Source organism: Loxodonta africana, chromosome 4, assembly GCF_030014295.1.
Source record: "Loxodonta africana isolate mLoxAfr1 chromosome 4, mLoxAfr1.hap2, whole genome shotgun sequence".
NCBI lineage: Eukaryota > Metazoa > Chordata > Mammalia > Proboscidea > Elephantidae > Loxodonta > Loxodonta africana.
In genome coordinates, this window is record NC_087345.1 from 133,291,906 (window position 1) to 133,363,320 (window position 71,415).

General features: G+C 46.0%; 2 protein-coding genes across 2 annotated transcripts; one reads left to right on the forward strand and one right to left on the reverse strand.

Moving 5' to 3' along the window:
* Positions 1-23,939: 23,939 nt before the first annotated feature.
* Positions 23,940-51,763, reverse strand: CLSTN3 (calsyntenin 3). The gene is made up of 18 exons (XM_064284673.1): positions 51,584-51,763; positions 48,974-49,096; positions 48,355-48,550; positions 46,523-46,731; positions 46,119-46,268; positions 45,677-45,862; positions 44,957-45,238; positions 44,041-44,153; positions 41,395-41,557; positions 40,699-40,755; positions 39,811-39,968; positions 39,526-39,674; positions 34,958-35,184; positions 34,441-34,611; positions 33,431-33,576; positions 33,061-33,196; positions 25,611-25,813; positions 23,940-25,341 (listed from the first exon to the last, which is right to left on the reverse strand). The coding sequence occupies exons 1-18, from the start codon at positions 51,645-51,647 to the stop codon at positions 25,201-25,203; spliced, it is 2,874 nt and encodes a 957-aa protein (XP_064140743.1). The 5' UTR covers positions 51,648-51,763; the 3' UTR covers positions 23,940-25,200.
* A 1,790-nt stretch (positions 51,764-53,553) lies between these two features.
* On the forward strand, positions 53,554-58,254 carry RBP5 (retinol binding protein 5). The gene is made up of 4 exons (XM_003410663.3): positions 53,554-53,745; positions 54,341-54,519; positions 57,201-57,302; positions 57,726-58,254. Exons 1-4 carry the CDS (start codon positions 53,673-53,675, stop codon positions 57,777-57,779), a joined length of 408 nt encoding a protein of 135 aa, XP_003410711.1. The 5' UTR covers positions 53,554-53,672; the 3' UTR covers positions 57,780-58,254.
* The last annotated feature ends 13,161 nt before the right edge of the window (positions 58,255-71,415 follow it).

Here is a 71,415-nt window from a genome sequence, read left to right on the forward strand (position 1 = left end):
TGAGGTGAGGGGTCAGGCCTTTGTAATCCCACAGCAACCAGGCCTTGGAGGTAAGCTGCCCCTGGGAAGGGGACATAACCTTGGACAATGCAGCTATCTTCAGCTGAGACAAACCCAAAGAGGGTTTAGCAGAGACTTGTCAACCACCAATACTCCCAGAATGTAGGGAAAGTAATGCTTTTGTGTGATGAAATATATGATTTTCTAAGAAAATATAATCCATCAAAATTGACCCCAGAAGAAATAGAAAGTATGGTCAATTATTACAAAAAAAAAAAAAAAAAGTTGCCATTCAATTGATTCTGACTCACAGCAACCCTATAGGACAGAGTAAAATTGCCCCATAGGGTTTCCAAGGATTGCCTGGTGAATTCAAACTGCCAGCCTTCTGGTTAGTAGCCGTAGCTCTTAACCACTATGCCAGCAGGGTTTCCTATTACAATAATGGTCTCCAATAAATCACTCCTTGTATCCATACCCTTGTGTAGTCTGTTCCCTCCCACATCGATTCTGCACTTGGCCACATGACTTGCTTTGGCCAGTGAGACATAAGCAAATATTACACAAGCAAAAGCTTGAAGACAACCTGTATATTGGGGCTTACCCTCTGGGAATATTTCCAATTTGTGAAGAAATCTGGGCAAGTCTGCTGAAAGGCTGAAGGCCCAGTTTACAGCCAGCACCAATTGATAGTCATAAGTTAAGGCCATCTTGGACCATCTGCCTCCAGCTGGTCCGATGATTGCCACCATATAATATTCCAGATAAGACCAGCAAAAGACCTGACCAACTGATTCCAGCCCAAATTGCTGACTCACAAAAGGTGAGCAAATAAAATTATTACTGTTTTAAGCCACCACATTTTGGAATGATCAATTCAATTTCACTGAAAAATAAAAAGAAACTTGTCAAAGAGCTTTTCCAAAAAAAAAAAGTAGTACTAGTCCCAGGTATTTTTACAATAGAATTCTACCAAATCTTTAAGGAGCAGAACTGTTTCTGAGAATATTAGGGAACGTTTTCAGATTTTCATGTAAAATGAGTAAACATTAATACCTATAGCTACCTTGGAAGCTCCATGTTGAAGATGGCAGATGATATCTTTACTTACAGGAGAGCTGCCCATTGATGAGGAACTCCCATTCTATACTTTAAGTGAGTGAGAAATAAACTTTTATTTGCCAAAAACCACTTAGATTTTCAGATTTATCAGTTACAGCAGCTAATGTTATCTTCTTGTTCTTAGGTGCCATCTAGTCGATTTTCATCTCATAGTGACTCCATGTGACAGAGCAGAACTGCCCCCATAGGGTTTTCTAGGCAGTAATCTTTACAGAAGCAGACCACCAGGTCTTTCTCTCCCAGAGCTACTGGGTATGTTCAAACTGCCAACCTTTCAGTTAGTAGCCAAATACTTAATCGTTGCACCACCAGGACTCCTTATCTAATATAAAACTAAGTACCTTGAACTGGTTTGCTGCCTTAACTAAAATATATATCATGGCTTAGCAGCCAGGCAGTGGTGAGGTGCTGGAAAGATGGAGACCAAGTAATGTAGTGGTAAAACTTTTAGTAAAATAGTTACTTGTGGCAACTTGGAAGAAAAATAATATGCCCACTAAAGCTATGCTGTAGTGAAAGCAATTGGAAATAGTCTAAGTGATAATGTATATTGGCTTCTACTTTCTGCTTTTAGCAAGCATAACAAGAAAGAGATGAGTTCGCTCAAAAAAGAATTGGCTGGTTTACAGCAGAAAAGAAAATGAATAGAGAGTCCAGAAATGTGGAATCTTGAATGGTTGGAAAATCCAACTTCTTCTAGACTTCAAACAAGAAGATGAAACTAAAGACGCTTTGAGTAGCAAAGGCCCATTAGAATTCATTCTTGCACAAAGATAAGTCTCTTCTCCCAAGTCTATTTCAGATGGCCTTAAGATTACCTCCATTAAGTATAGAGAGAGAAAGGGTGAAAAGCAAATAAATCAGGTTTAAGAATTATGTCTAGAAAGGAATTTTGGATTTAGCTACTGGCACTTGAAACTGGCTAGAATTAAAATAGATCTGAAGCTGTGGGAAGCAATATATTAAAAACTTGTGACTGGCAAACCTTGAAGCAATCCTTGGGCCCCAACACTTTCACTAGCAAGAAATAGGTTGGAAAAGCTGTATAGCCCCAGTGATAGTTAAGATCGTGTGTCAACTTGGCTGGGCCATGATTCTCAGTGTTTTTGGCAGTTATGATGTAATTTGGCAGTTATGTAATGATGTAATCAGCTCCATGATGAGATCTGCTATGAACAGCCAATCAGTCGAAAGGGAGTTTCCTTGGTGGTGTGGCCTGTCTCCAGTATGTAAATGGATGCTCCAGCAAGGATCCCAATCTGGATCCTGCATCCAGCTCATCATCATCTAATCTCTGGTTCTTGGGGCTTGACCTAGCAGCTTGGCTGCCAATCTTGGGAGTCATTGGCCTCCGCAGCCTGTGAGCCAATGGCCTCCTGTCTGACCCGCTGATCTTGGGTTCATCAGCCCCGGCAGCTTTGTAAGTCATGAAATGCCTTCAGCCTGACACCTGACCCACAGGCTTGGGACTTGCGAGCCTCTATACTACGTGAGCCATTTCCTTGAAATAAATCTCTCTCTCTTTTTCTCTCTACCTCTGTCTGTCTGTCTCTCTTTCTCTCTTTCTCTGTATATACGTATAATATATATATACCAAAACCCTGTTGCCACCGAGTCGATTCCAACTCAAAGTGACCCTTTTAACAGCCAAGGTCTTAACCACTGTGCCACCAGAGCTCCAACATACATGTGTACATATGTGTGTGTGGCATGGGTGTGTACACTTCACTGGTTTTGCTTTTTTAGAGATCCCAGTCTAAGATAATTGGTACAGAGAGTGGTTCTAGAGAAAAAAAAGTGTAATGATGAGTTTTCTAAATTGGTTCTCAAAGCTGGTTAGTTTTAGACATGTTGATGACTCTGCTTCCAGTAGTAAAGGGGGCACCGCTAATCCATGGTGTGAGGTGGCAATAGAAATATGCAAAATATCACCACCAATAGATCAAGTATTGGGTGATCGCATGTTTCATACTTTTCTACAATTTTGTGAAAAAAAGAAGTATAAGGAAGCTGGTCAATTCATGCTATCTTTGCTAGACGAAGTGGTGAAAGAGATGAGAGCAGGGCTTCAGAGTCACTGCTTAATCGCTGCATAAACTACCTCAAAGTTGCCACTTGTGCCCTGAAAGTCTTATTTCTCATAGTAACAGAGCTGATATTGCTGAAAACCAAACCCAGAGTCTTATCATAAGGGTGGCTGAATTACAACACCAACTGAATTCTCAACGTCCAATGGTGTCTGAAGCTAAAGTAAGGGCATTAATTAGGAAGCAATGGGATCCTGAAACTTGAAATGGGGACATATGGGCAAGTAATCAGGAAGCTGGGGACACTGAGCCCCTAAATTCAGTAGAATCGCTCCTGCCAAAAGGACCAGCTCTCTTACTCCCATCTGAAGATATTACTCCATGTTTTTCTTATAAGCTACCTTCCCCAGTAAAATACTTATCCTTTCCACCCCCATCTGATAAAATTAACACAGCTATGCCTGAAGGGTCTTTGTCTGAGACATTGCCTGGGGTGGTGCCTAGGGCATTCTCTAGGGCATCGCCTGAGGTAGATGCCTTACAAGACATTGCTGAATGTTCCCCGGACCCACCCCACCACCCATTTTTGCTTCTAGACCTTTGACTAGACTTATGTTCCAGCAAGCCCCAGGAGGTGAAGTACAAAGTGTGACCCAGAAGGAGGTATGCTATGCTATAAAACAACTGCTTGATTTTTCTAATATATATAAACAGAAACCTGGGGAATTTGTGTGGAAATAGTTATTAAGGATGTGGGATAATGGTGCAAGGAATATAAAGTTGGATCAGTCTGAGTTTATTAATATGGGCCCACTAAGCAGATTCTTCATTCAATGTTTCAGCTACAGAGTTTAGAAAAGGATCTAACAGTTTATTTGGTTGGTCTACTGAAACATGGATTAAGTGGTGGTCTATACTAAATCGAGCTGAAATACCAAACCTGCCTTGGTATACTGTAGAAGAAGGTATCCAAAGGCTTAGGGAAATTGGGATGTTAGAGTTAATTTATCAGGTTGAACCCATAGACCCACAAGTGGAGTCCCCAGAGAACAAACCTTTTACCACAACAGTGAGGACCAAATTTGTGAAGGGAGCCCCAGCATCCTTGAAGCCTGCTGTGATTGGTATCTTATGTAAGTCAGATTTGACAGTGGGAACTTCCCTAACCGAATTAATATACCTAACTACTATGGGTTAGATTGGACCACATGGTGGTAGGGAACAAGTGTTAGCCCTCAATCCTCAAAGACAAAGTGGGCAGAGTTACAATAATGAACAGCGGAGTCAAAACAGTAATCAGAATAGTCTGACTTGGGTGGACTTAAGGCATGGGCTACTTAGTCATGGTGTCCCTAAGAGTGAAATACATGGGGAACCTACTAAATATTTACTCAATCTGAACAAGCAGAAGAATTCTAGGTCAAGTGAACAGCAGTCTAACTTGAATCACTAGAATAGTCACAGCTCCTCAATCAAGTACCAGACTTGAGCCACTTTATAGACCCACAACCCCTTGGATAAAGGGTAGACCAGGTCCTCTTGAGGAAGGACGCCACTACACTTCCAAAAAATTTATACTGTTAATCTTTCTCCCAGGCTTCCCAAAGGGATCTATGGCCTTTTACGAGAGTGATTATTCATTGGGGAAAAGGAAGTAATCAGACTTTTCTGGGATTACTGGACACTGGCTCTGAACTAACACAAATTTCAAGAGACTCAAAATGCCACCGTGGCCTACCAGTCAGAGTGGGGGCATGTGGAGGTGAGGCTGTTAATGGAATCTTAGTTCATGCCCATCTCACAGTGGATCCGGTGGGTCCTCAAACCCAACCTGTAGTGATTTCCCCAGTTCCAGAATGCATAATTGGAATAGACTCAGCAACTGGCAGAACCCCCACATTGGATCCCTGATATGTGGAATAAGAGTTATCACATAGGAAAGCCTAAGTGGAAGCCATTGTAATGGCCTCTACCTAGGGAAATAGCAAACAAAAGCAATACTGCATTCCTGATCGGATTGCAAAGATTACTCCACCATCAAGGACTTGAAGAATGCAGGGGTGGTAATTCCCAGCACATTCACATTCAATTTGCCTATTTGGCCTATGCAAAAAACACATCTTAGAGAATGACAGTGGATTACTGAAAACTTAACTAGGTGGTGATTGTCTTGGTCATCTAGTGCTGTTATAACAGAAATACCACAAGTGGATGGCTTTAATAAAGAGTAGTCTATTCACTCACAGTCCAGTAGGGTAGAAGTCCCAATTCAGGATGCTGGTTCCAGTGAAAGGCCTTCTCTACCTGTCGGCTCTGGAGGAAGGTCCTTGTCATCAGCCTTCCCTTGGTCTGGGAGCATCTCAGCACAGGAACTTCAGGTCCAAAGGATGTGCTCTGCTCCCAGCACTGCTTTCTTGGTGGTATGAGGTCTCCATGTCTCTCTGCTCACTTCTCTCTTTTATATCTCAACAGAGATTGGCTTAAGGCACTATCTAATCTTGTAGATCTCATCAATATAATTGCCACTAATCTGTCTCATTACATTCATAGTGATAGGATTTACAACACATAGGGAAATCACACCAGAAGACAAAATTGTAGACAACCACACAATACTGGGAATCATGACTTAGCCAAGTTGACAGATATTTTGAGGAGACACAATTCAATCCATGGCAGTGGCGAATTGCATCTGCTGTTCCAGATGTGGTTTCATTGCTAGAGAAAATTAATACACCTCCTGGTACCTGGTATGCAGCTATTAAACTGGCTAATGCCATATCTGTTTTGAAGGACCACCAGAAGCCGTCCACCTTCAAATGGCAAGGCCAGCAATACACCTTAATTGTCCTACCTCAGAAGTATGTGAACTCTTCAGCCCTATGTCATAATTTACTTCACAGAGATCTTGATCGCCTTTCTCTTTCATAAGATGTCACACTAGTCTACTAAAAGACTGATGATATTATGCTGACTGGATCTAGTAAGAAAGAAGTATCAATGACGCTAGACTTATTGGCAAGACATTTGTGTGCCAGAGGGTGGGAAATTAATCTGACAAAAAATTCAGGCACCTTCCACCTCATTGAAATTTCTGGGGATCCACTGGTGGATGTCAGTTTGTCATACTACGGGGGCTTGAGTGCTGCTGTGTTGCTGGAAACAATGCCACCAGTATTCAGATACCAGTAGGGTCACCCATGGAGGACAGGTTTCAGCTGAGCATTCAAACTAAGACAGACTAGGACAAAGGGCCCAGCAGTCTACTTCTGAAAAGAATTAGCCAGTGAAAACCTTTATGAATAGCAGCAGAACATTGTCTGATATTGTGCCAGAAGTTGAGCCCCTCAGGTTGGAAGGCATTCAAAAGATGACCGGGAAAGAGCTGTCTCCTCAAATTAGAGTTGACTTTAATAACATGGATGAAGTAAAGCTTTTGGGACCTTCATTTGCTGATGTGGCATGACTCAAAATGGGAAGAAACAGCTGCAAACATCCATTAATAATTGGAACCTGAAATGTGAGAAGCGTAAATCTAGGAAAACTGGAAATTGTCAAAAGTGAAATAGAACGCATAAACATCGATATCCTAGGCATTAATGAACGGAAATGGAATGGTATTGGCCATTTTGAGTTGGATAATCATATGGTCTACTATCCCAGGAATGACAACTTGAAGAGGAATGGTGTTGCATTCATGGTCAAAAAGAACATTTCAAGATCTATTATGAAGTACAACACTGTCAGTGATAGGGTAATATCCATATGCCTACAAGGAAGACCAGTTAATACGACTATTATTCAAATTTATGCACCAATCACTAAGTCTAAAGATGTAGAAATTGAAGATTTTTATCAGCTTCTGCAGTCTGAAATTGATTGAACATGCAATCAGGATGCATTGATAATTACTGGTGGTTGGAATGCTAAGGTTGGAAACAAAGAAGGATTCGCAGTTGGAAAATATGCCCTCAGTGATAGAAACAATTCTGGATATTAAATGACAGAATTTTGCAAGACCAACAACTTCTTCATTGCAAATACTTTTTTTCACCAACATAAATGGTGACTATACACATGGACCTCACCAGATGGAACACACAGGAATCAAATCAACTACATCTGTGGAAAGAGACGATGGAAAAGCTCAGTATCATCAGTCAGAACAAGGCCAGGGGCCAACTGTGGAACAGATCATCAATTGCTCATATGCAAGTTCAAGCTGAAACTGAAGAAAATCAGAGCAAGTCCACAAGAGCCCAAGTACAACCTTGAGTATATCCCACCCGAATTTAGAGACCATCTCAAGAATAGATTTGACGCTTTGAACACTGATGACCGAAGACCAGACGAGTTGTGGAATAACATCAAGGACATCACACATGAAGTAAGCGAGAGGTCATTGAAAAGACGGGAAAGAAAGAAAAGACCAAGATGGATGTCAGGGGAGACTCTGAAACTTGCTCTCGAACATCAAGCAGCTAAAGCAAAAGGAAGAAACGATGAAGTAAAAGAACTAAAAAGAAGATTTCAGAGGGCAGCTCGAGAAGACAAAGTATTATAATGACATGTGCAAAGAGCTGGAGATAGAAAACCAAAAGGGAAGAACATGCTCGGCATTTCTCAAGCTGAAAGAACTGAAGAAAAACTCCAAGCCTTCAGCTGCAGTACTGAAGGATTCTATGGAGAAAATATTAAACGACACAAGAAACATCAAAAGAAGATGGAAGGAATACACAGAGTCATTATACCGAAAAGAATTAGACGACATTCAACCATTTCAAGAGGTAGCATATGATCAGGAACTGATGGTACTGAAGGAAGAAGTCCAAGCTGCACTGAAGGCATTGGCGAAAAACAAGGCTCCAGGAACTGACGTAATATCGTTTGAGATGTTTCAACAAACAGATGCAATGCTGGAAGTGCTCACTCATCTATGCCAAGAAATGTGGAAGACAGCTTCCTGGCCAACTGACTGGAAGAGACCCATATTTATGCCTATTCCCAAGAAAGGTGATCCAACCAAATGTGGAAATTATATAACAATATCATTAATATCACACACAAGCAAAATTTTGCTAACAATCCTTCAAAAATGGCTGTAGCAGTATATTGACAAGGGACTGCCAGAAATTCAGGCCAGTTTCAGAAGAGGACGTGGAACCAGGGATATCATTGCTGATGTCAGATGGATCCTGGCTGAAAGCAGAGAATACCAGAAGGATGTTTACATGTGTTTTATTGACTATGCAAAGGCGTTTGACTGTGTGGATCATAACAAATTATGGATAACATTGCAAAGAATAGGAATTCCAGGACGCTTAATTATGCTCATGAGGAACCTGTACATAGATCAAAAGGCAGTTGTTCAGACAGAACAAGGGGATACTGAGTGGTTTAAAGTCAGGAAAGTTGGCATCAGGGTTGTATCTTTTCACCATACCTATTCAATCTGTATGCTGAACAAATAATCCAAGAAGCTGGACTATATGAAGAAGAACGGGGCATCAGGATTGGAGGAAGACTCATTAAAAACTTGAGTTATGCAGATGACACAACCTTGCTTGCTGAAAGTGAAGAGAACTTGAAGCACTTACTAATGAAGATCAAAGAACACAGCCTTCAGTATGGATTGCACCTCAACGTAAAGAAAACAAAAATCCTTACAACTGGACCAATAAGCAACATCATGATAAACGGAGAAAAGATTGAAGTTGTCAAGGATTTCATTTTACTTGGATCCACAATCAACAGCCATGGAAGCAGCAGTCAAGAAATCAAAAGACGCATTGCATCGGGCAAATCTGCTGCAAAGGACCTCTTTAAAGTGTTGAAAAGCAAAGATGTCACCTTGAAGACTAAGGTGCGCCTGACCCAAGCCATGGTATTTTCAATTGTTTTATATGCATGCGAAAGCTGGACAATGAATAAGGAAGACCAAAGAAGAATTGATGCCTTTGAATTCTAGTGTTGGCAAAGAGTATTGAATATACCGTGGACTGCTAAAAGAATGAACAAGTCTGTACAACCAGAATGCTCCTTAGAAGCAAGGATGGCAAGACTGCATCTTACATACTTTGCACATGTTGTCAGGAGGAATCAGTCCCTGGGGAAGGACATCATGCTTGGCAAAATACAGGGTCAGCGGAAAAGAGGAAGACCCTCAATGAGGTGTATTGACACAGTGGCTGCAGCAATGGGCTCAAGCATAACACGATTGTAAGGACTGTGCAGGACTGGGCAGTGTTTCATTCTGCTGTGCATAGGGTCGCTATGAGTCAGAACTGACTCAACTCAATGGCACCTAACAACAAAAACAATAACAGTGGTGTGGGGCGCATGGAGATATTCCTTCTAAAGTGGAGTATAAATTGTTGCAACTGGCCCCTCTTCCAACTAAAAAGGAGGCACAGAGCCTGGTAGGCCTCTTTGGATTTTGGAGACAGCATACCCCTCATTTGGGTATACTACTGTGGCCTATTTATTAAGTGGCTTTAAAACCTACTAGTTTTGAGTGGGATCCAGAAGATGACAGGGCTCTACAATGGGTTCAGGCTGCCATGCATGCTGCTCTGCCACTTGGGTCATTTGACTCAGCTGATCCAATGGTGCTTGAAGTGTCAGTGGGAGATAGAGGTGCTGTTTGGAGTCTTTGGCAGGCCCCTATTGGTGAATCACAGCACAGACCCTTAGGATTTTTGAGCAAAACTCTGCCATCTTCTGCAGATAACTAGTTTTGATAAACAGCTTTGGGCTTGTTACTGGGCCTTAGTAGAGACTGAATGCTTAACCATGGGCCACCAAGTCGCCATGTGATCTGAGCTATGTCCATCACAAACTGAGTGTTGTCTGACCCACAGAGTCATAAAGTCAGATGTGCACAGCAGCACTCCATCATTAAATGGAAGTGGTATATACAAGATTGGGCCCAAGCAGGACCTGACAGCACAAGTAAGTTGCATGAGGAAGTGGCCCAAAAGCCCATGGTCTCCACTCCTGTCACATTTCCTGCCTTCTCACAGTCTGCACGTATGGCCTCATGGGTTGTTCCTTATGATCAGTTGACTGAGGAAGAGAAGACTTGTGCCTGGTTTACAGATGGTTCTGTGCCATATGCAGGAACCACTTGAAAGTGGACAGTGGCAGCACTACATCCCCTTTCTGGGACCTCGCTGAAGGACAGTGGTGAAGGGAAATCCTCCCAATGGGCAGAACTTCCAGCAGTGCACCTGGTTGTTCACTTTGCTTGGAAGAAGAAATGGCCAAATGTGTGATTGTATATTGATTCATGGGCTTTGGCCAATGGTTTGACTGGAATGATGAGGGACTTGCAAGGAACATGATTCAAAAATTGGTGAAAAGGAGGTATGGGGAAGAAGTTGTGGATAGACCTGTCTGAATGGGCCAAAGAAGTGAAAATATTTGTGTCAATTTAATGCTCACTGAAAGGTGACCTTGGCAGAGGAGGATTTTAACAATCAAGGGGATAGGACGACGCTTGCTGAGTATAAAGGGAATACGGAATGGGTGGTAGAAAAAGGTAGCTCTAAATACCAGTTATGACCAGTGGCCAGTTGCAGAATTGAGAACTGTAATTACTATGGGTATTTCTGTGGAAACCAATCATCCTCTTTCCCCAGCCACTCCCATCATTGCCCAGTGGGCTCATGAACAAAGTGGCCATGGTGGCAGGGATGGAGGTTATGCATGGGCCCAGCAACAAGAATTTCCATTCACCAAAGCTGACTTGGCTATAGCCACTGCTGGGTGCCCAATCTACCAGCAGCGGAGACCAACAGTGAGTCCCCAGTATGGCCATTCCTCGAGACGATCAGCCAGCAACCTGTTGGCAGGTTGATTACATTGGACCACTTCCATCATAGAAAGAGCAGTGTTTTGTTCTTACTGGAATAGATGCTTACTCTGGATACAGATTTGCCTTCCCTGCATGCAATGCTTCTGCCTAAACTACCATCCGTGGAATCACAGAATGCCCTATCCACTGTCATGGTATCCCTTGCAGCATTGCCTCGGATCAAGGAACTCACTTTACAGCAATTGAAGTATGGCAATGGGTCCGTGCTTAAGGAATTCACTGGTCTTATCATGTTCCCCATCATTTTGAAGCAGCTAGCTTGATAGAATGATGGAATGGCCTTCTACAGCATCAGCTAGGTGGCAGTACTTTGCAGGGTTGGTGTAATGTTCTCCAGGAGGCTGTATGTGCTCTAAACCAGCATCCAACATATGGTGCTGTTTCTCCCATAGCCAGGATTCGTAAGTTCAGGAATCAAGGGGTCAAAATGGGAGTGGCACCGCTCACTATTACCCCTAGTGACTCACTTGCAAAATTTTTGCTTCCTGTCCCCACGACCCTACGCTCTACTGGTCTAGAAGTCTCAGTTCCAAAAAGAAGAATGTTCCAACCTGAAGACATATCACTGATTTCATTGAATTGGAAGTTAAGAATGCCACCTAGCTACTATGGGTTCCTCATGCCTCTGGATCAACAGGCAAATAGGGAGTTACCATATTGGCTGCTATAATTGATCCTGATTACCAAGTGAAAATCGGACTGATGTTACAGTATAACGGAGGTAAAGAAGAGTATGCCTGGAATACAGGGCATCCCTTAGGTGGTCTCTTAGTACTACAATACCCTGTGATTAAAGTCAATTGAAAAGTACAGCAACCCAATTTCAATTAACGTCAATTAACAGCCCGGACCCTTCAGGAATCAATGTTTGGGTCACCCTACCAGGCAAAGAACCACCACCGGCTGAGATGCTTGCTGAGTGTAAAGGGAGTACAAAATGGGTGGTAGAAGAAGGTAGTTCTAATTACCAGCTATGACCAGTGACCAGTTGCAGAAATAAGGACTGTAATTGCTATGAGTATTTCTTCCTTGTATTTGTGCATCAAATCTTTTTTTCACTTATAAAATATGAGATGTAAATGGATTAGCGTGTGTTTAGTTGTACACGTGTTTGTTATATCATGTAAACACAAGCACGACTTTATAACTGTGTTTATTTAGACATTATGTACGGTTGAAGGAGATTTGTACAGGTGCCAAGTTGACAAGGGGTGGGCTGTGGTGGTTAAGATTGTATGTCAACCTGGCTGGGCTATGATTCTTAGTGGTTTGGCAGTTATGATATAACTTGTCAGTTATGTGATGATGATATCAACTCCATGATGAGATCTGCTATCAGCAGCCAATCAGTTGAATGGCAGTTTCCTCGGGAGTGTGGTCTGCCTGCAGTATATAAATGGATGTTCCAGCAGGGCTCTCACTCTGGATCCTGCAACCGGCTCTTCATCATCTGACCTCTGGTTCTTGAGGCTTGAGCTAGCAGCTTACCTGCCTGCTTGGGGATCTGTCAGCCTCCACAGCCTGTGAGCCAGTGGCCTGCTGTCTGACATGCTGATCTTGGGTTCATCAACCTCCAGTCTGACACCTGACCCATGGACTTGGGACTTGTCAGCCTCTACAACCTCGTGAGCCATTTCCTTGAGATAAATCTCTCTCTCTCTCTTTCTTTTCCTCTCTTTCTTTTTCTGTGTATCTATATATGTATAGAGAAGCTAGTGTTGCTTTAGAGAGCCCAGCCTAAGACAGCCCCCAAGAGAGGTCAGCATTTATTGTCCACTTCAGATATGGCTATGAATAATAAACAAGAAAGAGCTCTCGGAGAGCAAAGCCTGGGTCCAGAGAACAATGAACAAGAGAATTCTTCCAAAAGAGTAATATTAAGATCTAATCAAGGATTATTCCCCACAGCAGGGTCTTCACAATGTCTGCCCAGCAGAATTTCCCAATAGCAATGGTCCAATGGCTACAGTACATCTTCCATTTTTCTGTTTTCTGAATGTGAGTTTGTATTTCAGTCTGTTAGTCCACTATTATATGTGTATCTGGTGGGGGGGAGGTGCTCTGTGAGGGAGGGAAGAGACAGTGTTCAGATCACTTTTCTTGTTAGCTCATAGGTCACCAGACTATGAGGAGCAACATGGATAATACTACACAACACCCAGAAATTCTGGAATTTGAGCTGAATGTCGTGCCTGGATGGCACTTGGATGTGACCCTTGAGAAGGAGGTGAGTAGAAGAAGAGTGAAATTGATACTTGGTGACCTGAAGAGTGGACTGTTGCAGAGACTGCGAGCTGATCACTAAATCCTGTTCTTTCTCGTCATAGGCTGTGATGGTTAAGATTGTGTGTCAACTTGGCTGAGCCATGATTCTGTGTTTTGGCAGTTATATAATGTTGTGATCACCTCCTTGTTGAAATTTGATATGTGATCACCCCCACCCACGATGGAATCTGCTGAGTGGTACCAGCAGGGTGGGGGGTAGGGAGAGGTTGGGGGGATGACCTGTGGTGGCTCACCAATCCCTCAGCCTTCATCTCTCTGCCTTCCTTCATCTACTTCCTTTTTTCTGCTTGCCTTGCAAAGGTTGTTGGCTTGCTCTGGATCCAGCAGCTGTCTGCTGTCTGACCTCTGGTTCTCGGGACTTGAGCTAGCAGCTTAAATTCTGTCTTAGTCATCTAGTGCTGCTATAACAGATATACCACAAGTGGGTGGCTTTAACAAAGAGAAATTTATTCCTCACAGTAAATTAGGCTAAAAGTCCAAATTCAGGGCAACGGCTCCAGGGGAAGGCTTTCTCTCTCTGCTGGCTCTAGAGGAAGGTTCCATGTCCTCAAACTTCCTCTGGTCAAAGAGCTTCTCAGGCACAGGGACCCCAGGTCCAAAGAATGTGCTCTGCTACCGGTGCTACTTTCTTGGTGGTATGAGGTCCCCAATTTCTGCTTGCTTTCCTTTCCTTTTGTCTCTTGAGAGATAAAAGGTGGTTCAGGCCACACCCCAGGGAAACTCCCTTTACCTTGGATCAGGGAGGTGACCTGAGTAAGGGTGGTGTTACAATCCCGCCCTAATCCTCTCAACATAAAATTACAATCACAAAATGGAGGACAACCACACAGTACTGGGAATCATGGCCTAAACAAGCTGATACACACATTTTGGGGGGGACATTATTCAATCCATGACACCTGTCCATCTTGGGATTCGCTGATCTTCACGGCCTTTGAGCAAGAGTCCTGCTTCCCAACCTGCCTGTCTTGGGTTCACCAGCCCCTGCTGCTATGTGACTCAGGAGAAACTTTGCGGTCATGCCTACCGACCTCGGGGATTCCTCAACCGTCGCAGCCTGTGGGCAGAAGCCCTGCTCTCTGATCTGCTCATCTTGGGTTCACCAGCTTCTGCAGCTCCATGAATTGGGAAAGGCCTCTATCCTGATCCAAGGACTTGGGTTGTTCCAACCCTTACAATCGCGTGAACTGTTTACTTGATATAAATCTCTCTGTATATATTTATACACTTTACTGGTTTTGCTTCTTTAGAAAACCCAGCCTAAGACATAGGCATACAGCTAAACTACATTTCCCAGCTTCCTCTGCTGTTGAGATAGCCATATGACTGAGCATTAGCTAATAGAACATGAGCTGAATGATAAGCACTATTTCCAGGCCTGGCCTGTGAAATCATCTCGTGTGCCATCCTCCAACCTTGCCCCCTTCAGCTTAATACAGCCATCCATGCACACTAACCTTGGAAACCCCATACTGAAAATGGTGGAGGCACTAGGTGGAAATAGCAAAATCGTGTTCCCAGAATACAGTACAATACATTGTACAATTCACACCCACATTTTCTTAGGTCCACAGTCCTTTATTTGAAACTTTTGGAGACAGGTGTGTTTTGGTATTCAGAATTTCTGGGATTCTAGTAAGGTAATATAGTACATGTACCATAAATTACATACTTTACCCAGCTAGGTTTGGAGCAGCAGCCTAAAATGAAGTATATTAATACTTCTTCAGCAAAACATATGAATATTTACTCTGAGATAACCTATAAATAGCCTCACATAAGTTCAGGGCAGGTGAGACCACCAAATGAATTTTGGCATCGAACTCATTAAAAATACTTAAAAGCTTTACGGATTTTGGAATTACATATAAGAGACTGTGTAACTGTGGAGCCAAAGCCTATAAAAGAGACTTCAAAGTATTTAGAAGAGCAATGGAAGAAGTCTTGATTTCAGAGTCAGGCTACACCAGTGACCATGAAATTAAACTATGTTGAGAGGACTCTTCAGCCAAGAGATTGATGTGGTTGCCTAAATCTTCCCAGAAGGGAGGAGGTTGGTTTCCTCAGTTGCTCTATTATGAACTCTATTGCAGCTTTGAGGGGCCACCTCTCACTTGTGTCCTGGACCTAAACTCCCTTAGGAGTCTCCACTCTTCTTTCAGCTGTCTCTTGTCCATCTCTTAGATTTCTTTGGGTCCAGTCACCCTGCCTGATCCAACAGCTGGTACACGCTTTACTCTCCATCAGCATAAATATTTTTAATATCTAACGGTATGGAAAAGACTATTTCCAGTTACCACAGTTTTAAATTAATATTTAATTTACTAAAAATGTAAGTATAAAACCTAGTTTTGCTTAAGCCTTTTAAATTCAACTTACAAATCCTGAAATTCTATTTATAAATAAGTTCTATTTAAAAAAAAAAAAAAATTACTTTCACTTATTCTTTCACTGATGTTTAACTCATCTTGAATGGATTTCAATTTCCTTAAAAATTAGCCCCATTAACAAACTTAGTAAAATTTCCATAACTGCTTTAGACCATATTAATATGTTTAATAAATTTGATTTTTTTCATCACACACTTCAATTGCCTGACAAGGTAGACTTAAAATCCTTACATGCAAAATCTTTCTTAAAACTTAGGCAACTCTTAGAAATCTAATTACTTGATTTACCATGTTTGAATGTTTGATTTGTCTTAAACACTCTGTTTATATGTTTGAGCAGCATCTTATACCTTTCCTAAAATAATCATTAAGTCCCTAGGTGGCACAAATGGTTAAGCGCTTGGCTAGTAACCAAAAGGTTTGTGGTTTGTATCCACTCAGAGGCACTTCAAAAGAAAGGACTGGCAATCTACTTCTGAAAGGTCACAGCCATTGAAAATCCCATGGAGCACAGTTCTACTCTGTCACGCATGGGGTCGCCATAAGTCAGAATCTGACTGGAAAACCAATACACATTTCAAGTCTAAAACACAAGGCTAAAATTAGATTTAACTTAAATATATGCAGATTATAAAACTTACTCCTAAACTGAACATCAAAATATGATTTACCTCACTGTCTCTATAATAAATTTTATCCCTTCTCAGGGTTATAAAGTCATTTACCCACTAAGGAGAGCAGTTTTACAATCTCAGGAAGGCTGAGATTGTTGGGTCAAAAATTAGTGCCAAAAAAACTCAAAAAGAACAAGAAAAAACAAAAACAACACCAAAGACACAAGGAAAATATGAGCCCAAGAGACAGAAAGGGCCACATAAACCAGAGACTTCAGTGGCCTTAGACCAGAAGAACTAGATGGTGTCCAGCTACCACTAATTACTGCCCTGACAGGGAACACAAGAGAGAGTCCCTGATGGAGCAGGAGAAAACTAGAGTGCAGACCTCAAATTCTAGTAAAAAGACCAGACTCAGTGGTCTGACTGAGGCTGGAGGGACCCAAGAGGTCATGCCCCCCGGACTCTCTGTTAGCCCAAAACTAAAACCAATCTCGAAGCCAACTCTCCAGACAAAGATTAGACTGGACTATAAGACATAAATGATACTGGTGAGTAGTGTGCTTCTTAGCTCAAGTAGACACATGAGACTAAGTGGGAAGCTCCTGTCCAGAGGCGAGATGAGAAGGCAGAGGGGGACAGAAGCTGGTTGAATGGACACGGGAAATACAGGGTGGAGAGAGGGAGTGCAACTAACAATGTGTGTATAAGTTTTTGTATGAGAAACTGACTGGAACTGTAAACATTGACTTAAAGCACAATAAAAAAAAAAAAGTTGCTTGTCAGAGACTGAAGAATAGGATTATAGACCTTAGGGTTATACCACCAAGGTAATTCTTGCAGGTGAATTCTTGAGCCTTCTTCTGGTGGACCAGGCTTTCTGCTGGACCTGCTTGACAGTTCACATCAGCAAGTCAACTTGTACATTGCACCTTATCCCACCTCACCAACTTGGGTAGATAGATGGGCTGCCCCTGCATCCACATTCAAAAATCAAACCTGTTGCCATTGGGTCGATTTCGGCTCATAGTGACCCTATAGCATAGAGTGGAACTACCCCATAGGGTTTCCAAGGAGTGCTGGTAGATTCGAACTGCCGACCTTTTGGTTAGCAGCCAAGCTCTTAACCACTGTGCTACCAGGGCTCCCCACTCAGATCCCAGCAAATTTCCCTCACTCGATTAGAATCTGCATTCCTTTTGTATTTGTCTTATCTTACCCAATTCTATAGTCATTTCAGTGACCACTTATTTCTAATCCTCTTATTAAGAGCCATTAGGCCCTTTCAGATCTGCCTGGTCTGCCCTGGCTTCCAAGACCTCATGCTCCTTTCATATGCGTCTAGCCTATTTTTGGCAATCATAAATCTTTCTTCAAGTGAAATCTTTCACTTCTTCTGCTTAATTAGCCATTTATTTTTCTTTTAATTTCTATCTGCTCCTATTAACTAGTAAGACCAAATCCTATGTTGTTTAGTTGTTGTTTTAACCAAACCAACTCTTCTTTGATTCCTCGAGCAAATTTGATTCATAGAGTCCTGACATTCCAGACACTGGCCTTCTTAATTGCCTTTTTGAGCCTCTGGATTTCCAGTAAGTTCAATTATTTCACTACTTTAACAAGAAGATGGTATATCCCCTATGTAATAAGGGATCCCCAATTCTTTTGATTTCTTCATTGGAAAAAATACACCATCCTTTGCAGCTAAAGTCACAGTCTGTCTCCAAAATTCAAATTTGTAGTCAAGGATTGTGTAATAAACTGAGGAATAATAGGAGTTACAATTTCAGAGCTACCTTGACATGGGTGGAGATAACTCTTTGGAGCTTGTGTATGAGCCTCATAATCTAAGATAATGGTTCCTCCATACCTCACTCCCTTGTACCAGGATACAGTTAAAAGTGACAGTAAGAGACTGGCCAGGCATGGCAGACTTAGGCCTGCACAGAGTTCACATACATACATGCTGTGGAGTAGAACTCAGCTCCTTTTGAGATTTGAGGCTCAGGCTGAAAACCTGGCTGAAAAACATATGAGAACAAAAAATTATTTCACCCATCAGTGCCTTACCTAAAAAGTATTAATAACTTAGATTCTGCCCATTTGAGGGTGAGACCAAAAGACCATCTGTTTGGTGAATTAATCTCAGGTCAACTGTGCCTGTGTAGCTGAAAGTCAACAACAGATGCTGGCATCCGAAAACCTGTGAGATTTTGCTTACTAAGACCCTAGCAGCTCCCGTTTGCTAAAGCCCTCATCTGTTAAAAAATAACCCTGTGCCTGTTTAAAACAGTCGGGCCACTCTAAAAATAGCCACTGTCCTACGGGTATTCACCACAATAAGCATCTGTAACCTGCCAAGGTATAAAACTCCTGGTATACCTGTTTCCAAAGCACGTGTTCATACCACAACCCCATGTTGCCTGGGCTTTGGATGGAGACTTGGCCTGAGTGAACTTTAGGAATCCTGCCATTCCCAAGACTTCATGCTTTTAAAGACCCCATCATCTCTGGGGTTAGAGATGGTTTTGTCAATCTCCCAGTAGTTAACAATAATGATAGCTGACATATATTATGTACTTAAAGAAAAAAACAGTTGACATTGAGTTAATTCCAACTCATGGCAACCCCATGTGTCTCAGAGTAGAACTGTGCTCCACAGGGTTTCAATGCTGATTTTTGGAAGTATATTGCCAGGTCTTTTTTCCAAGATACCCCTGAGTAGACTCAAACTTCCAACCTTTTTGTTAGCAGCCGAGTGCGTTAGCGGTTTGCACCACTCCTATTGTGTACTTTACATCATGCCAATTCTGAGTGACTTCAAAAAGCATTCTTATTTAAGCCTCACGCAACCCTTTGAATAAGCAATTCCCCTTTCTAGGTGATGAACCAAAGCTTAGAGAAGTTAAAGACTGGTTGAACTTTAAGTAGCTGGGATTTGAACACAGACAGTGCCGACAGCATAGCCCATGCTTTCAGCCACTGCTCCCAACCATCCCACCCTGCAAGAGGTGCCCTCTCTGAGCATTAGGATTTCCTCAAAGCAACAAAATGGCATACCAAGAGTAAGACATGAGAAAGGAGATGATTGGCCCAATGGACTGCTAAGCTTTCAGGGCGACAAGGTAGCACGAAAAGCCTAATCTGGAAATCCACCTTTGGCTCGGTACTCTGGGCTTTACCCGGTTGTTCTGTGGAGGTTATGTTACCCTCTCTTCACTGCATTGTGCCTTTTGGACTTACTTTCCCTCTTCTATAGGGTCATGGAATAAAGACTACTTTCCCTTCAGTACCCTAACTAAAATCAGAAGAGTCCCTGGGTGGTGCAAATAGTTAACATGCTTGACTGCTAGCCAAAAAGTTGGAAGTTCGAGCCTACCCAGGAGTGTCTTGAAAGAAAGGCCTGGTGATCTACTTCTGAAAAATCAGTCAGTTGAAAACCCTATGGAGCACAGTTCTACTCTGACACACAAGATCACCATGAGTCAGAATTGACTCAACAGCAACTGTTTTTTGTTGTTGTTTCTCAAATGTTGCTTTTGTCCCTGTTGACAACCTTCCCCCCCCCCACCCAGAACCAGCCACAGTGTGACCCATAGCAAAAGGGCAGCACGGTCAGAAAATGCAAGCATTCCAGGGGAAAAGACCACATCTGATCAGGAGGCAGGGGAGGTGCTGTGGAGTTGGGGTAAGAACTGCAGAAATTTGGGTCAAGTCAAGACTGGATATTTGGGACAGAGGTTCCCTTGTCCTTGCAGATCAGAATCCCCATCCAGGAATCACAGAGTTCCTACCTCTGTTCTGAAAACGCCAGCGCACCACATTTTCCATGGTCTCTGTCCCCCCCTTCCTATCTGCTGTCACTAAATTTAAACTCTCATCTGTCCTTTTTCCTGTAGGATAAGGGTATTTTAAGTGAGCGACAGCACAGTGCCGCAGGAGATGCAATGACACCAGTGCTGAGAAAATAAACGTGCCAGCTCCTCCTCTGTCTGCCAGGCACCGGCCTGCCAGGAACTCGTCCACACCCCACCCAGGGCTCACTGCACCTGTCTTCCTTCCTCCTGCTCTTCCTGAGGCAGGCTGAGGGAGCTCAGCAGGTCACTGGGTGAGGAGATAATTCCCAGAAGGTGGAATTCAGAAAATCCGTACCCACAGGGCACAGGGTAGCATGATGGGCACAACCTCATCCTAAGTTCACGTTTATAGAAACCCCCTTCAGACATCCCAGGTCTGAGGAATTCGCTGGATCAACATAGTGAGAGAGCCCTGAGTTGTTGTCAGTCTAGGGGATCTAGGGCATACCCCTTGAAGAGCCCCAGACTTGGACATAAAATCTGAAAGGAACATGAGTTCTTCCATAGCTGCCAGAAGTTGTTGGCCTACCCCAGCAACTGCCCTAGGGAAGCCGGAGGATGCTGATAGGTGGAGAAATGAGGGTTTCCAAAGTACTTCTGACTACTGCATCGCCAAGAGGTTGCAGGGTAGGATCCAGACCAGAGTGGACACTCAGCTCTGCACACCACCAGTGTGTTTGTGTCCACAGATGGCAAAAAGTCAAGTGTTCAAGCTTCTGGTCTGGTAACAGGAAGAAGGCCACACTTTGTTCTTGAGCTGGTGGTAGCATTTGGCCTCTACAGCATTGCTTTTCCCAAGGGCATAGCTGTTCATCACGCACCTTTCAAGCAGCTAATAGTTTTCACTGCTGAGAGTGGACTTGGAGGAAAACAGGCTTCCACTGCAGAAGGAAAGATTTGAGTCAGGCCAAACAAAATGTGTTTGCTGTTTCAAATTAAATTGGGAATAGGTGACTTGGAAACCCTGCCCAAAGCCTGGCATCTCGAGGCTTGGCCAGCTTCTTTGAGGGAGGTTAGAGAACTTCCTTCCAGAAGATCTTGAGCAACAAAATAAAGATTGATTTGGACTCCCACCTTCTGCCTTTTCTCTGCATAATTGGAGTTGGCATCCTGCCTCACTCCTGATTCCCATTTTCAGCATGTGTGTGTGTGTGTGTGAGAGAGAGAGAGAGACAGAGAAAGAGAGAGGGAGAGCACACAAAAGTGCAAGTTCAGTTCAGGAAATGTGGTGGCACAGGAGCTCAAGGTCTTCTCCAGCCCTACATGTTCCTACTTACACACACACACCCACCATGACATCTCCATCTGCCCAACTCTCACACAGGGAAATGGTGGTAACCACAGATTGAATGTGGGACGTCAGATACAAGGATGAATAGGAGGGACAAGAAAGGTTACACCTATAAGAAATCATCAGTGGTCAGTGGTTCTGAGGCTGGAGAGTTTCCAGGAAACTAATGTAGAAAGGTTGCATTTCAGAAGCAGCCCATGCTTGGCCCCAGAGACAGATGATCCAGGAAAGCTAAGAGGCAGGGAGAGGTTGAACAGATGCTAAGAGAAAGACCATATACTGCCACTAGGCAAGCTTCAGAGTGTGTATCGAGAGGGAAACAGTTCTCAGCAAGCTCCTCACCCATCTCCCTAGAGCTGGGGCTTAAACTGGCGGTGAATAAAAACCCCATTTCCCAAGTCCCAGCCATAGTGTGAGGGGCTCAAAGGGTACACACAGAAATAACGGAAATCACTTTTCTCCTGTCCCTCTGCATGGGAGGCTGTGGTCTCTGAGACCAGGAGGTGGATGAGAATTAGGAGGGATGAAAACAGGGAGGGGAGAAGGTTGAAATCATCGAAATTTAGCACCACACTAGAAATTCTGACACTCCTTTGAGAGCTAAAGGTCTCAGATGTCTGAAGGCTCTGGCCTTTTGAGCCATCACTCTGAGCCTCAGCAGGACTTCAGGCTGAACTGGTAGGGCTGCCTCCCATACGGTATTGCCACAGACACCAAACATCAGCTTGGCCTCTAGGCAGACCTCACCACAGGAGAGGCTGCGGCAGGGCGTCTGCTTCGCCCACCCCTCTGTCCTCTGTGCACTGACCTCCCAGGCCATTGGCCACCAGAGCAGCCCTCATCTCTCCTTCTACCAACAAGACTTCTTCATTATGAGATCCACGTGTGTCACCTTGTCCATCTTTTACTGAGCCCCTACTAAGCGTCAGGCCCTATGCGAGTTGCTGAGGACACAACAAAATCTGGCAGTAGAGACAGACACATACCACAGCCTTGTAGTAAGTGCTGTAACAGAGGTATGAACGAAGGATATGGAGCACAGAAGACTTCCCAAAATAGGTAATACTTGAACTGGGCCTTGAATGACAAGTAGAAGATTGCTAGGCACACAAGGGGGAAAGAACATTCTAGGCAGAGGGAACAGCACATGCAAAGACAGAGGCAAGAAACAGCAAAGTGAGTTTCAGGAAATAAAAGCGGTTTGTGTGCCCGAGCTCAGGTGTGCACAGGTGGTGGCAGAGAAGCCAGAAAGGGAGGGAAGTGGGGCCTGGCCCACCTGGGTGAAGGACCCAGGTGGCCTGCCAAAGGGTTGGGACTTGACTCGGGTAATGACAGGGAGGTAGGCAAGGGTTCTAATATAGGAGAGTCATATAACCAGAGTTGCACAGAATTAAGGATGTGCTAGACTGGAGCAAGATCCTGGAGGCAAGAACAGGGAAGGAGAGGGCAGGTGGGAGGTTCTTGCAACAGACCAGGCATAAAATGAAATTAAAAAAAAAAAATGAAGAGGGTATAAATTAAGATAACAGCAGCAGTAGGAGAGAGGGAAAAGAAAAAAAAGACATATATGAGAGATTTTAAGGGGTAGAAATGACAGGGTTTAGTTGCCATTTGGACATAGGGTTGAGGGAGAGGGAGGAATCTAGACTTACTAGAAACCCAGGTTTCTGGCTTAGGTAACTGGGTAAAGGTGATAGGAACAGGTAACAGAGAACAGGGCAGAATTTGGGGAAAGAGTGAGCTTGAGTCATAGGACACCCAGATGGAGATACCAGTATACCAGCGAAAAAAAGTAGTTATAAATACATGTTAGGAAAGAGGTCTAGGTAGGAGCTGTAAATATGGAGGCATCAACACACAGCTGGTTGAAGCCATAGGTAAGAGGATGGGACACATGGTGGAAGTAAAAATGGGCATTGGGTTGAGCATGGGTGGGCCAGAAAGGCTCCACCTTTACGCCCGACTGTGTTACAGGGAACCACAGACTCTGAGAACCAAAAGAAACATTATTGATACTCTAACCCCCTCATTCTGCAGAAAGGAATTAAGACTTGGGTCCCTGGTATTTCCTGAGGCCAGGAGCACAGGAAGGATGTTCCCGTTAGCAGTTTACTCTTCTGCAGTAACCCATCTGGATACTGTCCCCTACTACCTGGGGGTTAGGTGAGACCTGGGCCAGAGAACCAGTGGCCCAAAAGACTGAGAGGAAGGATCAGAACCTGCCCACTCTCATGTCACACTGCTGGGCCAGCATGCAGAGGGCTAAGGCCTCTCAGCAGCCATAGCGTGGCCGTGTGGACATGGGCCTGAGGGCCGAGGACAGGTTAGCAAGGGAGGCTCAGCTTCGGAACATGTCTCCAGATCACTCTCAGCAAGGGTTGCCTGCCCTCTCCCGCTGGATGTCAGGGCTGGGAACCCATGTGCTCAAGGCAGAGTATTCCAGGTGGTAGGGAGGAATCCCTGAGTGGCACAAATGGTTAACACACTTGCTGCTAACTCAAAGGTTGGTGATTTGAGTCCAACCAGAGGCTCCTTGGAAATCTACTTCCAAGTGATGGGGAGCAGCTCTCACAGTACATTGAGCATCTATCTACTCAGGGGTCTGTTGCATTCCCTGAATTGTCGATACTTTTCCAGGAGGTGCTCAGGGAAGGAAGCAGTGAAAGCCATCTGCCTCCAACTTTCTCTACCAGTGGCCTTGCGTTCTGGGGATTTACCAGGTTATGGCACCCAAGACAACCAGCCCTGGGGCCCTCATCTCAGCTCTGCTCACACACCCAAATGGCACCTGGGACAAGACAGCCTGCCACCAGCGCCCACGCAGGAACAGGCAACAGGCAGGAGGCAGCTCATGAAATTTTTTCTAGTTGTTTTATTCGAAAACTTTAGGGTGTGTCCCCTCCCTCACCATACCCATAACCCTACTCCACCCCAGGACATGACAATGCTGCACACACACATACACACAAGGCTGTGAGCTGCACACAGTAACACAGGGGCTGCGTTCACGACAACATTGAAAAAATATACATTATATATAATACACCTGGGCCCTACGCCCCTCCAGCCCCACAACCTAGCCAGGGCCAGGTCATGAAGGAAGGGGCAGGGGCTGTAGGACCTCAGGATTGCAAGGGTAGGAGGGGAAGAGGACAAAACAGGAAAGTAACTGGGAAAGGGAGAGAAGCAGGGATCCCCAGAGTGAAATGGAAACAGAGGTGGTGGAGGATCACAAGAGAAGCAGGGAACGCCCAGCTGAGTGAGCCCAGAGGGAGAAAGGCTTCCCATGGACAGAAGAGAGTGGGGAAGGTTTCCTTCAATGCCACCCCTGACCCTGCCATTGCTATAGACTCCCCCTACCCATACAGTATGTCAGTGGTGGTTGTAGAGGGGAGACAAAGCTAAGGGTCGACTGCCATGGGAGCAGAAAAGACAGCCAAAGTCCTCCAGCTACCTTTCCAAAGCAGCTAGCCCAGGCCTGCCCACAGGAGAAGCAGTCCAGAGGGGTGATAGGCCAGAGACAAGGGGTTCAGGGGCCTCAGGAGGGTTCAGAGGAGGGAGGAGTGGAGGGGGAGGGGGAGCAGGCTCCAGTGGGACCCACTGGGATTTTGGGATTAAAGGGCGACTCCCTCTGAGGAGCTCTTGGTCTCTCTTCTCTCAGAACGTCCTTCTCCTTTTTCTGGGGGTGCCTCTGTCCCACCAGGGCAGAATTCTCTGTTTGGGGAGGGGCGTAGGTCTTAGTAACGGTGTGGTGGAGTCTCAATGATGCGTCTCTCATCGCTACTAGGGGAGTCTGCTGCCTCTGAGTCACTGCTGTCTTCGTCCTCCTGCTGGCCACCAGCAGCCCCTGCCACGCAGACCTGCCGGTTCTGGTAGGACTGGAGAGGGCGGGAGCAGAGAGAAGGGGTCAGTGGCCTACACACACACCTCAGAGCCTCTCCTCCCGGGCCACACCTCCCTTGGTCCCTTTATCCCTGCCCCACTACCTCCCCTATCTCATCCAAGCCTTCCTCCTTCCTGCTCACTGTTGCTCTGCAAGAGCTCTGAAGAGGGCCAAGCCCCTTGTTAAGGGGCTTTGCTGCAAAAGTTCCAGCTGGCCCTTGACTCCCTTACCTAGGAGTCCTGCCCACTCCTCAGGGCCACTCACCTCCATGGGGTTCACGATAATGGTGAGAGCTGAGTCATCCCAGAAGAGGTCAGGGTCCTTGGGGTCACTGGAGGTCCCTGGGGTGCTCCCGGCCCCCGAGACACGGCGGTGAAGGGAGTGGATACGCACCAGGCCCAGGATGACCATGAGCACCAGGAAGCCCACACACACCACAATGATGAGAGTTGCTGCACTCGGGACCACTGCGGGGAGAGCATGGGGTGAGGAGACTGTGTCCAGGCTCACCTGGGGGGGCTCATACACAGAGAAGTGGGGTGGGGCTGGGCGGAGGAGGGAGTCCCAGGGTAAGAGAGGACAGGATCCATTGTTGACAGAAGTGGGAAACACCCTGCAGAAATGAAAGAGAAACGGAGTCCACTGGGAAAGACAGGAGATGGGGTGAGGGGTGTGACAGTATGGTCAAAGGGATATGTAGACAGAGGGAAGAGGATGTCCAAAGGGAGGTAGGGCAGCTCCATCCTCAACAGCAGAGGGCAAGGATGGGAATCTGCCCGTGTCATTCGGCCTGTGCAGTCCTAGGGACCATTCAGCCTAGGAAAGAGGTGCCCCAGTGACCTGTGAGGGAAGGGGAGAGGCAGTCACATGGCCCAACTGGTACAGGAGGGGAGAAGCAGGCTTCAAGCCTGGTCTGGCTGCCAGGAAAGTGGTGATGGATCCAAGGCTGGGAGACAGGTCCAAGCGATCAGGAGCAGCCCCTTCAGTTACCTACCTGCCCTGAGCTCACTCCTGCTCGCCGACACCTCCCTTTGCCTTGTGTGTTCGGACGTCCTGGATATCTGGGCCTTCTGTTTCCCTCTAATCTGCCCCTGAGATACAGGCACCTCCACCTTGTGCCCCTCATGCCTATGGCCCCACAGCCTCACTTTGGCGCCCAGGTTCAGGAGAGCATAGACCCAGAAGGGCAGTGGGATGCAGGAGGGTGCGTGCACTCTCACCCGGACCTTAGAGCTGATGGCAGCAAAGCAGACGTGCATGCTCACATACATAACCAGGAAGAACGTGTGGGCACACAGCTAGACAAAGGCCACCATGGCCTACACCCGAGACAGGCTCCTGCCGGCCCACGTCCCAGCCCACACCAGCCACCTGGCAACCTGCTCACACAGTGGGGTTAAAGGAATTCGTCTGAGGGTCTCCAGCAGGGCACAGTAGAGCCATACGTACAGCATCACCCAGCTCCCTCCCAGCTGGGCAGACCAGGCAACACCCTGAAGTAAGATGTAAACACTACAGACATGAGCAGTTGTGAGCACGACTCTGTCCCCCTCCTGCACACACACATACAGCACTCAGGAGGGCATGAAAAGGCAGAACGGGAGTGCCCACGGCCCCAGAGATAGCAGGTGGAAGAATAGGCCCCACACGCGCACCCCCAGGACCAGGGCCCTCACTGGCACCTGGGACACTATACCCCACATGGGTGCAAACACCTGTCCTCCTGTTTGTGTGCACAGGGGCTCACCTGACCACAGAGGCTCCGTGAAGCCCAGGCCCTGGGCAGTCCTGCCACTGAGGGACTATCACATGTATGTGTGCCCCCCCACCCACTATACACACAGACCAGGGTCACACAAGCCCCCAAAGGCATACACACATTATGCTCCAGTTCACATATACAATTCCCAGTCCCAAATTTACCCACAGCTTCTGAGACTTGAGAGAGAACAGAACACGGAGAAGCTCATGACACAGGAGCTCCCCCCCTCCCTGCTACACACGCCTTCTCCCCAGCAGCCAGCACACTCACACAGCCACATGCTCCAGGGCCAGCCAGGTGTGTGCAGAATGCACTGTCTGAGTGGGTGCGCCAGCCACGCTCCTCCCTGAAGCCACCCTGGCGGCACTCTGCCAAGCTGGTCTCCATCTTGACCTGAGCCATAGCCCACTTGGGGCCACCCTCCAATTGGAACTGACTCTGCTGGGACAGGGCAGGCAGGCTCTTTGGGCATTGGACCAGGGCGGAGATGGGCCTGGCTGCAAAGGCATTTCTCAATGCCCTGGGGAGTGGGGAAGAAGAAAGAATAGGACAGAGCTGTCCTTTCTGCTCATCTGCAGGAAACAGTCCCTCCTAGGTCTCCAGATCAATGGATAAGACCCAGCGGCAGGTGACCCCACCAGCAGATGGACCCTGTGACCAAACCCAGGCTCTGGAAGGAGTACAAGACCCCCGTTCAGAGTGGGGGCCGTGGCAGGTAAATTTGCTCTGTGGACACAACAATGCCAAGCCAAGCTTCTGGTTTGTGCCTCAATCAAATGCATTTGTCCCTCTGTACTCCTGACCTGGTGAATGAGGGGACAGGCTGATTGCCAGGAATAAGAAATGACTACAGAAAAGACAACATACAGACACTCTGTCTGTAGGCAAACAAGTATGGAGAATTATTTTAAAATGTGCCAAGAGGCCAGAGAGATGGGAGGATTTTCCAATTGGCTAAAGATAAATACCAAGAATTTGAGAAGTACAAAGAACCTTTCTTGCTGCATTGGATCCAAGCAGCTAATTCTGGCCTTGAATGACCTCCATAGCCAATATTAAGGGATGTTTTAGCACATGGCCCGTGTGAAACTGATGGTTTTGTTTGATTAGAAGGATGCCGGCGAAAGCTCTGTCCACAGCCCCTCGTGGTGCCCTTTTATGAAGTTCCTCGGGACAGATTTCCTTCTGGTCACAGTCCCAGAGTTTCTCTTAACATAATGGTTTGCTCTTATCATATAAGTTTCATAACTGCTCGGGTTTCCTTTTGCTATAGCCACAAGGAAGCTTAGAATCAAAATCTGGGCCCATTCTAGCAACTGCATAGAAACCACAGTATGTATTTCATGTACAGGAAATCCCTGATTTTACAATAGGGTTACCTTCCAATGTTTCCTTAATAAGTCAGTTCTGGTATAAGCTGAATATCTCTTTTTTTTGTTTTGTTTTTTCATTATTTGCCTTTTATTATCCGTATCTTTATAAATCCAATCTTTGAACATCTACGAGTAAACATCTGAGAATGATGACATCAGCAAATTACGTACTCCAACGTGTATGTAGTACATATTACTAACGATAAGACATACCAAAAAAAAAAAAAACAGACGGTCGTAAGTAGAGTTTGTCATAACTTGAATACATCATAAATCAGAAACTACTTGCCTTTATTCCCTAACTTCAATCTTATTCTGATGATGAGCATCGTCCTTTCCTTCTCCCTTTCTAATTCCAGGGCTTCAAACCAGTTTGGTCTGGTTTGACCTCCTGCTGAGAATTTGCATTTCCACCCCAGATATACTGAATCAGAATCTACATTTTAACAAGATAACCAGACCCAAAAAACCCAAACCCGTTGCCGTCAAGTAGATTCTGACTCATAACAACCCTATAGATAACCAAGTGATTATTAAATATAACAAATTTTGAGAACCACTGGGATATCTTGCTAAAATGTAGATTCTGATTCAGTATATCTGGGGTGGAAACACAAATTCTCAGCAGGATATGGAACTGGAACAAACTGGTTCGAAGCCCTGCCTAATTCATGTTCATTTTTTATCCTATTGTGTTACACGTGTTTCTGTGAAGCCTCAGATATTTGTAGGAAACAAAAGTAGGGAAATGGTTCCCAGTCTTTGCTGCACATTGAAATCACTTGGGGATCTTTAAAAACTGCTGATCCCTGGCTCCCATTCCCAGACATTCTGACTGAATTGGTCTAAGGTGTAAACCAGGCAGCAAGATTTTTTAAAGCTCTCCAGGCGATTGTGACGTGCATCAAAGTTTGGAAGAACTAGATAAAAAAATAAATGAAATGTCTTCATCACCTCGTCACATCCTTCTCAGGGAACCTGCTCTCCCTACCCATGAATACCCTCTAACTATTCAATCCCAATTCTCAAATTCCCATTCATTCTTATTTTCTCTCTCTCAGTCTCTCACTGTCTCTCTTCTCACCTCCTTGCAGTCATCATGTTCAATTCTGCCTTTCCTTTGCTTGTACTATTCTTCCCATCTGAAATATACTTCTTTTGTCTTCATGCCCATCCAAAATTCCTTCTACCCTTCAAGGTCCTAGTTCAAACTTTACATTGGCCACAAAGCCTCCCTGACTGTCTAGTTCACACAGATCTCCCTTTTCTGATGCCCTTGGAAGCTTCAGGGAAACGAAGCTCCAGTCCCATATTTAGAGTAGTTTGATGTTATGAAACTGCAATTTTGTAACACCACTTGGGGTTGGGAGGTGAAAGGGACGGAATGTCTTGAGGATATGAAAAGGTGAGTGAAACAGGTTTTACGATGTGGATCACCTGGTAATCTCAGAGGATGTCAATCACCAATACCCCCAGATGAACTATGAACTCTGGCCCTACTTGCTCAAAATAAGAAACTTGGTGGGAAGCAAAGACAGGCTGCTGCTCTCAGCTGGAATCTCAGGGGGCCCACCTAAGTCCAAGGAGGCTTGGTATAGGCATCAGCTCAGAACAATGGATGGTGAGGCTAGGCTTCACTAGGGGTGGGGGCGGGGTGGTGAAGCAAGGGTGGCACTTACAAACACCAGGGCACACCAAGCAGCTTTCGGGAGTGGGGGTGAGAAACACTACCTGCCAGGCTAGTCAGTGCAGGGCAGCTGGACCCTCAGGGGAGGAAGCTCAGGGACAGTTAGAACTGGACTCTATACCTGGAGCCTCCTACCTTGAGAAAATGAGGATTGAGAATCTCACCAGGCCCAGCAGCAATGCCAACCCAGATCTACCTTGGGCCTAAGTCTGAAGTAGCAAGACCCAGTATCTAATCCAGATGAGGCTAAGTAGGAGGATTCCCAAATAAAGAACTGGAAAAAGTGCTAAGGAGTGACAAAAAAAAAAAAAAAAGGCTGACCCCAGAGGTCAATTAAAATTTAAAAAAAGGTTTAGTACGCTCACACGTCTCTATCCACTAATGATTGTGTGAAGGTTCTTTGAACTTTTCCAACTGGTTATGTCTGATACTCCTTCCTCGCCCCAATTTCCATCTGCTGTGTTGTACCGAATCACAGTAAAATGCTTAAAATTAAAAAGGCCTCTGTGCTTGTTTTCAGAGACAGCAAGAAAGAAGGGAGCCAGTCCCAGGGAAAAGGAAACACAAGAGCCAGTGCAGATGGTAGCCACTGCACAGGAAAGGAAACCAGACTGAATCCCAGGACCACCAGGGATGAGCCTGAATCAGAGAAGCCCTGGGAGGCCCCTCAGGGGCTCCCCCAAATTAGGTATAACTATAAATAATGAGACTACATCATGCTTGGTAAAGTAGAGGGTCAGCAAAAAAAGAGGAAGACCCTCAATGAGATGATTGACACAGTGGCTGCAACCCATGGGCTCCAACAACGATTATGAGGATGGTGCAGGACCAGGCAGTGTTTCCTTCTGTTGTACGAAGGGTCACTATGAGTGGGAGCTGACTCAATGGCACCTAACAACAACAATTTTAAAAGCATCAAACATTGAAGTGGAGAGTCATAGTTAGTTAAAGGAGCCTGGTGGCACAGAGGTCAAGCACTCGGCTGCGAACGGAAAGGTAGGCCATTCAAACCCACCGGCTGCTCCTCAGGAGAAAGATGTGGTAGCCTGCATCTATAAAGATTACAGCCTTAGAAACCCTATGGGGCAGTTCTACTCTGTCCTATAGGATTCCTATGGGTCAGAATCAACTCAATGGCACACAACAACAATATAGTTAGTGCACAGGCTCTGAAATCATACTGTCTGGATTTGGGCCCTGGCTCTGCTACTTTCTAGCTGTGTGATCTTGGGCAAGGTCCTTAACCTCTCTGTGTTTCTGTTTCCTTGCCTCCAAAAGAGGATAATTCTAGAACCAATTTCACTTGTTGTTGTTTATAAGGACTAAATGAGTTAAAATGTGTGAAAGGCCACTTAGCATAGAGCCTGGCACACGCTGAGAGCCTTTATGTTTACTATTTATTCTTACTATTACCATTCCATGTAGTAAAATGAGGACTGTCCTTTCACAGGAGTGACTTTGGTGACCATGAACTTCTTGCAAAGTATTGCCTCTGCAGAAAGCATTCACAGACCTCCTTTGGGAGCCTATGACATAGCCTCTTGACTTTTTTAAATAGTGACAAATCTGTGCCCTTTGACAGTAAACTGGGTGTTTAAAAACAGAAAATGGTATCCAGAGCCATCTGTGATAAACGTGAATAATGAAGTTCAGTAATACTGAACTGGGCCAAAAGCAACATGTGTCTAAAAAGTAACAAAAATAAATCCACCTCATAAATTGGCTTTGAAAGCAATTCTAAAAAAGGGATTACCAAAAAGAAAAAAAAAATTTTTTTTCAGCAACATTAGCATCATTTTATAATTTCATCATTTTATACAAAATTTTTATAACTTTTTACTAATATGAAAGAATACTTATTTTATAATATTAAGTGTAAATAGCAGGTTACAAAATAGCTTGCTCCCAACTTTGTTTAGAGAAAAATAGGTATAGAAAAAGCCTGGAACATAATATTCAGTATCAGCAGTGGTTCTCTCACCGTGAGGGAATTATGACTGATTTTTCTTCTTTATACTTGTATTTTCTAGATTTTCTACAATTACGCAACTCTTAGGTTGGAAATTTAAAAATTCCAATTCTGGTAAAGGAGTATGGCCAGGGAACAAGATTGTTCTGAAGGGCGGCCCTCCACCTGGATGTAATATTTTGCATATTTTGTTTTAGAAATATGCTTATGAATTACAGTTAGGACATAACTGTATATGTAATATGCCGACTTTCTACTTGAAGATACGGACTGCACTTATCCTATAATTCTTTTTTTATCTCTAGAAGCACCTAAGATAGGGCTAGTACACCAAACCAAACCAAACCATCTGCTGTTGAGTGAACTCCAACTCATGGCAACCCCATTTGTGTCAAAATAGAACTATACTCCACAGGGGTTTCAATGGTTGATTTTTTGGAAGGAGATTACCAGGCCTTTCTTCTGAGGTTCCCCTGGATAGACTTGAACTGTCAACCCTTTGGTTAGCAGCCAAGTGCTTAACCGTTTACACCACCCAGGGACTCTTTTAGTACACATTACCCAAAAAAAAACAAACCCATTGCCAATGAGTTGATTTCAACCCATAGTGCTTAATACTTAATGGCTTTGCTACGGAAGGGACACCCTTAGGTCCACTGCTAATTTGATATTATTGGAGGAGGACAGCAAGAATAACAAATACTTCTGAACGCCACACTGACTTAATGACTCCAAGAAAATTAATGACCCAGAGGGATAAAGAAATTTGTCCACAGCAGTCAGCCACGTCAGGTAGCACAGGGTACAGAGCCCCCTGCTCTACCCTTCTCTTTGCCTCCCAGCAGTTGAGGAGGAGGACACCTGTGCCCGGCCCTGTCATGCACCCCTCCCTGCCGAGCCCCACCCCACCCAGCCTTACATACTAGAGTTTCGGTGGGAGCTGGCCAGGCTGTGTCCAGCCATCTCAGGGGGTGGCTGGTGACCACGGTGCAGGAACTGCTGGGAGCTGAGCACGTGGCTGGGGTGGGCAACTCGGTTCATGCTGTGCAGGACATTGACCTGGAGAGAGGGAAGGCTCAGTGGACACATGTACTTCACCCCAGGCTCTTTCCTATTTTTCTGAAGTTCAGCTCCATCTCTTAACTATGGCCCCAAATCTTCTCCTCCTCTGCCCACCACAGGGTCTAGGAGTCCTCCATGCTGCAATTTCCATTCTCGGCAACTACTGGTTTCAGTCCACAACACCCTGGCTCCTCACCAGTGGGGGGTAGGGGAAAGAGACTCTCTGGGTACCTCCACGATGAATTCATTGCTGGAGTAACGGCCATTCATTTCTGAGCAGGAGAGCCGGAATTTCCTGGCATAGAGGGCAGCTCCATGTTGCAGTCGATAACGAGCCTGCCTCAGGATCTCCTCGTACACAGTGATGCTCTCCACCCCTGAGGAGAGGAACTGTTCAGTGGAGGAGCCAGTGAAGGTAGGCTCTGGGGCACGACCCTCTCTCCCTCCCTCCCAAACTCCTACCAGCTGATAATACCACACAAAGCCCAAGTAAAGGGGAAATAGAACTAAGTCCCATAGAGTGGGTTAGCCCATCACTCAGCACAGGTGTGGCCTGAGCTCTCAGAGGAAGAGAGGGTCCCCTCCACCCCCACCCTGCTCTAATTGACTGGGATGGAGCAACAGAGACTCCTTTTCCTGCTCCTCCCTCTGTGGCTTCTGAGCAGGGATGGAGACAAAGAAATAAGGAGATCCTGCAGGACAGAAGGGAGGTAGCAAGCAGGAGGGAATCTGAGAGGGGAACATAAATAAGTTCTCAGTCAAGCCCTGGAAGGGAACAGAAATAGGAGGAACCCCTTCTGGAAGGGTCTTCAGAGAATAGCAGTCCTCCCTTGGAAACTACCAAATCATCATTCCCACTATTCACTAAGGAATAAGGACTTAACTTCAAGCTATGGTGTGTACATGAGATTAGTGAAATGGAAGATAGCTAGTACTAAACAGCTGGAGGATTAGAAAGCTAGTTAGAGAAGACTGAGCCAAAGAAGGAGAGAGATTAGAAAGATCTGAAGGAGAACCTGGAGTCGAGGTGAACCTGGCTATAGAAAAGAGTGGGAAGAAAGAAACATTTGGAATTCACCTCCTGAGGGGCATCCTGGAAGCCAGAGGATCTACCAGGCTGGGAAGGAGCAAAATGGCATTGGACCACCTCTCTCTAGAAGGAGGGCCCTCTGGGTTTCCCAGGTGCTTGATCATAGAGAGGGGCACCAAAAAGAGAGGACAGGCTACCAGTCTCCACTGACCAGCAATGGTGAGGTAGGCAGATGTGTTGGTGAGCTCCAGCCCTCGCTGCTGCAAGGATGCCACGTCCAAGAGCAGGTTTTCCCGCTCGGGGTCCAGGTCATCCCCCACTAGAGAAATCTCACAGCCGTCCAGGTTGTGCACGATCTCATCCGACATGCGTGTGTCTGTCACTGGGCAAGACAGAGTCAGTGTTGGGGTCAGAGCCGAAGGGCCCACTGAGGTTCTGAGTCAGCCATCTCGTTGTGGCCATGTTTCCTCTCCTTCCAGGGTCATTCCTTGATAGCAGTTACCATCAGTTAAGAACCACAAGACCCAACAATTTCCTAACACCCTTGTACCTCCCACTGGCTTCACTACCTAACGGCAAGTGGTTCCAGTCAAGCAAACGCAGGAGGAAGTGGCTCTCATTTCCAGTCCCACAATCCCCCCCTCTCTGGTTCCAGACATTGGCCCTTTCTCTTGTTCCAGACATTGGCCCTTTCTCTTGATGATGTCCCTTCCTGGAGGCACCCTTACCTGTGCCCTGCCAACTCTCATCCTTTTTGGCCTCCACTTGGTGAGAAATGGAGCAAGTAACTTGAAGGTCAGGGAACAAAGGGACCCCCTCGGGCCCCTCAAAGTCCATGGCTGGGCGGACAAAATGAGCAGTGCCACTCAGCAGGATCTGGGGGGCATCGGGCTGAAGAACTACCACATAGCCTTCCACCTCAGGGATGGAGACACAGGATTCCTCGCTGAAGCACCTATGTGAGAAGAGGGGAGAAAGGCAGCTTGTGACCCCAAAGCCCCCTCCCTTACAATCTAAATCTATCTTACCCCTCTGGGCCTCTACCTCTACAATAGAGCTTCCCATGTCAGGGAGGGCTAGGGGAGGAAAAGGAGGTAGTCTCTGCATCCCTACCCCTGTAGAAGTGCTGGAGGGGGAGATACGCTTTCTGGTATGTGCCACTGCAGGAAAGGGTCAGAGACAGGTAACTCTGACCTGTAAGGGTGATCATGTCATCAATGCCTTGCCCCAGGACTGTGGAACATCTATCAAACCTTATTTCAATGAAAAATAACACAAACTGAACGTATAACAATGTATATACATATACAGCTCTTTACCCAAGAGTAAATAAGCATGCATTCAGTACAATATCTGCCAGAAAATATTCAGCAACAAAAGTGGGGGAGTGGGGCTATCAAATGATGTCCTCCTCCTTGGTGGCGCTTCCATTCCCTTTAATATCAGGGAAACTCACTTTGGTAAGTGAGCTAATCTATCTTGCACTTAGTTGCACCCTCCCATGAAGCCTCATTGATCTCGGCACCAGAAAAACTATCCCTAGAGGACTCAGCCAAGCCAAACCAACCAACAGCATGGCCACTCAGGAGATACCTTTCCAGGATCACTTCTAGCCCCATCCTTTGTCAATAATAGGGACATCTCACATTTGCATAACACTTGCCAGCTAATAAAGCACTTTGCTCATGTGATTTCATTATAACCTTATTTCAATGCTGTTGAATAGGGATAAGAAACCAAAACTCTTAAAGTGTCTTGGCCACATAATTAATATGTGTCAAAGTCAAGGCTTAAACCCGTTCTTCTCATTCAAAGCCCACTGATCTTTCCACTAAGCTACAGCTAGCCTGTGGGGCCTGGTTTTGCACCAGGGAAATTTATTCACAAAGACGTACCCCTTTGAACAAACAGTCTTCATAAGGGAGTTGATAATTCAGGAGGAGGGACTATGGTCCATATGCTTGTGCTAACTGAAATGGTTTTGCTGAGAGAACTATTATTATGAGTATTACTGAGCATGCCCAGCTTGATTGCTAGAGCCAAAAGGGAGAAGGTGTAACCTCAGCAGGTATGGTGAGCTCAGAACGGGGCTTTGAACTGGTTCTAAATAGTTCAGTCATGGCTGATGGTAACACAGGCAGCACATGCGTTGTGTATCAACCAACTCTCTTGCGCATCAGCTTTTGACCTGAGCAGGAAACAGGCAGTGGTACCCAGCTCAAAGATGGCAGCCAACTGCGCCACTTTGAACATGTGTCGCTCTCCACAGTCCTGCCAACAATCCAATCTCCCGCATCAGGCTCCTGAAAGTTTCCTGATGCAGGAGACTGGGTTATTGGCTCCTGAAAGTTTCCTGATGCGAGAGATTGGATTTTTTTTTTTTGAAATGCAACATGTATGCTGCCCTTGTTTCCATAGGCCATGACTGTTTCATAGTAGAACTGCACTACACAGGGTTTTCAATGACTACGATCTTTTGGAAGTGGATCACCAGGCCTTTCTTCTCGGGCACCTCTGGGTGGATTCAAACTGCCAACCTTTCAGCTAGTAACTAAGCACTTAACCATTTGCGCCACCCAGGGACTCCATGATGAATTCTCATTCTTATTCAATGGACAAGAGGAATCCATTGAAGTCTTTCATTAGTGAAGGATGAAAATGAAAAGTCTGATTTAAAAGGACTACCCTAGCCTCAAGGTGAAAGGTGAACTGAAGCTGGAAGACTAGACACAGGTAAACTAGTTAGGAGGCTAGTGCAAGATGAGAGGTAATGAGAGCCTGGGCTAGAAAAGTCAAGAGTGACTTCTAGGCAACATGCGTGAGTCTTACAGAAGTCTTACCATTCAATCCATAACACCTAAAAATGTGTTTTGGACCAAATGGTATCTCCCAAAACGATAAGCTGAAATCCTAACCTCTGTAACTGTGAATGTGATCTTGTTTGGCAATAGTCTTTGAAGATGCTATCAGTTAGTTAACATGAGTCTTTGAAGATGCTATCAGTTAGTTAACATGAGTCTTTGAAGATGCTGTTAGTTAACATGAGTCATACCAGAGTAAGGTGGGTCCTAATCCCATCTGAGTGGTGTCCTTACATAAGAGAAAAGACACAGAGAGACAGAGGAAAGACTGCCATGTGAAGGTGCATCTACATGCCAAGGAACACCTGGGGCTACCAGAAGCTGAGAGACAAGGCAGCCTCTTCCCCTGAAGTCTTCAGAGACAATATGGCCCTGCGAACACCTTAATTTGGACTACTAGTCTCCAGAACTATGAGACAATAAAATTCTGTTCTTGGAAGTCACCCAATTTGTGGTATTTTGTTACAGCAGCCCTAGAAACTAATACAAGAGCTAACACCAGAAATGGTAACAGATGAGACATATTCCAGACACTCAGTACAGAGGCAGGATCCAGGTGACCTGGCAACTGGTGGGGTTTACAGGATGAAGACAGGGAATCAAAGATGACTCTGAGTTTTAAGCTTGGGTGATTACAAGGACAGAACGTCATTGCAGAAAAAGAGAATTTAAAGGGAAGGTCTGGTTTGGGCATTGAAGTTGATTGTTTCAGTTTTAACTCACTTGTTTGAGAAGCTGGCAGGACTTATAGAGATTACAGCATTCAGGTGGAAATTCAGAGATTTTTATCTTCATTTAACTTATGGGAAAACTGAAGCAGAGTAAGGTAAAGTGTAATGAAAACAGAATTCAGGCATCCTGACTCCTATTGGGTACAGCCCACCCATTAGATGGCCAAAAAAAACCCATTGCCGTTGACTCGATTCTGACTCATAGTGACCCTAATAGGACAGAACTGCCTCATAGAGTTTCCAAGGAGTGCCTGGTGGATCTGAACTGCTGACCTTTTGGTTGGCAGCCACAAGTCTTAACCACTACGCCACCAAGGTTTCCCGTTAGATGTCAGTATCTCCTAAAAACTGCCCCATAAATGATAATAACCCATTGCCATCAAATTGATTCTGACTCATAGTGACCCTACAGGACAGAATAGTACTGACCCACAGAGTTTCCAAGGCTATAATCTTTATGGAAGCAGAATACCACATCTTTCTCCTGCATGAACGATAATAAGGGATGAAAATGCCTTCATAGAATAATAGCCAACATTTACAGAATGTGTAATAGACACTCTGCTAAGCATTAGAACTGGATTATACAATTTAGTTCTTACAACAATTCCGTGAATTAACTTCTATTGTTATTCCTACTTTACAAATGAGAAAACTGAGGCCCAGAGAGGTTAATTTGCCCAATGCTAAAAAGCTAGTAATAGACCCTGTCTCCTTAATATTATGCTTTCACTGCCTCTCAATTAATTTGTATTTTTAAAGCACCTCATATATACTTAAACCTGGAAACAGTCTAGGATTTTTCTTTTAAAGAATTTAAAATCATTCACTTAAAATTCAGGAGTCAAAAGTTTATTAGTGATGACCAGAGGCAGGTGAGAGGGGGACATAGGGAGTTATTGGTTAAGGGGTACTGAGCTTCTGTTAAGGGTGATGAAAAAAAAATTGGAAATTGATAGTGGTGACGGTTGCACAACATGGCGAGTGTAATTAATGTCACTGAACTATACCCATAAAAATGATTGAAATTGCAAATGTTTTATTAGATATATTTTACCACAATAAAATTTTTATAAAATCCAGGGGTCAGCAAACTTTTTCTGTGAAGGGCCAGGTAGTAAATAGTTACGACTTTGCGAGTCGCAACTACTCATTTCTGCCATTGTATTGTGAAAAGTAGCCATAGACAATATGCAAATAAATGGGCATGGCTGTATTCCAATAAAACTTTATTTACAAAAATAGGCAACAGGCTAGATTTGGCCTGGGCTGTAGCTTGCCAGCCCCGGACATAATCATTGCATTTGACCTTGCAATCACTTGGTGAAGCAAGATGAAAACAGGTGAAGGGACAAGAGCTTGCTCTTTCACCGAGGCAATTAATATCAAGTCAGAATTAATATCAGGCCTCCCAGCTCCCAGTCCAGTACCTTCTCTGTGCCACTTTATGTATCACCATAGAAAAGATCACAAAGTGCAACTAAGTGGAAAGAATAACGAACTGGTTGTTGAAAAATCTGTGTCTACTCTAAGCTCTTCTACCAACATTGCTGTGTGACGTTCAGCTAGTCAATTGTCTTCTCCTGGGGCCCAGTTTCCTCATCTGTAAACTGAGGAAGGTGTAACCCTAGATGATGTCTAAGGCCGAGCAGTTCTGACACTCTTGCTCTGCACTGTGATTTGCCCACCCCACCCAACACTCACTTGACTGCAGTGGTGAGGCGCAGGGGCCTGACGCCAGGCGTGGCAAAGCGCAGAGTGTTCATGTAAGCCACATGCTGCAGGGCATGGTTGAAGGTCTCCACATCATCCCCCTCCAGGGTGAGCAGGGACTGCGAGGGGTTCACGTGGACCTGGGCCCCAGACACAGACACAGCTGAGAGCAGGACCAGGAGGTAGGAGAGGAAGGGAACAGAGGTAGAGAGGTGGGGCAAGGTTGAGGGGCAGGGGGCATGCCGGGAAAGAGAGGGCTAGAGGAAGGGGCTATACCTTCATGCCTTTGCCCAGGCTCTCGAAATCCCTATAGTCCAGCCCCTCCCGACATGCATAGAGGCACTCGATGACCTCGCGGCTCTCCAGGCGACCTGAGCGCACGCTGAAACCAGCCAGGTAGCCATGAAAGTAGTGGTGGATCGGCAAGGGGTCTCCTAGGGCAGGAACACAGGAGGGGGACCAGGAGGTGAGAAAAGGTAAAAGGAGAGGAGGAATGGGATAAGAGAAAGACGGACTGAGAGAAAAAGAAAAGTAAAGACAAAGGGAAAAGAACAGATGGCTTGAGAAAGAAAACAAAAAAGAGAAATAGAGAAAAGAAAGAAGAAAAGAAGTGATAGAGAAGTAGAGATAAGAAAGAGATTAAAGAAGGGAGAGGGAAGAAAAAAACGAGAGAATAAAATCAGGTGAAGAAGAAGAGTGAAAAACAGAAGCAACAGAAATAAGGAAAGCTTCCAAGAGAGCAGGAAAGGGCAGGCGGAAGCCAGCACCAAAGGGAGGAAAGAGGAGAAACAAGGAAAGAGGAGAAATGAGGAGGAGACTGCAAGAGAGGGCATCTTTCACAGTGACATGCAAGGAGACCTAGGATGAGTGTGGGTAAGCTTCAGGGGATGCCCAGACCTTCTCCTCCTGTGTATCTGGCTCTTTCCACTCCCTTTCAACTATGTGGGAAGCCAGAAAGATAACTCCTTTATTTCACTCTATAGTCAGGAAAGGATACCTCACCAAGGAAACCCTGCCTTGCTGTATTTTTCTGAGATTCTGCCCCCTGGTGGTGTGTGAAGCAGTAAATAGCAAGGCAGTACAGGATTTGGGGTGGAAAAGGGAGCACAGAACAGAAAGTTAAGATGTGAAATCTCTGGTCTCCAGTTCTTACACACAGAGTACCTTGTGCTGGGTCCATACTGTTGTCTCCTCCTTTTTCCTTCTCTTTGCTCTTCTCCTCTGGGGGAAGAAAGTGCTAGTGAGCTCAGGGTTGTGGGGATGGATTGATGGAGAGGAATGAGAGGATTTTCCTGCTCTGGCCCTGTACTTGTAGCGCTTGCCACCTCTCAGCTGAGTCTCAACCCTTCTTTTGTCATGTCCCAGTCTCTCAGGCCTCTATTATAAACAAACTCTCAAACACATGGGCTCTGGTAAGACACATACACATGTGCATGCGCGCGCGCACACACACACACACACAGGGGAGGAAATGACTTAAAATTAGAAGAGTAATGAACCTATGAAGGGTTACTGTTCTCTGTCAGGGGAATGGGCTGTAGCAATCATCATTACTATGGGTGGAACAAAGCGAGAACAAGCTGAAGTTACAGAGAGATTCTGGTGATGCCCAAGAAGGATATTCCTCCAAGTCAGAGGTGACACCCAGTGGAATGGGTAGAGATGTGGAAGGTTGTGATTTGTGATCTCTTCCACTGGAGATCTGTCACCCTCATCCTGCTCAGCTGCAGGGAGGTGCAAGTGGTGGCCTCAGCTAGCCCGGGCCAGGCTGCTCATCCAAACCCACCTTCCTTCATCAATCCTAAACCTCTGGAGACTCTAAACTTTGGTGTCTTTATCGAGAAGCTCAGAGGGTCTTACCAGTCCAGCAGGCCCCAATCATGAGAGCAGGTTCTCTTCGGGGCGGATGGATGAGGCCATTGTCATGGATGAGGGCGGGGTCGAAGGAAATGCCATCAGCGTAGAGTGTGACTGTGGGGAACTCGAGGTTCAAAGCATAGTGGTGCCACTCATCATCACAGACCTGGGGGAGGGAGGTAAGGACAACAACCTCTCAGTTACTTCATCTTCAGAGAACTGTTCTTGGGAAATGGGGCACAGTCCCTCATATTCCCAGGTCTACCAACAGGACTTACTAGTGCCTACCAAGTACAGCTGGCACCCTTGCCCCATTTCTATCAGACAACAACCCTAGTACCTAAAATTCCACCCTCTTCAGGTAAATTTTTAAAACTATAAACATTCCTAAGAGGAGTAACACACCATATTATGAATAACTTTTCCCCAAAAAGTGTGAGTATATATGCATACATGCATGTATGTATTATGCATCTGCGGCACTGTAACCTCTAGGATAATTTCTAACCCAACAGGAACCACCAAAACAAACTTTGTCTCCCTTTGCAGTTTCTCTTATGTTCAGCCAAGATGGGGGTGAGGGATGGTCAGAAGAGTGAGGGGTAGAGAGTATTCTGCCTTATCAACTTCCAGATATTGGGGTTCCTCAAGATTCAGATGTGGATTCTCTTCCCTTTTCTCTCTACACTCTCTTCCCAGGGATAACCTCATCTGTTCCCATGGATTCAGATACCATATTTATGCTGATAATTCCAAAATCTATGTCACTAGTCCAGAAATTCTCCTCTAAATGCTGGGCTCTCCAGGTAGATATATCACAGCTATCTCAAATTTAACATGTGTAAGATAGAAGTCTAGGCCCCTTTCTGACTCCCTCAGTATTCCCTGGGCAGTAAAATGCTGCATCATCCATCCAGTTGCTCAGGTGGATAACCTAGGAGAGAGACATCCTTAATCCTTCCCTTTCCCTCATTCTCCACATCTAATCCATCAGCAGGTCCTATCAATCCCAGGTCCCCATAGGTCAAAAAGCAGTGTGTTTCTGTGCAGTTCTCTCCATCTCCACTGCCACACATTAGCCAAGTCCCCCAACTCTCTTGTGTGGAATGTTGAAACAGTCTTTCCAACTTTATGCTGACATCTCTTCAATACATTCCTCCCATGGTTGCCAAAGGGATCTTATTAAAATGTAAATCTGATCAGGTCTCATCTCTGCTTTATATCCTTCAAAAGGCTTCCTATCTCTCATAACAAAATCTAAACTGACGCCAGCACACAGGCCCACTGTATAACCTGGTCCCATCCATTTCTTCAATGTTTTATCATCTTTCCTTCTTGTTCACTCTACACCAACCTCCCTGGCCTTCTTTCCATGCCTAGAACATATCTCAGGGCCTTTGCACCTGCTCTTCCCTCTACCTGGAACAACTCTTCCTTGCTCTCTTCCTTCATCCTTTAGGGCTAAGACTAAATTTCATCTCAGTCAGGCCTTCCCTGAACATCTAATCTGAGCTCCCCCCCCTTCTCAGCCTTCCCCCATTCTCCACCTCAGTACCTTGTTTACTTCTTCCAGAGAATTAATCATAACTTATTGTTTTTACATCTACTTACTTTATTTAAGCCTATGTCCCCAACTAAAATGTAAGCTCAATGAACACAAAGATTTTGTTCCATCTTGGACTCCAATGTATCCCCAGAACCTAGCCAAGTGCCTGGGACTTAACTGGTGTTTAATAAATATTTGTGGGATAAATGAGAGTGAATTAAAGAAAAATAGAGAGGGTAATATAAGCTGCCAATATTAGCAATCTGGAGGAAAGATCAAGAGGTAACAATTGGCAGACTATTTCTTTAAAAGATTACTGCAAAAAGCTTTTGTAGACAGCCCTTAATTATTCAGATAGTGGATTTTCTTCCTGCCCTTTTTCAGCCATTTACTTGCTCAGCCACTCCACCGGGGCTTAAGAGAAAAATAGAAGAAGATGAAAATTCAAATTAGTCCCCATTGGTCCTTGTGGTCAGCATGGAGAATGACTGAATAGAGAAGAGGCTGCAGCCACTGGCTCAAGAAAGGATTTTTGATTTTTTGTCCAATTTTTTATCCTTCGTAATCATGGACAATAAGAATTAACGTGTATAGTTTTCTCCGCCTACAAGGACTATTATATCATTGAATCCTAACGATGACCCTGGAATATAGAATTCTGATTAACCTCACTTAATAGGAGAAGAAGCAGAGGTTTAGACACATTAACCTAAGTTTCATTGCTAGCAGATTTCCCTGGCAGGATGCAACCCCAATTCACGTATGTCAGAATTACTTATTTTCTCCTAACTCCCTGAAAGTCAGGGATATGTACTGTTAAGGTTCTAGGTAAAAGAAAGAACAAATAAAATAAGAAGGAGGAGATGATTGGATGGTTGGTTGAGTTGGGTGTTTGCAGTAATTTTTCCCTATTTCCTCTTAATCACAGAGTACTTTCTACAGGAGATAAGCCTTGGAAGAAAAGAACAAGAGAACCTGGGGATAGAATGTTCCATGACTAAAAGTGAAGAATGAAAGAGGGAGCATAGGACAACCCAGAAAATGTCAACCCCTGCCCCAGGACCCTCCTGCCCTGAAATTAAGCTACAAACATCCAGCCTCACCTGCTCCAGCTTCCAGAGGAACTTGACCGGGCGGGCACTCTCAAGCAGGGGCCAGTAGAGGAAGGCAATTCTGCAGCCATGGACCGTCAGTGAGTAGTGAGAGAAGCCATCCTCTGAAGAGAAAAGGTGGGGACAAGAGTCAAGCACAGGGTCTGAAGTAAGAACAAGTTCAAAGCATCAGGAGGGAGAGGATGTTGGTTTCTCCTAATCCTCTGTCCTGTGCTCTCTCGCTCCCTCATTCATTCTCTCTCTCTCTCTCTCACACACACACACGCACAGATACACACATACTCACACTCATACATGGTTCAGTCCAAGTGGTAAATAGGGCTCTCAGGCACTCTGATTGGCTGAGGGGGAAACACTAGCCAGCCTGATCCCACCAGCTCTTTATTAGTCCTTTGGCTAATACAAATATCATGGGTGACAACCATTTTCAGGGTGAGAGAAATGGGATCAGAGAAATGGCTATAAATGAAAGAGCTGAGCCCTCCCTAGGGGGGTTGTGCCACTACAGTCTGGGGAAGATTCTAGGGAAGCCAACTAGCCCTTAGAGGAGAAGGATGGGTTAGTAGTAGAGAAGAAAGAATGGACACACCATTACCCAGGCTTTTTCACTGCAATGAAGGGGTTTTAATGCTTGTGGAGATGGGGAAGCCTATTGCCTGGTGACCTTCAGGGAGACTGGACGACTACAGATGAGAATGGTGGTGGCGGCTGCACTGCACTCTGAGAGCAGTAGAATCTCAACATATCGTGCTGGTAAATCACTGAATTTCAGGGAGTATCAAACCAAGCACAGTCATTTTACATGAGAAGAAGGGAAGTGACCTGCTCACAGTCACACTGGACAGTGACAGAGCCAGGACAAGAAGTCAGTTTCCTCACTCTCAGGCAGTGCTTTAGGAAGGCTCACCATTCTGGACAGTGTTACACACGATGGTTTCCTCTTCCTTCTTGTTCTTGCTGGGAGTCACACCATGCTTCATCCAGAAGGACAGGGTAAAGTGGTCACTGAAGCTGTCCTGGGACCCAGAGCCCACCCCAGCTGTGCCACCCACGGGCACCTGCACAGCTTGGGTGCCATTGAACCAGTAGATAAGGCTGCTGTCCTGGCTGTAGTGCACGGAGAGCCCTGCTGTCCAGTTGGCATTGGGGCCCGGCATGGGCAATAGATCCACCTCCCCAGTGGCAGCACCTGCAGGAGCCCCAGGAGGCACAAGTGTCAGAACTGAGGGGCAACAGATGGGGAAATGGGAGAGCATGACCGGTTGAATGTGCAGAAAGGTTTCCTACAGGTAGTCTCACCACCTCTTCTATACTGTCAAAGAAAAGATGGGGATGGACCTCTCTAGGAATATCTCTCCAATTAACTCAACCCATTCTCTTCATCTCTCCCTACCATTGCCCCATAATGTATCTGATGACTGTATTGCACTATAATGCATCTTTGCCAATGACATATTTTTCTGCCTTTTTAGGCCACAAGAGCTAACTCTGTGCCACAACCCCTATGGATATGTGCACTTGGAAATGGTCAGAAAATGTACAGCAAATTCTTAGAAAGGGGCAGAAGAGGGTGAGGCACAGCCTAGGTGGGAAGGGACAGGCCTGAAGGAGTGGGGGGCAAACTTACCACAGAGTTTCCGTAATGCCCGCTCTGAGTAGTTGTCACGGTCACAGCCCTTGGCCACGTGGCTGGTCTGCAGCTCTATGGTGGCCTGAATGTTCCACAGCGGTTCATCACAGGTCTCCAGGCGGATACCAGGGAACAAAGCTAAGCTCCCAGCACCTGGTGCATATTCAATCCTTTTGTTCCAGCCTGCATGGGTGAGACAGAGAGGGCAGTGGAGAGAGAAGGGTATGGCAGCTTCTTTTGTCCATTCTCCTCTTGCCATGTCCACTGCCAGCCTTGAGCTCCTAGGAAAATGGCACAGCCAGGAAGACAGTTACAAGCCTTCCCCCCAGTTATCCCTCCCCTGACCACTAGGCTGGACCCCATGTTTGTCAGAAGGGACAAACAGAAAGACCAAGGGGAAAGGTGATTCACAACATGGTCACAGAGCTGAGCTCCTCACCTTGCCAGCTGGGTTTACAGGTGGGCTTCACCTGGATCTCCACCTCCGCGTCATCTGCTGCCCGCTTCTTCCCGCAGTCATAAGCCGTCACTGTAAACTTGTAGAGCTTCTCACCACTGTACTGCAGCTTCTCCGTGTTCTCAATGTTCCCTGGAATAGGGGGTAGAGGGGAGGACAAATAGGATCAGCAGCACTAGAGAACGTCTAGTGAGGCAAGAGGAGGATTCATGAGTTAATTGAGCAGCAGGTGAATCAAGATGCAAGAAAGTGTCTGGGAGAAAAATGTTCCACATCTGGGAAGGAGGGTGTGAAGTGAGCATCTGAAGGGCAGGAGATGTGGGAACACTAAAGAGAGTAGGCTGACACAGAGCTGGGCAGCTGGGGCAGTCAGGGTATGGACTTACCGTCATTGTCGATGAGGAAGGGGGTGTTGGGCGTGAGGATCTCGTAGTAGCAGATCTGGCTGTACTGCGGGGAACAGTCGCCATCGATGGCTTCCACCCGCAGGATGCGATCATACAGCTTCCCCTCCGTCACAGCTGCACGGTACAGCCGCTCCACAAACACGGGGGCAAACTCATTCACATCATTGACCCGCACATGCACCGTTGCCCTGCACACACCAGAGCAGAAGGAGGGGGAGACAACAAAGCAGGGACAAGGAAGGGAGACAAAGAAGAGTCAGCCAGCCTCCATGCTCCAAGAGAGGAACAAGAGGCTGAGGAGGAACGCAGGTGGTGACACAAAGCAGGAGAGAGTCCATCTGTCCCTGAGCCTGGGGCAGGTCAGCATGCTCACTCCCCACTCCCGCAGAGCACCAGTCCAGGTCAAAGTTGTGCCAGAGTAGGGGAAACTCCAGGGAGAAGGTACTCAAGAGAACTGGAGCTAAGAAAGGGGTGACCGATGTAAGAGCTATGGAATAAGCACCAGGGGAGCCCCAGGAGCTGATTTGATGACTTCTGAACAAATGCTATAGGTTGAGGTGCCAAGCAAGGGGTGAGGCAGAGAATTTTGCATCCAGCAAATCCTCCTTCACAACAATCAGATCCATGAGATAATCAAGGAAGATACAGAGGAAAAGCCAAAATTAAAACCAGCCATAAGAAGGAATGTGGCATTTGTACAAAAGGTATAAGTCAGCTGACATGTCTGAGCAGGACATTCGAGCTGTGTGCTGCCTTCTGTACACATGTGTGAAATGTGCATGTCAGGGGTGGCACCTGCTTACTTGTGCCCCAGGTGAGCAAAGCTGGGTGGATGCCCTTCATGCTGACTCCCGTAGCCAAGATCCAGGCTCCCAGGACCAAGGAACAAGGACCCTATCTCCAAATAGGAAATGAAGTCACAAAGAACTGTTTATCTCCAATGCCTTTTAGTGGCCCAGGAATCCTGACTGCCAATCTTTCTCACACTCAAATCAGAGTTAGCAGGAACAAGACGTAGGTGTCCTGGACCCTGGCCTCTTTCCTGCTGTAACCATCTCTTCCCCACCCCCTCCTAGAGCTGTATGTGTGAGTGTTATTAACTCTGTGAGTGTGGTGTCCACTGCAGACAGACTGGTGGGCAGCTGCAAGGAGATCGGGATGTGTGCTGAAATGGTCCATCCTCCTCTGCATCATCACAGCTCCCAAGTACTATTGAGCCCTTTACCATGTACCAGGCACTGTGCCATTTAATCTTCAGAGCAACCTTATGAAGTAGGTATCATCACTATCCACATTTTACAGATAAGGAAAAGTAGACCCAGAAAGGCTCAGTAAGTCATAAGAGGCAGAAGCAGGACTAAAACACAAAAAAACAGTTGCCACGGAGTTCATTCCAACTCAGGGTGATCCCACCACGTGTGTCAGAGTAGATCCATACTGCATAGGGTTTTCAATGGCTCATTTTTCAAAAGTAGATCGCCAGGCCTTTCTTCCAAGACATCTGTAGGTGGACTTGAACCTCCAACCTTTTGATTAGCAGCTGAGCACATAGCCTGTTTGCTCCACCCAGGGACTCCAGAGCCAGGATTAAATCCTACTAAACTCTACTATATGCTTTTGTCACCTTGACCGAAGGATCCTGGGGGCAAGAATACCGTTCCTAAATTCTATGAACAGCAGAACAGTGGGTGGATATTCAATGACAACACAGACAGGGGATGGTGAGGGGCTGGGAGAAGAGGATGGAAGCTCAGCTCAGGGAGCAGAGGGGAGGACCCTGAGGCATATGGGGCAAAGAAGGGCTTCCTCACTTGTGGGACTTCTTGGTGTTGGCCCCGTCAGGACCCTCGCCACAGTCGTAGGCCTGGATGGTGAAGGTGTGCTCCTTCTGAGCCTCACAATCCACCGGCTCCTTGGCCCGGATCAGCCCTTCTCCTGTCGCCTTGTCCAGGATCACCGCCTCAAAGGGCACCCCAGACCCATGCAGCCGGAAGCCACAGATCTCACCTGGCCCAGTGGGGAAGGGAAGCAGTGAGGTTCTGCACTACCTCCAGCACCTCCTCTTCCACCCTCAGCTCCTCACCTCTCATTCCAGCTTCACCCCTCCTCCCAAACCCCTGTCCCTTCCCTTGCAGGTGTGAAAGCATGAATGATCAAATGCATAGCTTCCCTCTCAGAGCCACCAGGTCTGAGATTTGACAAAGTCTTGATTCAATTAACCCCTGCCTGCCCATGTCCTTTTCTCTAGCATCCTTTCCTCAGCCACAGTTCTTCAGTGTATCCTATTCCCCGCCTTCAGCCTATTCATCTTGTACTTTCCCCAGGCCTCTTCCCCACACTCTCATTCTCCCCACCCCCAAGACCACCCCTCCCTTCCCTCAACTTCTGCCCTCCCAACTACTTTTCTCTCCCCTACTCTGCCCCAATTACCTGCATAACGCAGGGGGGCGTCCTTGTCCAAGGCAAAGAGTGGTGGGTTCAGCAGGACCGTGTTGTCGTTCTCCATGACGATCCCCTGGTATTCTGCCTCGATCCATGGCTTATGCTTGTTGGCTGACCCCCCAGGGAGAGAAAGGGAGGCACATGTGAGCTGGGCCTCCACTCCTAGGACAGCTCCTGATGGCCGGGGCAAACTCACACCTCAGCACCCTTTCCACCCCTTGCAGGAGCACCTTGCATGAGCACAAGGAGGAGGATGAGGATGAGAAATTAGCTATTGAAGAAGTCAGACGGCCTGTGGGAGGTCACAGCCATCGCCTACAGCAGGATAGATAGTTTCCATGGCAACAGCCTGCCCTCTGGGGATGGGGGAGGAGACCACCATCTCCCCTGGGTACCAGGGTCAGGGGGTGGAGAACCCCCTTTCGGTGCAGGACAGTGGAGACTGGGGAGTCAGGGAGCAGTGGTGGCCACCAAAAGCGCCCTGAGAAAGCGAAGGTGAAGATTAAGGGCAAAGTCGGGATTAAAAAAGAAGGGGATCTAGAAGTTTCCTGATTCCTTATCTGCCCTTCCCACCCCCCCACCCCCGCTTAATTTCCAATCCTGCTCCTTTCACTTGTCACTTTCCAGCCAAGCCCCAACCTGAGGCCATTCTCCCAGAGCCCAGGGAAGAGGAGAAAGAAGGGAAGAGAAGAGATATAGGACAAAGGGAGGGGGACAGAGAGGGGCAGGAATGGAGTACAGGGATCAACGTCAAATGCCTGGACCCAGCACAGCCAACACCCTAAGGGATTATCAAGCTGGCCTAGAAACACAACAAATTCCTTCCCTGCTTCCCACCCCCACACCCAGAACACACTCATAACCAGCACATTTCTACGTCCGCTACAGGGCCACCAGACCTCACACTCCCCAAACCCCACATTTTACACAGACCCATGACTTAGTCCTAATTCTTGCCAACACACTCCCCTTCAGCCATCAGCCAATTCAGGGTGGATGTGGAACTCATTCAAGCTCCAGATCCTTCCACACTCCACTAAATCACCCTCACTCCCCAGGACCAGTCTCCCGCTAGCTTGTTGGGGGGCTATGGGGAAGGCACAGTGTTCCTTGGGAGCTCGGCATGTTCTCTCCCCTTCCACATCACCCCCAACCCCAGCCTCCACTGTTAACTCTATCTGGTCCCATCACGCCAAGCCCCAGGCTCTCGAAGCACATTCATAATGGCACAGCAGCAGGACACAGATGGAGGAGGACATATCGACAGAGGGAAACTGAGTCACCAAAAGCCAACTTGTTCAGAGTATTCATGGTGGTCAAGAAATCCTGATTTCCTCTAATCGTCCCCCTCCCCCCAAAAGCCTTCTGGTATCTGAATGCCTACCCCTTTCCTGCTGATGACCACCACAACCCCTTCCCTGATGGCTGAGGAGAAAGCCTCAAGATGGTGCGCAGGAGGCAGCACAGGAAGTGGCAGGAGGCTAAGAAGCCAGGCTGAGGTCAGAGATGGAGGCAGGAGCCACAGACAGGCCAGGTGAAGGAGAACGCAAATGGAGGGGGTGAGGCACAGCAAGGGCAGAGCCAGGCACTTTCTCTACAGCTCGCCCCTCCATCCCTGCTTCTCTCCCTGAGTCTCTAGGCCTTAGTTTCCCAACTTCTCTCCTCTTGACCACCTACTCTTTCCATGTATCCATTACCTTTCACTCACTCCTAGGGTCCCTGTCTCTTCCTTCCTTGGCTTCCTCCTTCCCCTCTTCTCTTTTCTTCCTGATTTTCCTTTCATTCTCCCTTTTTTCTTCCTCTACCTTTACCCTCTCCTATCCCCTTCTTATCCCCCTCCCATGCCTCATCTCTCTTCTTCTCAGCTTTCCCTCTCACCACTTGTTTAGTGCCCTCCCATACCCACTTCTTCCCCTTCCTAGCCTTTCTCCATCTGCTTCCCCCTACCTGAGCCCTCTGCTCCTAGCCCCCTCCCTCCATCTCTCCCAGTCTTTCTGACATCCCCACCCAGTTGAATTTATGTGCTGTCTGCCAGAGAGGGCAGCCCTGGTAACCCACAGCCCAGCTGTGTGCAGCCGTCAGGGTATGGATGCAGAGGAACACGCAGAAACATACGTGCTCCGAATTGCTGAGCTGCAAGGAACAGTTTCTCCCCAGGATGGGATGGAGATGAACCAGATGGAGCTGCCACACACCCTTAGTGTGTGCACACCCCAGTGAAAACAGAGCCATGGAGAGATGCATATCACTGCTCAGGGGCAGTCCTCTGAGATCTGAGATATCTACCAGCATGGAGAAACTGGGCAGGGGTGGGGGTGGCTAGGGACTCCAAAATAGTGATGGGGACCATGTAGGGGTAAGATGACCAACAAGAGAAGCACATGGGTAGAGATGGACCAGAAAGGAGGATGTGGCAAGGGAGATCCTGAGGGAGAGGAGAAGGGGACAGATCTGAGAAAATGGATGGAAAGTGGTATGGTCGGAAAAGGAGCAGACACCTGTCATGTGCCAGAAAGCCTCAATGCCTCCTGCCCCCTATCCCCACATGGAGAGGCCCCTGCCCCTCTTTCAGTGTCCCCCCACCCCCACCTCACTCACCTTTGTTACAGGAGCTGGAGGGGAGAAGGGAGGCCAGCAAGACGGGCAACAGCAGGAGGGTCATGGTGTGCTGCGGGGCAGGGCAGGGCAGGGCTGGAGATCGCTCTCCCCTGGGAGCCTCAAGCCTGCTTGTCCCACCTGGGGGAGGGATCCAGGAGCTCTTCAAGGAGGGCAGGGAAGACAGAGGGCACCAGGGCAGTAACAGAGAGGAGCCTGCCGTCTACACTAGTCCACAGGGCAGACCTGGGCAGACCCCAACCTTGGTGGATAAGGTAGGGGACTTGCAGTGGCTTCTATTCGGTTCCTCTCCAGCCCGGGGTCCTCACTCTCTCTCTCACTCCCACCCCATCCCCGCTACTGCAGGATGACGTCAGCACAGCCAGGCACGGATTGATGGGGCTGCTGGCCAATCAGGTGACTGGAGGGGCCAGGTGCTGCAGGGGGGGAGAGGACCAATGGTGCTGGGAAGCAGGGGCGGGAGAATGTGGTAGGCCTTTTTTCCCCTGACTGCAATTGGGGAGCGCAGGGGAATTGCGGGGGCTGGGGAGGAAGCTGGAGAGCCATAGAGGGGGTGGGAAATACGAGGGACGTTGGGAGAATCTAGAAGCTGAAAGCAAGGGGGTGGGGAAGGGACGACGTCAGCCGAGACCTGAGGAGGTGGGGAGGGGCAGTATCCACGTCACCCCTCCAACTCTGCATTAACCCCTTTTCACGACCCATTCCATCAGCAAGTCCCTGCTGCGTGCTTCCTGGGTACAGCGAAGCAGCGCCCTCAGCCTCTACCAGAGAAACCCTGGCATTTAAGCCCCCAGCCCCAGGACTTGAGGAAACCTAGGGACATCAGCAGGGGGAAGGGCTCTGGGGCTGGAGAAAGCATGAGATATTTGTGCTCCCCTCACACCCACCTGTTGGGACTGTTCATCAGCAGCTGGAATGTCAGGCCCGCGAAAATGGATCTATCCCGCAGTTGTTGCCACTGCCGACGTTCCCTGCCCCCTCTTCCCGATTTCTCTACTCAAACCAAGATGAGCCAACCCAACCGATCCTGAAGCGGAGGAAGTTAGGAGGCTTGAGAGAGAGTGGGCAGTTGGGGAGGCGTGACACACTAAGTTAGGCAGAGGCCTCCAGGGGAATACACCTGGTACACATGGCTGTTTCAGCACTGGGGACTTGGGGTGGTGACATCGATGACTCCAAAGGGAGAGGGAAATCCCTGGGTTCCAAGCCAAAGAGTATAAAATTCTCCCAAACAACCAAACTCCGCCCCACTTTCTGCTGAGGACTTCGAACTCTAACTCAACACCTGCTCTGAGCTTGGAAGGAGCAGTTCTCCCGGCACCAAACCCCTTCACTCTTTCTGCAGTCCCCCATCCTCCCCTCTTCCTAGTGACTCTATAGAGCAAAAAGTTTGGGTTCCAGCCCAGCAAAGGTGTCTGAGGGAGCTGTGGGGGCTGTAGAGTTTTCTTCACTGTGGCTCCTGGCCAAACGGCTGTCCCCCTTTATTTTCCTACCTCCTTCTCCTGACACCTTCTAGATCTCTGACTCAGCTCAGGGATCTCCGGTATTGTTAGAACTCACACCTAGGTGGGCCTGTGAGAACCCCAACTACTCCTCATAGCCAGGCCAGTTGCAGCTCCCTTCCAGGAGACTGCCCCTGTGGGCTCTGGGACTGTTCCCAGCTCTTTCAGGAGGAAAAACAGGGTGGAGGCCAATACTGACCTTTGGAAAGGTTCAAGTCTTGGATGACTGGCAGCCCAGGACCCTGGACTCCTCCAGGTTCCTTCCTCAGGAAAAGCGGAGGTCAGGCACAACCTTGCCAAGGCCCTGCCCTTCCCTCAGGCTGCCCAGCAGACACTAGCCCCAAACTCAACATGGGCGGAGGGAGGAAGTCTCACAGGGACTCTTATTGCAACAGGGCCCCAGTCCTATAAAAGCCCTGGAAAGCAGAAACTTTACACAGGCCGGTTTCTCCCTGTGGAGGGCTGCCTGGAATCTCTCAGCCCCACCTGCCAGACAACATCTTCACTCCCCTCACCTTCTCTCCTGTATCCTCCTGAAATTTTAATCTCCATTTTGGCCCACCTGGACAATGCCTCCCAACCTCACCGGCTACTACCGCTTTGTCTCACAGAAGAACATGGAAGACTACCTGCAAGCCCTAAGTAATGGCCTCACCTCTCCCAGACCCCTTTCGCTCCCCTTCTTTCTCTTGCCTTCCTTCTTCTCAGTCCCATTGAGAAGGGGGAGTGCTAGCGCTGGAGATTGTGGAAAGGTTTGGGCTGCTGACACCTGACTTGAGATCCAGTTCTAACCAGGGGCAATGCGAAACCAAAACTAGTTGCCGTGAAATCAATTCTGACTCATGGAGACCCCATGTGTGTCAGTGTAGAAGTGCTCCACAGGGTTTTCATGGCTGTGATCTTTTGGAAGAAGGTCACCAGGCCTTTCTTCTGAGGTGCCTCTGGGTGGGTTCAAACTCCCAAACTTCTGGTTTGTAGCCCAGTGCAGGGCAATGCTAAAACAAAACAAAAAATCCCATTGCCCTCAAGTCAATTCCAACTTAAAGCGACCCTATAGGACAGAGTAGAACTGCCCCAGCGGCTTACAACGAACGGGTAGTGGATTCAAACTGCCGACATTTTGGATAGCAACCAAGCTATCCACAGTTAAGGGAAAGCTCACAGCCCTGAGATACTGCTTGTGTTGAGGAAGCTCCCGTGGGCTGGCAGGACCCTTGCTAAGAGATTACCCCCACAGACATCAACATGGCTTTGCGGAAGATAGTGCTGCTGCTGAAGCCAGACAAGGAGATTGACCATCGAGGCAACCACATGACAGTGAAGACCCTCAGCACCTTCTGCAACTACATTCTGGAATTCGACGTGGGAGTTGAGTTTGAAGAGGATCTCAGGATTGTGGATGGACGGAAATGCCAGGTACTTTTCCTTGGACTGGGGGGAGGGGTGGATGAGCAGGTGCCTGTCAACAATTTGGGGCAAAATAAAGTGACCTCTCCTAGCCAGAGCCAGGAAAAATGATTGCCATAGCAGGCTGTGGAGTCCCCAGGCTACAAGTCTTGAGACTAACAGACTCCTGGTGGTCCCCCCACTCTCTCTTACTTCTTCCCCGCCCCTCTTATCACCAGCCAAAAGGGCTAAAAAAGCAGGTCACTCCCAGGCAATGAAAAAACATTTACTCACACTCTAACCTGTGACACAGCTGGTCACCACACAGCCTCTTTTCCCTTCCCCTCTATAACCCTATTTTCCTACATTTCTCACTTGCTTTTTCCTTCTTGGTCTCCTTTGCAAACCCTAGTTCCCCTATTAATCCCTTAAGTGGGGCTTTTCCCCAGTGTTTTGTCCTTGGCTTTCTCATTCTTGTATGTATACCATCTGTGGACTAAATCATCTACACCCACATCTTGAACTAAAACCGAAAACCCATTGCAGTCGAGTCAGTTCTGACTCATAGTGACTGTATAGGACAGAGTAGAACTGCCTCATAGAGTTTCCAAGGTTGTAATCTTTATGGAAGCAGATTGCCACATCTTTCTCCCATGATGCAGCCAGTAGGTTCGAACCACTGAACTTGTGGTTAGTAGCTGAGGGCATTTAACCACTGTGCCACGAGGGTCCCTCACCTTCAACTACCACCTCTAAACTGCCCTTGACATATATGCTCCAGCCAGAGCTATCCCCGGAGCTTCAGGGAGATGGTTTCAGCTGCCTACAAGCCATTTCCATTTGCATGCCCCAAGGTCAAACTCAAATTCATTATCCTTCTACACAAACCAACTCCTCCTTTTATATTTACTGTCTCTGTTAATGTCAATAACCAGCCATCAAACCAGAGACCCAGGAGTCATGATCAATATCGTTTGTTGCCTTACTTCTGTGCCTCCAACACACACACACACCATATATAATTAGTCAAGAAGTCTTTATAATTTTTCTTCACTGTCCATCATAATAGCTACTAGCCACATGTGGCTATTGAACATTTGAAACGTAACTAGTCCAAATTGTGATGTGTTGTAAGTGTAAAATACACATTGGATTCTGGGAGAAAATACAAAAAAAGAAAGAATGTAAAAATATCCCATTAGAAATGTTTATATTGATTACATGGTGACATAATATTTTAAATATTTTAAGTTAAATACGATACATTATTGAAATTTATTTCACCTGCTTCTTTTTACTTTAACATAAAAAAAAATTTATAGCTTCTAGAAAATGTAAAATTATATGTGGCTGGCATTGGTGACTCACATTATATATCTATTGAAGAATACTGTTCTAGATGGCTCTCATCTGTTCCTAACCACTTTCACTCTCACTACGTTAATTCAGGCCCTCATTTCTCACCTGGCATCCAAAATGGCCCCAGCCTTGACCCTCCTCTAACCCACTCTGTGTACCATAGCCACAAGGATCTGTCTAAAATGTAAATGTGACCATATCAGTCCCTGGCTCAAACCCTTCCAGTGGCCATCTATTACATTCCAGTTAAAGTGCAGATGCTTAACTCGCCAGCTCCTCATTTATCTTTCCCTCACATACTCTAGGTTAGAGCCCTTCAGGACTATTTGTCTTCCTCTCTTATCTCTATGCTGTTTTTCCTTGCCAGGATCTTCCCATTATCTCCAATCTAACTAACACCTAACTTTTCTGAAGACTCAGTTCTTCCCTCCTCACTCCTATCCCAACACACTTGCCTGGTATAATAGATGAGTATTTACTGATCCTCTCTAGGGTCGCTATGAGTCGGAATCGACTCGACAGCAGTGGGTTTCATTTTGGTTTTTTTTTTTGTTGTTGTTGTTTCTTCCTGTCTTTTCAAGATTGTGAGCACCTTATCGAGCAGGATCTATCCTATGGAAAAGGGCCTGGGTGGCACAAGTGGTTTGTGATCAACTGCTAACCTAAACGTTGGCAGTTCGAAACCACTCAGTGGCACCATGGAAAAAAGGCCTGACTAACTATTTCCGTAAAGATTACAACCAAGAAAACCCTATGGAGCAGTTCTACTCTGTAACACATGGAGTCTCCGGGAGTCGGAATTGACTCAAAGGCAATGGGTTGGGTTATTTCGTTTTTATCCTACAGGAGGCTCAGATAAAAATAAAATAAATAAATAAAATAAATAAATAAATCAGAATTCACCCAGCTCTGGTTCACGGGGTTGGGACTTCTTTTAAGGGACACTTCAGCTGTGGTTGAAAGAGGAGAAAAGAGATTCTCTGGTGGGGCTCCCAAAGAATCTCTCTTTTTTCCCAAAGGCAGGTCAGACAAAAGTCACCAGAGGACAGTTTCCATTTTCACCCTCCCAATTTCACCCAGAATACCCTTCCCCAACCCCACTCACCCTCAGATCATTTGAGGCAGAGCCACTCGAATATCACTATATAGCAACTATGGCAGTTTGGTGGCCTGTAGGAGTAGGCGACAGGAGTCATGCTGGCTCAGAGCTGCCCATTCACTTAGAATGAAGGCGCTGGGGCTGGAGCAAGACTGTATTTGCTGTGGAGTGATAGGGGGCAGCTGGGGTAATTTGGGAAGCATATCAGGGGACCTGCCTCTCAATCTTTCCTTATTCCTGTCTTCCCCTATAGACAATAGTAACCTGGGAGGAGGAGCAGCTGGTGTGTGTGCAGAAAGGGGAGGTCCCCAACCGAGGCTGGAAACACTGGCTGGATGGAGAGAAGTTGCATCTGGTGAGCTGGGTGAGGGCTGAGGGGGGCAGGCACGAGTAAGGGTGTCTAGAAGAAGGGCCTCCAGCTAGGATGCACCCCTTCCCCCAAGGAAGACCATCAAAGAAGGAAAATATAAGGACTGAGAAGGGTGGGGAGAGGAAGAAATAGAGTGGCCAAGGTGGCCCCCAGGTATAAGTCTGATGACTGTCCATAAATCATAACTGGGAGATGGAGGTTTAGCCATTTCCCATCCCCTGACCAAGCTACCTTCCTTCCTCTGGGGTGAAAAGTTGAGGGTTTGGAACAATGATACAATTCCCCATATATCAAATGCTCTTGTCAATGTATCCTGAAGGACTAAGTGGAGGTCAGGGACTTTGAGAAAGGAGCTCTGGCTGGTAAGGACCTTATTTCTCTGTCTTCATCTCTCTGCTCTCTCCCCAGGAACTGACTGCCAGGGAGGCAGTGTGTGAGCAGGTCTTCAGGAAGGTCAGATAGCCGAGAGGAGCTGAGGGCCTGCTCCAGACAGTGCTGGGCGTCCACCGATCCCTTGTGCTTGTGCCCCCTTCAAACCCAGATGTCCCAGCTCAGCAGTTTCTTCCTCAGGCCACTTCCCATTTCCCCTGCTTCCTCCCTCCCCATGTTAACCTGTAACTTGCAGCCCCCAGGCCAAAGTCCTTTGTTTCTCACATTCCACTACCCTATAGTCAGTTCAAGGTCTGACCTTCTGAATGAAAGAAGCAGACAAAGGGGAAAGGGCCTTTGAGAATGACCACCTCCACTCTCCCTCATGACTCTTTTGGCCCCTTACTTTCCTTCTAAGAAAGAACTCAGCTTTGGGCATTTGAGGATTAGTGAAAATTCAATCTTGGTGGACCTTTTGGAAAACTGTGATGGGGGTTCAAGAATTTAAACAGAAGGTAATGGTAGCTCCATTCCTCCTTTTCCTTGTCCTTTTTCTCAAGAAAGCCTTGTAGGCTCAACAGAACCACTGGCCCTATCTAGTGTCGTCTCCAAGGGATACCCAGACCCTTCGAGACTGTGGGCGGATGGAGCTACTGTTTCCCCCGCAGGCAGCAGAGGGAGCTGCTTGCTGCAATGGCAGCCAAACCAGAAACCCATTGCTGTTCAGTGGTTTCCAACTCAAACAACCCTTTAGGACACAGTAGAACTACCCTGTAGGGTTTCCAAGGAGCAGCTGCTGGATTTGAACTGCTGACCTTCTGGTTAGTAGCTGAGCTCTTAACCACTGCACCACCAGAGAACCTCAATTTGCCTCATCACCCACCTGTACAGGGCTCAAGTGACTCCATGTTTACAAACATCTGAACACACCCTGACTATTTTATACTTCCATCCTACACGTTGGAAAAGAGACATGGGACAGGGAGAGGCCTTTGTCCAGTGCTAGGGAAGTCTGGGAGCTTCTAAACAGTGACCAGGCCTCCATGTTTGCCTGGGGAAGGACAGGCAGCAATAAGGCCAGAAAAGACTGAAAAGGAAGCAGGGGGATAAAACAAGGCCAAGGGAAAGAAAGATGAGGGACATGTGGATGTAAAGGCAACAAGCAGTAGGGGAGAAGACCAGCAGGCCTGGCTAGAGGGATTCTCTACCCTCTGCTTAAAGCCCAGAAGTCTGGAGAGAGGGGAAAAGCAGAGGGTCTGAGGCCAGCAAGGCCCCTTCCCTATGGTCTCAGAGTCACAGTCCTGGAAAATAGCCCAGAAGGGTGGGACCAGTTCAGGGCCAGTGACAAGCCAGCCTCTGGCTTCCTCCCTACCTTCGGGGGCAATGACTCTTGGTTCTTTCAGAATAAAAGTCATGTGAGGCAAGAATCAGATAGAAGTGGGATCAATGTGGGATGGAGATAGAAGTCTGGGTGGCTGGGTTGGGGTGGGCGAGGAGAAGAGGATGGAAAGTCCCTGGCCTGTGTTCATCAGATAAACACCCATGCCCCCTCTTCCTGCAATGACTAGACCCCTTACCCAGACATGACAGCCACTGAGGTTCTGGCCAAGGAGAACTAAGCTTGCAATGCTGATCTTACCACACACACTGGGATGAAGTTAGGAAAGAGATAGAAAAGAACTCAGAGTGGAACTGAAAAGCCTGTTCCCTACCCAGCCCCTTACAGATGTCCCCAGCAGAGTAGAGAGTGGAGAGCTCGCCTCTTGACAAAGCCACCTAGCAGAAGCTCCAAGGGCTGATGGACCCCACCTTGTCCCTTTCCAAGGTGGAGCAAAGCAGAAAAAAAAATGCTTCAGTGTATACTCACTCATTGTCCCAAGTCATTGGGTCCACACAGTTCCAGGTCATTCAGTTCACAGTGCAAGCCCAAGCCTCTCACCACAGGACTTTCCTCTGCCATGGTCTTTATGCTAGTCCAATGTCCTGACTTAGGAGCTCATAGGCCTCCGTGGTGACTGTCAGGGCTCAATCTCCCCAAAGTTCCAGTGACCTGGGTGTCTAGGCTATCCACCTTGCAAGTCCCTGTCTCCCAGGCCACCCCAACCTACCCCTCCAGGAGCCAGAATCCAACAAAGATGACTGGAGACCCCTCGAGGAACACAACCACCAGAGGCGGGCTGAGCACCTTCAGAGGCATCACCAAGGGAATGGAAGCCGGGACCCACTGAGACTGTGGGCAACTGGGACTGCTGTTTCCCCTGAGGGCAGCAGGGGGAGCTGCTCCCTGCAGCAGCGGCCAGAAATCCTCCGTTTCCCTTTCTCTCACACACACATATACACACACACCCCATTTCCCGACTCGCATACTCGTCCTTATAGGACCCTTATTCCTTGTTCAAATCAGGCTCCATTCATCTCCAGAGGTAAGAGGAAGTGGCCAGAGGGACCAACATGTAAGTAAAGGAAAGGCAGGGGAGGGGGCAATGCTATGGAAGGGTGGGTCCCATCTCCAGCCCTTCCTGGGACACACAAAGTTGTGGAGCCCTGGACTGACTTTAACCTTTTTGGCCAGAGTCTTAGATTCCCAGGGATATAATCAGGAATCCAAATGTTTCCATGTGTGTTGGAATAACTGCACACTGCTAAGCCAGCCCAATGCTTAGGGTCCTGCCCCACTCCCACACTGCCAGGCTCAGATATCACAAATAGCTTTCTAGCCTGAACTCCAAATGATCCTTCAGCCTCTGTAAAGTCCAAAGGTCAATCCAGATCCTCTCCCCAGAAGAAAGTGACCTACAGTGTACACAAAGGACAGACACAGGAAGCAGAGGGACATGTGGTGCACAAGGACTCAGGCTCTGCATTCTGGAGGGCCTGAGAAGACACAAAAAGTAAAGTCTAGCCATGTTCGCCTCCCCAGTTGCCCCACCTCTCCACTGGACCACCAACTCCCTCATCTCCCATCCTGCCCCCACATGCCCAGGCTTGCATGTTGAAAAGGGTGCTCAGGTGGAAGCAGGAGAGTTTCAGCTCTAAAGCCCCAAAGGCCAGCCAGCCAGGAGCCTGATCCCATAACATGGCTGGATGCCTCATTGGCAGCAGGGGACCCTAGAGGACACCACAAATCCTAGGATTCTAGAAGAGAACAGAGACCTGGACATTTTGGCCCCTTTCATTTATCCAAATGTCACCCCCATAAGGCAAGAACCACATCTGGTCTAGGCTTAAGTATCCAAAGGTCAGTAAAAGGCCTGCAATCCCTGATGTGGCTGAGGTTGTCGATGAGGGTGGGAAGGCTGCCTCTCCAGCCTCTCTCTGCTCCTCCACAGGCTGTTCTTCCTCCTAGGAAGAATACTCCTGCTCCCACTGGGAACACCTCCAATGCCCCCACCCAGCTCTCTGGGAAACCTCTACGACTTCCCCACTACATCCCCTCAATTATGATAACACACCAGGGACTTCCCCATGAGGCTGGCCTTCTGGACCACTGACCTGGACCCGTTCCAGGACTGTGTCCATGGTCATGAGCAGATGAGGGTGGGAAAGCCCTTGTAGGTACAGCAGGAGGTGAAAGGGCAGGGAGTGAGGTGGGCAGATCAAAGGGCTCTGGGAAGGACTCTGAGGTAGCAGACCTGGGTTTGCAGGGAAGATGGAAAGAAAGAAACAAAGATGGTAGTCAAGGCATCCAAGGCCAGGGGTGCAAGTGACAACCCAGAGAACCCTGCCTAACCAAGAGCTGGGATCAGCACCCGCCAGGCCTTCCTCTTCCTCCACCAGATCTCAGCCAACAGGCTGAATCCGGGCCAATTCTGTGGCCAGTGATCCACACTGAATACCCTCGCCTACCAGATGCAATTTGTGTTCCAGGGGACCGAGATGGAACTGACCTTGCACACTCACCCTTCCAGCAAAAACAAAGGGGACCACTGTCTTTTTCAAAGCTTCCTGGTGTTGTAGGGGGAAAAAAAAAAAACACAAAGTTTAGTAAAGCAAAAAGGAAATTTTATTTGGCATATATTCAAAAAGACAAAAGTAGGAAGCAGACAAACATGCTGCCTCAGCCATGTCTGCCCGAGTCCAAGGAAGATTACAGAGTCATCAGTATATATTAACATTATAAATGGGAAAACCATTGAAAGCTTCACCTTTTCACAGTTTGGCTAGAAACTGTGATCCTACATTTTGAATTGTCTTTTTCAATAATCATTGGTAAAAGTTTCAGTAACCGACAGTCAGGAGGGTCTTCATTGGTCCAACAAATTTCTATTCACTAAATGCTAATAGAAACGATAAAATTGGAAAGTCTTTTGTGTTCTGGCTTATGTGAAAAGTTCCCTAAAAGATATTTTCCAGATTATTTTGTCTATTGTCTTTATACCTCAGGGCCCAGTTGATGTGCCCTCGTGAGTCCAGCTCCAGCTGGGTCACATTCTCCATGCTCAAGGACAGGGAAAAATGACTCTAATATTATTTCCTAAACCACTGGCTCACCACCTAGCTGGGAGTGAGCTTCCTGCCTCCCCCCACTCACCATTCCCAAGCCTCACTTCCCTCTGCCCTCAGTTTTGCTCTGGTCACTGAAGAAAGGGGGTGGCCTTAGCAGCCTCAGTTCTGTCCCCCAGTGAGCAATGCCTGAGCAGAAGGTCCCCAACACAGCCAGGCCATCGGGTTCATGGATTAATCACTTGCCTCTGGGGCTCTAGATGAGCCTAAAATTGTACCCCAGCTTGGAGGGGAGTGTTGCATAGTGGTCAGGTGAGTAGGATCTGGTGTCAAACTGCCTACATTAAAGCCTGGGTCCACCTCTTACTTGCTGTGTGAACATACACCAGTTACTACCCTTGAGTACATAAGCCACATTCACCAGCCATTCACGGCAATGCCAAGAGTACTTCCTTCCTCCTCAGAATTTTGTGAGGATTTCATGTAAAATCACTCAGCATAGTACCTGGGACAGAGTAAGCGCTGACGAATGTTAGCTATTATTACCTTTATTACTTCCCTATCTCTTCACTTAATGACTGAAATTCTCTTAACTGGAAGCAAAACCTTTTAGTCTACAGTTCAGGATACAGCATCAACTGGCAATGCCCCTGAGGTAACACAGTGCATTATATTTATAATAAAGTATCAGTGACTGATACCAAGAATTAGAGATATAGCCCTCACCTCAGCTGTCCGAGGTAAAACCTCTGGGGGTGTTGGGGACGAAGGGGAGTGGTTTTCTCCCCCAGGGCCCCAGAGCCAGAACCTGTCCCTGTATCCTGCCCCTCTCACTCCCAGATGAGGACAAGCTTGCTATCTTGGACAGTGGCACCCTGCAGAGCCCCCTGTACCAGCATCTGGGCAGCTACGAACAGCAACAGTCACTCTTACCTTCCCGGCAGCCCTAAAGGGGGCCTCAGGGCAGGGGAGAATGAACTGATGGGGGGACAGGGGCACAGCTGCCCAGCCCTAGCACCACCCCTTGCATCTAGGAGACAGCCGTACACAGAGCCTTTAGGCTCCACCCCCATACCCGAGTCCCCCATTAACTTACCCTGACCCCCCAATACACACTGAAGCTAAACCCTTCAACCTGCTGGATCCTCATGGCAGGACCTATGTCCAAGCCCTGAACTGCTCCAGTCACCAGTTGCAGGTACAGTTATTTTTCCCTTGGCCCTTCTGGCTCCCTACCCTTCTCCAGATACCAAAACAGCAGGCACCCTTACCACTGCCCTGGAGCTTTCTCTTACACTTCCTCTTGTCTGAGAGGCCTCCGCCTCCTGTCCCAGATCTCCTGTAGAATATCCTGTTGCCTTTCTACACTAGCAAAGCTCCAGTGATCCCTCTGTTCGTGCCTCAGTTTGGGCCTCACCAGCCGTACCCCACAGGTGAGCCAGCAGGTGGACGGTCTACTTAGGTGTGGACTAAACAGCTTTTCTTCCACACAAATGTGTGCATCCCTCGTGATTCTGTCTTGCACACGTCTCTTCTGAATACACTATGGGGGTGGGATGGGGTGGGGATATATGTCTGTATGCATATGTGTGACCTTTTCACCCATCGTCCTATAAAATTGCTGAGAGCCAGTATTCCTTTTTGTCTCCCCTCTGAGCACTAACAATGCTGCAGCTTATTCATTGACCTAGGCAGTGCACTGCTGCGGAATCACAACTGCCCCTGGCTGTGTGACCTTGGGCAAATTATTTCCTTTCTTTGCACCTTTAAGGAGCCCTGGTAGTACCAGACTATAAGACAGAAAATGATGCCGGTGAGGAGTGAGCTTCTTGACTCAAATAGACATAGGAGACTATGTGGGCAGCTCCTGTCTGGAGGCAAGATGAGAAGGCGGAGCTGGTTGAATGGATGCAGGGAATACAGGGTGGAGAGGAGGAATGTACTCTCTCAGTAGGGAGAAAGCAGCTAGGAGTACATAGCAAGGCTAATATAAGTTTTTGTATGAGAGACTGACTTCGTTTGTAAACTTTCACTTAAAACACACAAAAAAAAATTTTTTTAAGCCCTGGTGTTATTCAGGAACATAATGAAAAGTTAAATAAGCTGGAAAAATCCATAGACAGCAATCAGAAATTCAGAAGATAAACAACAAAATTACAGAATTAGACAACTCAATAGAAAGTCTGAGGAGCAGAATTGAGCAAGTAGAAGCTAGAATTTCAGAACTCAAAGATAAATCACTCGGCACTAATATATTTGAAGAAAAATCAGATAAAAGAATTTTAAAAAGTGAAGAAACCTTAAGAATCATGTGGGACTCTATCAAGAGACATAAGCAACGAGTGACTGGAGTACCAGAACAGGGAGGGATAATGGAAAATACAGAGAAAATTGTTGAAGATTTGCTGGCAGAAAACTTCCCTGATATTGTGAAAGATGAGAAGATATCTATCCAAAATGCTCATCGAACTCCACATACAGTAGATGTTAAAAGAAAGTCACCAAGACATATTATAATCAAACTTGCCAAAACCAAAGATAAAGAGAGAATTATAAGAGCAGCGAGGGATAAATGAAGAGCCACCTACAAAGGAGAGCCAATAAGAATAAGCTCGGACTACTCAGCAGGATCCATGCACGCAAGAAGGCAATGCGATGACATACTTAAAAACTTGAAGGAAAAAAATTGCCAGCCAAGAATCATATATCCAGCAAAACTATCTCTTAACTATGAAGGTGAAATTAAGACATTTCCAGACAAACACAAGTTTAGGGAATTCATAAAAACCAAACCAAAACTACAAGAAATACTAAAAGGAGTTCTTTGGTTAGAAAATCAATGATATCAGGTATCAAGCCAAGACTAGAACACTGGGCAGAGCAACCAGAAATCAACCCAGACAGGGAAATCCAAAAAACAAAGCAAGATTTAAAAAAAAAAAAAAAAAAAAAGCCCAAAACTGGGTAACAGTGATATTATTATATAAAAGAAGACAACATTAAAATAATAAAAAGGGTCTAAAAAATGTAATCATACACCTTCAATATGGAGAGGAAGATACAGCGATAAAAATAAATAAAAGTTAGTTTGAAATTTAGAAAAAAGGAGTAAATAATAAGGTAACCACAAAGGAGGCAAACTATCCTACTCGTCAAAATAAAATACAAGGGAAAAATAAAGACTCAGCAGAAACAAAATCAACAACAACAAATATGAGGAAAAGACAATATATAAAGATAAACTACTCAGCACATAAAATCAAGTGGGAAAAAGAAACTGTTAACAACACACAAAAAAGACATCAAAATGATAGCACTAAATTCATACCTATCCATAATTACCCTGAATGTAAATGGACTAAAAGCACCAATAAAGAGACAAAGAGTGGCAGAATGGATTAAAAAACAAGATCCGTCTATCTGCTGCCTGCAAGAGATACACCTTAGACTTAGAGACACAAACAAACTGAAACTCAAAGGATGGAAAAAAATACATCAAGCAAACAACAATCAAAAAAGAGCAGGAGTAGCAATGTTAATTTCTGACAAAATAGACTTTAAAGTTAAATCCATCATAAACGATAAGAAAGGACACTATATAATGATTAAAGGGACAATACACCAAGAAGATATAACCATATTAAATATTTATGCACCCAATGACAGGGCTGCAAGAGACATAAAACAAACTCTATCCGTATTGAAAAGTGAGATAGACAGCTCCACAATAATAGTAGGAGACTTCGACACACCGCTTTCGGTGAAGGACAGGACATCCAGAAACAAGCTCAATAAAGACACGGAAGATCTAAGTGACACAATCAACCAACTTCACCTCGTAGACATATACAGAACACTCCACCCAACAGTAGTAAACTTTCTTTTCTAGTGCACATGGAGCATTCTCTAGAATAGACCACATATTAGGGGTTTTTAAAGCAAGCCTTTACAGAATCCAAAACATTGAAATATTACGAAGCATCTTCTCTGACCACAAGGCCATAGAAGTAGAAACCAATAACAGAAAAAGCAGGGAAAAGAATTCAAACACTTGGAAACTGAACAATACCCTGCTCAAAAAAGACTGGATAATAGAACACATTAAGGATGGAATAAAGAAATTCATAGAATCCAATGAGAATGAAAACACTTCCTATCAGAACTTTTGGGACACAGCGAAAGCAGTGCTCAGAGGTCAATTTATATCAGTAAATGCACACACGCAAAAAGAAGAAAGGGCCCAAATCAAAGAATTATCCCTACAACTTGAACAAATACAAAGAGAGCAGCAAAAGAAACCCACAGACACCAGAAGAAAACAAATAATAAAAATTACAGCGGAATTAAATAAAATAGAAAACAGAAAAACAATTGAAAGAATTAACAAGAAGAAAAGCTGGTTCTTTGAAAAAATTAACAAAATTGATAAAACATTGGCCAAACTGACAAAAGAAAAACAGGAGAGGAAGCAAATAACCCGAATAAGAAATGAGATGGGCGATATTACAATAGACCCAACTGAAATTAAAAGAATTAGATTACTATAAAAAACTGTACTCTAACAAATTTGAAAACCTAGAAGAAAAGGATGAATTCCTAGAAACACACTACCTACCTAAACTAACACAGAGATAGAACAACTAAATAGATCCATAAAAAAAAGAAGGGATTGAAAAGGTAATCAAAAAACTCCCAACAAAAAAAAGCCCTGGTCCAGACGGCTTCACTACAGAGTTCTACCAAACTTTCAGAGAAGAGTTAACACCACTACTACTAAAGGTATTTTGGAGCATAGAAAAGGACAGAACACTCCCAAACTCATTCTATGAAGTCGGCATATCCCTGATACCAAAACCAGGTAAAGACACCACGAAAAAAGAAAATTACACACCTATGTGCCTCGTGAACTTATATGCAAAAATCCTCAACAAAATTCTAGCCAATAGACTTCAACAACATATCAAAAAAATAATTCACCATGACCAAGTGGGATTTATACGAAGTATGCAGGGATGGTTCAACATTAGAAAAACAATTAATGTAATCCATCATACAAACAAAACAAAAGACAAGAACCACATGATTTTATCAATTGATGCAGAAAAGGCATTTGACAAAGTTCAACACTCATTCGTGATAAACACTCTCAGCAAAATAGGAATAGGAGGAAAATTCCTCAATATAATAAAAGGCATTTAAACAAAACCAATAGACAACATCATCCTAATTGGAGAGAGCCTGAAAGCATTTCGCCTGAGATAGGGAACCATACAAGGATGCCCTTTATCATCACTCTTACTCAACATTGTGCTGGAAGTCCTAGCCACAGCAATTAGTCTACATAAAGAAATAAAGGGCACCCATATTGGCAAGGAAGAAGTAAAAGTATCTCTAATTGCAGATGACATGATCTTATACACAGAAAACCCTAAGGAATCCTCAAGAACTACTGAAACTAATAGAAGAGTTCAGCAGAGTATTGGGATACAAGATAAACATACAAAAATCAGTTGGATTGTAAATGTTCACTTGAAGCTTAATAAAAGTTATTAAAAAAAAAAAATCAGTTGGATTCCTCTACACCAACAAAAAGAACATCAAAGAGGAAATCACCAAATCAATACCATTTACACTAGCCCCCAAGAAGTAAAATACTTAGGAATAAATCTTACCAGAGATGTAAAAGACTTATACGAAGAGAACTAAAAAACACTTCTGTAAGAAACCAAAATAGACCTACATAAGTGGAAAAACATATTTTTTGTTGTTGTTGTTGTTTTTGCTTACGGATAGGAAGACTTAACATTGTAGAAATGTCTATTCTACCAAAAGCCATCTATAGATTTAATGCAATTCTGATCCAAATTCCAACAACATTCTTTTTTTTTTTATTAACTTTTATTGAGCCTCAAGTGAACGTTTACAAATCAAGTCAGACTGTCACATATAAGCCTATATACACCTTACTCCGTACTCCCACTTGCTCTCCCCCTAGTGAGTCAGCCCTTCCAGTCTCTCCTTTCGTGACAATTTTGCCAGCTTCCAACTCTCTCTATCCTCCCATCCCCCCTCCAGACAGGAGATGCCAACACAGTCTCAAGTGACCACTTGATATAATTAGCTCACTCTTCATCAGCATCTCTCACCTACCCACTGTCCAGTCCCTTTCATGTCTGATGAGTTGTCTTCGGGGATGGTTCCTGTCCTGTGCGAACAGAAAGTTTGGGGACCATGACCGCCGGGATTCCTCTAGTCTCAGTCAGACCATTAAGTATGGTCTTTTTATGAGACTTTGGGGTCTGCATCCCACTGATCTCCTGCTCCCTCAGGGGTTCTCTGTTGCGCTCCCTGTCAGGGCAGTCGTCGATTGTGGCCGGGCACCAAGTAGTTCTTCTGGTCTCAGGATGATGTAGGTCTCTGGTTCATGTGGCCCTTTCTGTCTCTTGGGCTCTTAGATGTCGTGTGGCCTTGGTGTTCTTCATTCTCCTTTGATCCAGGTGGGTTGAGACCAATTGATGCATCTTAGATGACCGCTTGTTAGCATTTAAGACCCCAGACGCCACATTTCAAAGTGGGATGCAGAATGTTTTCATAATAGAATTATTTTGCCAATTGACTTAGAAGTCCCCTTAAACCATGGTCCCAAAACCCCCACCCTTGCTCCGCTGACCTTTGAAGCATTCATTTTATCCCGGAAACTTCTTTGCTTTTGGTCCAGTCCAGTTGAGCTGACCTTCCATGTATTGAGTATTGTCCTTCCCTTCACCTAAAGCAGTTCTTATCTACTAATTAATCAGTAAAAAACCCTCTCCCACCCTCCCTCCCTCCCCCTCTTGTAACCACAGAGTATGCGATCTTCTCAGTTTATACTATTTCTCAAGATCTTATAACACTGGTCTTATACAATATTTGTCCTTTTGCCTCTGACTAATTTCGTTCAGCATAATGCCTTCCAGGTTCCTCCATGTTATGAAATGTTTCACAGATTCGTCACTGTTCTTTATCGATGCGTAGTATTCCATTGTGTGAATATACCACAATTTATTTAACCATTCATCCGTCGATGGACACCTTGGTTGCTTCCAACTTTTTGCTATTGTAAACAGAGCTGCAATAAACATGGGTGTGCATATATCTGTTTGTATGAAGGCTCTTGTATCTCTAGGGTATATTCCCAGGAGTGGGATTTCTGGGTTGTATGGTAGTTCTATTTCTAACTGTTTAAGATAACGCCAGATAGATTTCCAAAGTGGTTGTACCATTTTACATTCCCACCAGCAGTGTATAAGAGTTCCAATCTCTCCCCAGCCTCTCCAACATTTATTATTTTGTGTTTTTTGGATTAATGCCAGCCTTGCTGGTGTGAGATGGAATCTCATCGTAGTTTTAATTTGCATTTCTCTAATGGCTAATGATCGAGAGCATTTTCTCATGTATCTGTTGGCTGCCTGAATATCTTCTTTAGTGAAATGTGTGTTCATATCCTTTGCCCACTTCTTGATTGGGTTGTTTGTCTTTTTGTGGTTGAGTTTTGACAGAATCATGTAGATTTTAGAGATCAGGCGCTGGTCGGAGATGTCATAGCTGAAAATTCTTTCCCAGTCTGTAGGTGGTCTTTTTACTCTTTTGGTGAAGTCTTTAGATGAGCATAGGTGTTTGATTTTTAGGAGCTCCCAGTTATCTGGTTTCTCTTCGTCATTTTTGGTAATGTTTTGTATTCTGTTCATGCCTTGTGTTAGGGCTCCTAATGTTGTCCCTATTTTTTCTTCCATGATCTTTATCGTTTTAGTTTTTATGTTTAGGTCTTTGATCCACTTGGAGTTAGTTTTTGTGCTTGGTGTGAGGTATGGGTCCTCTTTCATTTTTTTGCAAATGGATATCCAGTTATGCCAGCACCATTTGTTAAAAAGACTATCTTTTCCCCAATTAACTGACTCTGAGCCTTTGTCAAATATCAGCTGCTCGTATGTGGATGGAGTTATATCTGGGTTCTCAATTCTGTTCCACTGGTCTATGTGCCTGTTGTTGTACCAATACCAGGCTGTTTTGACTACTGTGGCTGTATAATAGGTTCTGAAATCAGGTAGAGTGAGGCCTCCCACTTTCTTCTTCTTTTTCAGTAATGCTTTGCTTATCTGAGGCTTCTTTCCCTTCCATATGAAGTTGGTGATTTGTTTCTCTATCACATTAAAAAATGACATTGGAATTTGGATCGGAAGTGCATTGTATGTATAGATGGCTTTTGGTAGAACAGACATTTTTACTATGTTAAGTCTTCCTATCCATGAGCAAGGTATGTTTTTCCACTTAAGTATGTCTTTTTAATTTCTTGTAGTAGAGCTTTGTAGTTTTCTTTGTATAGGTCTTTTACATCCTTTGTAAGATTTATTCCTAAGTATTTTATCTTCTTGGGGGCTACTGTGAATGGTATTGATTTGGTTATTTCCTCTTCGATGTTCTTTTTGTTGATGTGGAGGAATCCAAGTGATTTCTGTATGTTTATCTTATAACCTGAGACTCTGCCAAACTCTTCTATTAGTTTCAGTAGTTTTCTGGTGGGTTCGTTGGGGTTTTCTGTGTATAAGATCATGTCATCTGCAATTAGAGATACTTTTACTTCCTCTTTGCCAATCCGGATGCCCTTTATTTCTTTGTCTAGCCTAATTGCTCTGGCTAGGACTTCTAGCACAATGTTGAATAAGAGCGGTGATAAAGGGCATCCTTGTCTGGTTCCCGTTCTCAAGGGAAATGCTTTCAGGTTCTCTCCATTTAGAGTGATGTTGGCTGTTGGCTTTGCATAGATGCCCTTTATTATGTTGAGGAATTTTCCTTCAGTTCCTATTTTGGTGAGAGTTTTTATCATAAATGGGTGTTGGACTTTGTCAAATGCCTTTTCTGCATCAATCGATAAGATCATGTGGTTTTTGTCTTTTGTTTTATTTATGTGGTGGATTACATTAATGGTTTTTCTAATATATTTTTTGCATACCTGGTATAAATCCCACTTGGTCGTGGTGAATTATTTTTTTGATATGTTGTTGAATTCTATTGGCTAGAATTTTGTTGAGGATTTTTGCATCTATGTTCATGAGGGATATAGGTCTGTAATTTTCTTTTTTTGTAATGTCTTTACCTGGTTTTGGTATCAGGGAGATGGTGGCTTCATAGAATGAGTTGGGTAGTATTCCGTCATTTTCTATGCTTTGAAATATCTTTAGTAGTAGTGGTGTTAACTCTTCTCTGAAAGTTTGGTAGAACTCTGCAGTGAAGCCGTCCGGGCCAGGGC

Bases quoted from the DNA above. Each gene is read 5' to 3' on its own strand.
- CLSTN3 (XM_064284673.1), bottom strand. From the start codon at position 51,647: ATGACCCTCCTGCTGTTGCCCGTCTTGCTGGCCTCCCTTCTCCCCTCC. The intron at 48,551-48,973 runs GTAATTGGGGCA...CCACTGGGCCAG, and splicing joins CGCCCCCCTGCGTTATGCAG to GTGAGATCTGTGGCTTCCGG. The intron at 46,269-46,522 runs GTAAGTCCATAC...CCCCTATTCCAG, and splicing joins CTTCCTCATCGACAATGACG to GGAACATTGAGAACACGGAG.
- RBP5 (XM_003410663.3), top strand. From the start codon at position 53,673: ATGCCTCCCAACCTCACCGGCTACTACCGCTTTGTCTCACAGAAGAAC. The intron at 53,746-54,340 runs GTAATGGCCTCA...TTACCCCCACAG, and splicing joins AGACTACCTGCAAGCCCTAA to ACATCAACATGGCTTTGCGG. The intron at 54,520-57,200 runs GTACTTTTCCTT...CTTCCCCTATAG, and splicing joins TGGATGGACGGAAATGCCAG to ACAATAGTAACCTGGGAGGA.